The 60,948-nt window shown below is 36.6% G+C and overlaps 1 protein-coding gene across 2 annotated transcripts; it reads left to right on the top strand.

Moving 5' to 3' along the window:
• The first annotated feature begins 5,894 nt into the window (after positions 1-5,894).
• Positions 5,895-58,609, top strand: CHD1 (chromodomain helicase DNA binding protein 1). 2 transcript variants are annotated; one of them, XM_088157040.1, is made up of 37 exons: positions 5,895-6,042; positions 7,842-8,051; positions 22,812-23,025; positions 23,987-24,091; positions 25,370-25,437; positions 26,641-26,790; positions 27,086-27,354; positions 29,773-29,998; positions 30,822-30,922; positions 31,168-31,346; positions 32,362-32,489; positions 33,067-33,283; positions 33,924-34,013; positions 34,897-35,087; positions 36,201-36,389; positions 36,709-36,871; positions 37,286-37,438; positions 37,930-38,001; positions 39,712-39,861; positions 40,420-40,568; positions 40,809-40,905; positions 40,999-41,094; positions 42,022-42,198; positions 42,356-42,516; positions 43,625-43,666; positions 44,405-44,535; positions 44,908-45,046; positions 45,757-45,907; positions 46,908-47,030; positions 47,396-47,533; positions 49,620-49,868; positions 50,266-50,406; positions 53,140-53,318; positions 55,151-55,247; positions 55,457-55,514; positions 56,437-56,647; positions 56,853-58,609. In XM_088157040.1, exons 2-37 carry the CDS (start codon positions 7,999-8,001, stop codon positions 57,214-57,216), a joined length of 5,421 nt encoding a protein of 1,806 aa, XP_088013166.1. In that variant the 5' UTR covers positions 5,895-6,042; positions 7,842-7,998; the 3' UTR covers positions 57,217-58,609. The 2 variants fall into 2 exon arrangements, with proteins under 2 accessions (XP_088013166.1, XP_088013167.1); XM_088157041.1 differs by having other exon boundaries at positions 22,812-23,016.
• The last annotated feature ends 2,339 nt before the right edge of the window (positions 58,610-60,948 follow it).

Consider the following 60,948-nt stretch of genomic DNA (forward strand, 5'->3'; position numbering starts at 1 on the left):
CAATTAGTTTAAAAATCAACCCTGAGAAAATAGATACAGAGACACTGTTATGTTTTTAGTGTCTTGCTGTAAAGTACCTGCAGGTAACACTTTATAGCCTTTTTTCTTCTGCTGCTATTGTATCCTTCTAATTCTTATTTACTGTGTCTTGAAGGAATATTTTGAGGATTAAATTCTGAATGATAGTACAAAGATTTTGAAGGAATGAATATATTCTGCATTTTTGTGACTCTTTTCAGCTTTAAAATTACTGCTTTCCATCACTCTCTATCTCAGAGAATCAATTGGTTTTGTTGTACACAGCAATATAGCACAGGTCTTTTTAAAACACTCCTTCATATTTTCTGTGTTACATGGTCAAGTATTGAAGCATGATTTTTCTTTCAGACAGCACTTCTGCTTATCCTCCATTTAGTTAACTGGAATAAACAGTTCACATATGATTCCTTCAAATTCTTTAGTGTGCTTTTTTAAACAGCAGTAGAATTAAGTAACAAACCTTAACTTTGAGCTGAATTCTGCACACTCTTAATAGCTCTTCTCAGAGAGAAACTCAGACACTGAAAACTGTTACTCTTTATAAACTTATTTATACCTAGAAGTACTGAAGTACCAAAAGACTACTCATCAGTATAATTTCTAGCATGACCTACCCATTATACTGCTGCAACTCAGAGGGATAAAAACAATCTTATACAACTTGCACCAAGTCTAATGTAATACATTTCAGTTGGTCCAGTTAGAGAATTGTATTACTCCAGTACACAGGGCATAGTTTTCAAGGTTTTGGCAAAGTGTAACCAGTACACTAGCATAAAATATATTGGTTTGATAGAACTGATGCCTAAGAGAGGTCTTCCTGTACCAGAGAGGAAGTTCCAAACATCTGCATTTGTAAACACTTGTAGTGTAAGCTCTTTCAGTTTGGAATATGAGCAGGAGAAGTTTGTGACTGAAATAGGTGTGCAAATAAAATTTCCAGGTGTAAATATAGTGTTATATATAGTAGCATATAATTATGCCACTTTATGCTTCTTAACTTCCAGTAAATTAGAAAAATTAAGGCTACAGTGACATCTTACAAAGACTTGGCATTTTATGTATAAGGGTACGTAACAGTGCTTATCAAATGAAGAACAGGTTCCTGCTAAGATATGGTCACAGAGGAGGGCCTACAGCACAAGAAGTGCCTTATGGTGGGGGTTCATTAAGCAAGGGTGCATATTCCATCACACCTGTCTAATATATTGTCTTTTGCTGTGATATACTACCTGCCAAATGTACCTAGCCAATGCCTGACCAGCTGGCCAGTCACCTGAATTTGGTAAGATAGATCATGAATGAGAACTCTAGCAGTTTATGATACAGCACTAATAAACAAGGAAAGCAAGAAAAGTGCCAGATGAACAAGACTTGGATGATATAACTGTTGCAAACCCCGAAAAAAGCCATTCTGCCCTAGAAGTGGTAAAACAGTTCTCTAAAGGAGAGTTACTGTATATTAAACCTACATGTAGAACCTGACATTTTGATTGTTCAGGTTAATATCTAAGAAGAGGAGAAAAGTACACTTCACACTCAATTTACACTTTTGTTAGCTAAACATTAAGAAGAAAACTAATAGACATAACACTTATTTGGCACCTTAGGTCTACAACCTGCAGGTGCTTTTGGAGAGAATTAATGCTTCCAACAAATTTGTGGTAACTTAAACCAGACAAAACTGTACTTTAAAGAAAAGTGTGAACTTTTCTCAGCTGTCCTGATGCATATAAACTTCAAAGGCTCATTACAATCATTTAAATGCCCCTGTTTTTTATTACTTCTTTGAGCTTTTCAGCAAGATATTCAGCCAATGCAGAGGTATGTTTGTCTTTAGAGGTCCAATTGTGTACAAATACTCTGTTCAGACAAGGTAGCAATCTCTTAAAACTTTAGCTGATTGCAATGTGTAGTTTTAAGTGAAGCCTTTGTCATGCTTGTCCAGCAACCAGTTTTAATTAAATTCATATAGTTAAGAAATTTTATGCATACATTTGTACCAGCCAAAGGTGTTATTTTTAACATGAAAAGAATTTAAATTATGTCCTGACATACTTTTTTAGGAATTGAGTGAATAATGTCAGAAATTTATAATTAAATAATGAAAAAGCCCCCCTATGCTTAGTTGGTCAAACTCAGCCAATGTATCTAAACTACTCACTATTCCTTTTCTCTTCCATAATTCCAGTTTCTGTGCACTACAGTTTACAAATCTTCAAGTATTGGCAAGTAATTGAAATCTAACAAGACTTCACATCTGTCCTGGTTTAGGACAAATTTGGGAGGAAACCTCTGAATGAGGTCCCTCTAGACAAAAAGAAAAAAAATTGGAGAGAAGTGGAAAAAAAGAAAACTGTTTATTCAACAGGCAACACACCTCCCAGCACAACAATGAACATTATCAAACAGCAAAACCTCTCGCTGTTCCGAGGAGATGGCAGATTTAGAAGAGTTCTTTCCGTGGGCTGCCCGGCTCACTCAGTCTGTTCTCAGTCCCTCCTGTGCTGGGGAATGCTGCAGCCCAGGCCAGGCCCCGTGGGCCACAGGTGTGAGCTCCCGGTGCTCTTCTAGGTTTTCAGTCCAGAGCAGGTTCAAACAGTTCCAGGAAAAGAGAAAAAGGAAAAAAAAAAATCCAGGAGGCTTCTCTGCCTCAGCTAGCCAGAAAACTAAGAGCAAAAGAGAGCTCTCTCTCGCTGTCCACCACAGACAACACAGTCCTTGAGCAGAAATGTGGGGGAGCCAGTGCAGTCTCTGATAACAAATTCTGCACTTCTTCTTCCCCCCCCTTCACTCCTGGAACCAGTCTTAAAGTTGCAGAATTTAGTATTCAACACCAACAGAACAGACGATTTGGGGATATAGGCATCATACAGTCACCCCAAGACAACATCTTACACAAAATTGTTTTGGAATAACCACTTCTGATCAACTGTTTGTGAAGACCTAAGCAAGTTACAGATCTAAACTAAACTGATTTCTAACAAGAGTACTCTGAAAGCAGCCCACAGACTAAACTGATTAAAAATTCAGACTAGCTTTGTCCTCCTAGACATGAAAGTACTGAATCAATTTGTTTTTCTTTCAACTAATTCTTTAAAAGAACTGGGGCGGGGGGGTTGCCACTGTTGTTTTCCTCTAAATCGTATCTTTGTCCAAAGCTTCTTTGTCTAGAACTTCTAAATGTTAAGAACAGTGGTAAGTTTATTCTTAGATACAAATTACTGTGATAAACATGGACCCCTACCAGTGTTAGAAAGATAAGTAATCTGAAAACACAGACATTGAAAGGCATTGTGCTCACTGCATAACAGTGCAGCTATCTTGTACAGCATATTATCTCCTGTCTATAAGCAAAAATGCAACTCACAAACTGTTGTAGAATCAGGGGTGGGGTAAATCTGTGACCATGTCTTAGGAGGAACCTATTCTTCATTTGATAAGCATTGCTATGTAGCCTTATGCATAAAATGCCAATGTCATAGAATTACACCTAAGGCACAATAAATATTCTAACCCACAACCTGGTGAGGTGCCAGAAAGTTGCAATACAGCTTCAGAAAAAAACAATTTAATTCTTTATATTTTATTATAATTTTTTCCACGGGTAGTAGCTTTCTGTAATGACAAAAAGCTTTGTCCATCTGTCCTCAAAAAACACAAAGAAGTTCTGATGTGGATGAAAAGTCCTTCTCTCATACGGATGTGGAGAAAGACCTCCAGACACTGTTTCGGCAATTTTTAAGCACTCTAAGTAACAACTGCTGCTACTATGACACTGCACAGGGATCATTGCATGTGCAGCTGCGTGGTGACCAAGTTCAGACAGTTAAATGGCTAGTTTTTGGCTCTTGTAGCTGATGATGTTGGTATCACAGCAGTTCTAACTCCAGTTATTTAAACCATTGTGAAAACACACCTTCAAAAGGGATTTCCTAAGCTGAGAGCTGAGAAGCTTTACTAAACAAATCTAGGTAAAGAAAACTGAAGAAGCCAAGAAGATTAAGTAAAACACAACTAAACATGTAGGTGTGCTAGTTTTGGCTGGGATAAAATTAGTTTTCTTTACAATAGCTGGAATGGGGCTATGTTGTGGATTTGTGCTGGAAACAGTGTTGATAAAACAAGTATGTTTTAATTACTGCTGATCAGGGCTTATGCAGAGTCAATGATTTTCCTGCTCCTCATCCCATCCCACCAGTTAGGAGGTTGGACCTGTATAAAGAAGTGGAAAGGGACACAGCCAGGATTGTTCAGCCCAAATGACCACAGAGATGCTTCAGACCATATGGCATCATGCCCAGTATATAAAACTGAGGGGAAAAGAAGGATGGTGGGATATGTGATAGGGCACTGCTCCCCTAAGGATGGCTGAGCAACTACCTCCCCACAGGAAGGGGTTAGGTTTTTTTTTTTAAATTTACCTTAATTTAAAAGTTATTTTCATTTTGACACTCTTCAATTTAAACTTCAGCCCATTGCTCTTTGCACTTGGTGCACTGAAGGCTCTTTGGTAGGCTCCAGGAAACCTAACCAACTCAGCTTCAGGGTGGTTTGTACATCAGCTGCCCACACATCATTGTACACCAAGGCAGCCAGCATTGCTCACCCTGGAAGAGTAACCATGAGTAAAGATAACGGCACCAAGAAGTCTCCAGCTGACTGACTGTGGCTCACATCTGAGTCCTGGTCAACAAAACTCTTCGAGCTTGAATTCATTTGACAGCTGCTGTGACCATCTTCCTCTCGTATACCAACATGGTGAGTAGCTTCCTTCAAGATCTCCTTCATTGATGAGGAAACTGTTTTCCTGCTGATCTGACCTCTTTCACCCTTGCAGGGTGCTCAAAGGTCTGGTGCCAGACGTCAGTCAGTAACGTCCCCACACTCCTCTTGCAGAATGAGAGAGCCTTAAAGCGCAGGTGTGCTTTTACCGGGAAAAAGGCAGGTAAGATACTTCCACTTTCCAGCGCCGTGTTGTGTTGTTTACAGCACACGCTCACTCAGCTGCTACTTTCCTTTGCCACTCCGAGAACACCTGGACACACAGCTTAAATTACTTTTTTTGCTCGTGTGTTGTTTTTCTCGGGGTTGGGTTGTTCGATTTTTTTCCATAATGACCATGCGTCTCATTATACCATGCTGATCAGTAGCAAAGGAGAGGGCATAAGACCGGATGTAGATGTTTGTACTTAAGGAGGAAGGCCAGTTCCCTGCCAGGGGACAGTCCAAACCTCCCTAAGAACGCCTCAGCACCGCTTGGGACAGCGTGAAGTGAGAAACGCGGCTACGTTTGCCATCGGGCCCTGATTTTACACAGAAAACCGCAAACAAAACCCCTGCGCCGCGGAGCGCAGTACCAGGCAGCCCAGAAGGGCTACGGCCGCGGCGCTCAGCTCATGGCGCCCCTCGGGCAGCGCCCTATGCCCGCACACAGGCATGGGAGCCTACCTATCGCTACGCAGAAGGGAGGTTAGGGCGGAATGGCGGACGGGAGCTGCGGCCGAACCCGCCGACTTCCAACCCCACCGCACCGCTTCCGCCACCCTGCGCGAAGCCTGGCGGCTGCGCGGCTCCTCGTCGCCCCCGCCTGAGGCTCCTCCTCCCGCTGCCGGTCGGTCCCAAGGCGCAGGGCTGACATCACGCCCGGGGTTTCCATCCGACCACGGGAGGGGGAGGCTGAGCGGAGCGGTGGCGTGATGGCGGCGGTCGGCAGGACTTAGGAGTCGGCGGCGGAGCGGCGCCCATCCCGGTTCTCCCTGCACCCCTTCCAGCGTGGTCCGGACCCCATTGTTCGGGCGGCAGAGCGAGCGAGCCCGCCGCGCGGCCAGCGCGGAGCCGGCAAGAGCAGCGGCGGCCACCCAGGCCCCGCTCTGGCGGCGGGACCCGCACGCGACCCGGGGCTGCGGTACGAGCAGCAGTACGTTCCGCGGGGCACAGCGAGGCCTCCGGCCGTGGGGGTGCCCGGGTAGGGCTGGGCCGGCCGGCCCCCACGCACCGCAGGTAGGCAGAGGCCGCCATGGCTCCCTTCGCCGGCCGGGAGCTGTGCAGCTGCCGGAGATGAAAACCAGAAAGCGGTGGGGGGGTTGGGGGGTGGGGCGGTGCGGAGGAAATGCGGGCCCCACTGCCGATCTCAAGGAGGGTGGATGCCCGGCGCCGGGCTGGCTCCTCGGGCCCGCTCCCTGTTCTCCGGCGAGAGAGGGAGGGATTCTCCGGGGCCGAGGTGGGTAGTGTGGTTGAGCTGCTCCCGTTCACTCCTGCGGGGGGAGCTAGCGTGGATCCGCCCTGGCTGCCCGAGAGCGTCCGTGGCTCCGCTGCGGGCCATGGGGGGCGCCTAGGGAAGCGATCGTGGAGGGCGGCGGCGATGGCCTTGGAAGCGCTGCCAGAGAGCGGCGCCGGTGCAGGCCGCGCCGATAGCAGAGCGTGCTGCCTTGTGGGCGAGCAGCGAGAGAGTGGCGCGGGCGGCAGAGGATGAGAGTCGGGATCGGGTCGTCCTGGAGCAGAGAGCGGGCAGTGGAGAGAAAAGTTTTGCCGCCGCCCGCGGTGTTTTCCGGGTGCCAAGACGCGGCGGTTCGTGCCGGCGCGGAATCGCCCGTCGCGCCCCCTCCTCCCCCGCGGGGTCCCCGGTCGCGCTTCGCGGCCCCGCTGTGGCTGCGGGGTTCCTTCTGATCGCGCTCCCGTCCCTCATCGCCATTGTTCGCGGGCCGGAGCGGGCCCGGCCGTGTGAGCGCAGGGCAGTGCCCGTCCCAGAGGGAGAGTTTCCTCGCCACCGCCTCGATGGGCTCGGGGTTGGACTGTGGCTTGTTCTTGGGGAGCACCCGAGGCAAGCAAGATCCTAATCGCATTCACACAGCTAAGTCTGTGAGGGCGCAAGTTGATCTGATTATCACTGAGCTTATAGTTGCGGCCCGTTTACCGTAAATCTAAACTTTCTCTGACTGCATTGAATACTGACTGCGTAGTGTTATGGCCTAGAAGGCTGATGTATATGGAATAATGGTCATTCCATCTCTGGGATCTTGCTGGTTTGATTTAGTGGGAGCTCGTGTTAAACAGTACAGTCTTATCTTTCTGCTCCTGCCCACAACTGTAAGTGGATAGCATTACGTGTGTTCCTGGAAATGCTTCCCCTATGTTTTGTGCATGAAATACATTTTACTAAGCAGATCTTAGCAGAACATTATTACTATTACTATTATTATTATTCATTTTTTCTTAAATATTTAGATTTCTTTAGATCCTGAATTCAGTACTGTGCCCAAAGTATGTAAGATTGCAAAGATGCAATGTATAGTGCAGATAGGCAGTAAACGGTTCTCACCTCGCAGTACTAAAGAAAATGTAATTTCTGTAATTTTTCCTGTTCTGCAGCTAGTAGTTCAGCAGAAATTGCCATCTTTATAGCACTACCCATGAAAAGTTCCATAACAAAGCATAAGGGCAAAAAGAAGTATGTTCTGGGACCCCAGTGCAGTCAAACAAAAAGCAATACAAGTTTTCCGTGCATTTTGTGTACTTTATTTAGATCTTCCTGTATGAAGACCTGTTGATTCTGTGGACATTAGTTTTTGTTATTGTCACAGACAGCAGGGAAGTTTTTTTTTCCCTCTGAAAAGGAAATGGTGATATCATGATCAGCCATGAACAGGTGACACACAAAAAATGCTATTTTTGAGTTACAGACATGACATCAAACATGCCCCCTTTCACAATTAGTGGAAAAAAATCCAGTTTATTTTTGGTATGTTTTTAGTTGCAATCATACTTTAAAATAGTGTTAATGTTTTCCTTTCCTATTTTAGGTATTTTGGGAGAAATCTTGAATACCCACTGAGAACGCTAAAGCAAACGTATAAAACATCTGGCAAACATACAGAGTAGCAAGAAGTGGATTCCTGATATCCACCTTGTAACTTGAGTGGACTTTTATTTATTTTTTCAAACTTTTTAATATTTACAATGAATGGGCACAGTGATGAAGAAAGTGTAAGAAACAGTAGTGGAGAGTCAAGGTAAGCACTTGCTTATTTCAGTTATTCTTGGCTATGTATTTTCTTATTTTTTTTACTAAAACATTTATATTTGAACTGAATGCTGAAATGTGGTGGTTAGCAGGCAGATCATAGTTAGGAAGACTGGCTTTGCTTCCTTGCAGGTGCTTAATTTGCTTATTACATTCTCGTCATTTCAGCTAAGAATGGGAGTGATAATGCATATGTCCTGCATAATAAAGCTGAAGTAGTATTAAAGCCATCCAACAGAATAATACCTCTCTTGAGGAAAAAAAGCGCCTGAAGTATCAAAAACATTGAATTAAAGTGTTAAAGCTGTCCTCTATAAAGTACAAGGTACATATGCATAATATATGTTGTACAAAACCCTAATTAGGGTGTCTTTAAAGGGGCAGTGGTTCACTTCAGTGTTTTGATATTAAATACTTTATGATTCTGTCATTCTTCAGAGCTGTCAGACTAGTTGAGCTGAAAGTGTTAACTTTGTTTTTGGAAGTGAAAGGACTCTTTTCCAGCCATGTGCTTAACTAAAAAGAAACCTAAAATCAGTCTTCTAATGCCAAATTACAGTCTTTTAACAAGCGGCGAATATTCACATGTTTGGAAGAGCCTGATTAGAATGACCTGGCTCCATGCAGGGTGACAGCCAGTTTATAGGGATGGAATTAAGTTCACTTACTAGAACAGTTCCAAGTTCGAAAAGCCCCTTGTGTGCTACAAAGTTTAGATTTCTAAAACTGGAAATATGATAAACCTAGAGGTTTAAAAATCCACAGTAAAAAGTGAGTATTAGACGTCTCCTCTAAGAGGTGGTTTGTGACTGCTGTTCTTCTGCCCCTCTTCCTGTCAGATTACAGCCTGTTGAACTGGTTAGCTAATTCTCTCGTCAGGGGGCCATAAAGAAAACTATATTCTGCAGACTATGAAACTTCCAGTTGAGTAGAGAGAGATCTCAATTATTGCCTCAAGAGAAGAAATGCAAGAAGAGCATGTAACTGCCAGCTAATCAGCCAAGCTTCCTGTTATACATGGAAGTCTCCTAGAAAGATTTTCAATTTTGTGAATAATTCGCAAGCTCTAACACATGGTAATTTTTGAAGATTTCTGCTTCCTTTAAAGTTGACACTGTTACAATTAACAAATGAGTTTGAAGACTTCTGGGACAAAATGTCGCTTGTTACTTAAATAAAAAGGCAAAACAAAAGCTTCCAACAAACATGAACCTACCTGGGACAAGTTAGTGTATGAATTTTCTTACTACTTGAGAGATACCACCTAGCTAAAGGTCTATGAAGAAACTTTTATATTGAACTGTGACTGCCCATAAATATCTGTATTTCAAAGTTATTTAAAAGCTTTAGTAGTTCATAAGACTAAAACAATTAAATGTCATAAAGTTCCTATGAATTTAATGAGAAATAAGTATCAGGAGGATGCACAGTACTCAAAACTTCATATTTGCCTGGAAAGTGAGACTTTATTCTTCACCTTAAATGTCCTGCTGAGCACATCTTAAAACTTCAAAAAATTTTAAAATCCAAACAACTGTTTTTCCTAGGCTTGTGTCACTTGATAACTTCATAGTCTAATTCACAGGCACTTGGAAAACTTCTTTTCATGTTCATTATCAGAAAGCTGTTCGTGCAAGTGAAGTGAGAAGACTTGCCGCTTTAAATGATAGAATCCTCTTCTGTGTAACGTAGTTCCATTATTAAAACAATACAGAATATTTTTATATGCCTTACACTTGCATTATAGCTGAGTGATTTTTTACTTTAATTTGTAGGTTTCCAGTACTCTGGATGATTTTCACTCTGAGTTGAGGTAACTTAGCAAGCTGCAGCTGTACAGATAACTAACTAACTTAGGAAGTGGTGCTGTAATTATCCTTCGAATCTGGAAAAGTGAATTTTAGAAAATGGAGGTAGAAATCAGCAACAGAATATATTTACTAAGCTTATAGTGATCCCGTTCTTTTCAGAATGCTAGGTGTAGAAATAAGTGAAGAAAGCAATAAGGAGCTGCTGCTGGGAGTAGATTGCAAAGGAGATCAAATGCAAGGATTAGTAGGAAAAAAGAAGAGATGAATACAGTGATAATCTAAGCAGCAGCATTGGTGTTAACTAGGAGATGTCTGAAAATTTGTGTCAGTTTGCAAATTTGATACTTTACAAGTGCAGTAAAGCAGTTCACTTCCTTCGGTCTGTGGTGTCAACTTCCATTGCTGTCATTCTGGAGTGATAATAAATACAGCCTGATGTAGCGGAGCCACCATCATTACTTCAGAAAGTTAAGCAGTGAGTCCTGCCTGGTTTTACAAAAATACATGAGCATGCGGTGTTTTCTGGAAGCACCATGACTTGAAAAATTGTGGGAAGCTTGTAGTAGTTTAGCAGTAGGAGGACTGGAGAAGGGACTGATCATAGATCTTTGACTTGATACACCGTGGTAAGGGATTGTAGCTGTCCTTTATTCACTGTGTGTAGCTGTGAAGGTGATTTTTTTCTGAAGTGAGAATGAGCAGTTTGCCACTGCTTCATACCTTTCCACTGTTCATCTATTCATCTGTCTGCTAGACAGATGAATGTTGGTCCTGTGTTGGTCCTGAAGTTCTGTTTTGCTACAGAGCAGTACATGGCCACACCATTTGGACTTTACTTGCTTATTTCAGCAAGCTCTGAGGCTCTAAATCCCTACTAGAACTGAGCATGATGGAAATTATTGTAAACGTTGTTAACTAGTCTTGTTGGTTGGTGTTCCAATTTCTGTCCAGTAATCACAGTGGTGTCTACTTTCCCGCTTGTTGTTTACTTCATATAACTATTCTGTAATGTTTTTAAGTAGCTCAAGGTAGAATATCACAGATACTGTTCATCTGGATAGCAAGTTAATGCAGACACAAAGATTTATTAGCAGTATGCTAAGAAGCTTACTCAAGTAGAGCATCTTTGTATGATGTTCTTGACAGTTTTCAGTTCAGTGTACAAACTTCAATATAAATACATACATTCAAGTTATATAGTAATAAGAAAGCTTAATCAGCACGGAAGGGCAGTTGTACCTGAACTTGCAGACAAGTGCCAGACAGAACAAGGGCTGCAGCAATGAAATGTTGGCACTATTTGAACAACAATCTGATTTCCCATCTCTTTGCTCTTCTGTGTTTCTGCAGAACAAGGTATAGAGGACTTGAGCATACCTTCCTTTCCTAGGCAAAATGGCATGGCTCAGTGTAGCTTGAGTGGAAGGTAGCTGGCCATCTTTGCAGTAAGCAGCTGCTTACACCAAAGACTTTTACAAGTCTTTACACACTTGAAAGTGGATGTTAAGATAGTAATTTCAGTGGGTTTAATTTGTTTTGTGGATTGCATAGTCTGTGGACTTACGTAATTAAGTAAAGACTTGGTCAACAGGCTTCAATTTACTGTATAAATGCATATCTTCCATAGAAAGTAAAAAAGATTAATTGAAAGCCACAACTTTAGGTTCTCACTTTCCTGAAATCTAAGTGGGAGTTAAAATAGAAATTGACCAAGTATATTTGCAGAATTACTTGCATGCACTGGCTTCTTTTTAGTAGGAGTTTAATAGATAATATTAGTAAAAATGTGTGTATACAGCAAGAGAGAGCATATACATGAAACTGTATATATTTAGATACCTACTAAATGCACAGGAATTGTAAACTGTTGGTAGCATGTACTGTAAACAGCTAGTGGATAAAGCAAGATCTTTGCAATATTTTTCTCTTTAATTAACGAATTATTAGTTTATCAGGAATAATCTCTTACAGAATTAAGCATACTAAAGCATGATAAGGTGTCCAAATCCAGGTTAAAAGCATCTTTTCACTTCTTTTTGGAAGAGCTCAGATAGAGCATGTATCCAAACCTAAGTATTTTTTTCCTAGAAACATCTCCAACTAAAAGAAAATATTAAAAATTCATGGTCTGTCTCTTGATCTGCATGTAATCTTAAGTTTGGTTTTGGAACGCCTGCTGAGTTTATCCCCATTTTTTGTCTAACCTAACTGGATGCCACATAACTGTACCACAGATTTTAAATTAAGTTCCTCTGTCCTGAGAATTTCAGGATTTTAGGCAATGCAAGCTTTTCATGTTCCTCAAGACAAAGCGAAGTTTTGTGATAGTGGCAGTGTATACATCGGGCCTGTCCAGATGTGGTGTCTCAGCTGGCTTCAGCTGATTTTGTTGGGTGTTGGGGTGGGTTTTTTGTTTTTTGGTTTTTTTAAATTAAATTCCATTTAATACTTTTTTTTGCTGGTGGTCTCTGAGGAGCTTCTGGTACAGACATAATTCTGTTGCTGCTGGATCCAGCAGTGTGCTGAAGGTTGCTCACATTGCACAACAAAGTAGTAGGGCCCTGAGTAATCACTGATACCTCTTGCCTGTTCCTGGGTTCCTGGAACTTCTTTGTGCTCTTAAGATGAGTGACTTGCATCTTTCAAATAAAGACTTGCAATGTACTTCATAGAGTCAAGAAAGTTGGTAGGTAATCAGTTTAATTTTGATAGCATTGCTTTGCTTACAGTAGTAGCAACAGATAATTAGTCTGCAGGACAGAAACACGTGTTACCCATACCAGGAAAACTCAATTGAGTTCATAGTTTGTAATGGCTGATGACAGGAAGTAACATTTGGCAGATTGAACATTGTACTCTTTGTGCCCTCTGTTCTTTACTGGCAGTGATGAATAAGATAAATCTGCTTTATGCATTATAATTAAGTTACATAATTAAGATTTCTTAAAGAAATAAAACTAGAAAATATTACTATTTGCATAGTATTTGCCTGTAGAAACTTACTTGCTATTTTACGAGTTTGGCATTTAGTATCTGTTACTTCTGCACATTTTGAATCGGCTCTTCATATTCCAATGCTTTTCTTCCTTCAGCTTGTTTAAAAAAGCCCCAACAACCAAGCAGCAAAGGAGAACAGTCCATTGTCATCTCAGATATGTTTCAAAGATTCTGCAGATAGTAATATCTTTCTTTTTTAATCTGATGAACTTTAGTTTGCTTAAATTGTGACTCTCTGTCTTGCTAGCCTTGAAACAGAAGATCATTAAGGTAATGTCATCTAATGAATGCACTTGAAAACAGTGGTGTTAAATTAGCTGTTCTTGGATAAGTTATTATCCTAGACAGGAGTCTGCATTTTCTGTTAGTTCTTTCACAATGTGACTTGTTTAGCTTCCCATTTTAGGATTTGTATTTCTAGTGCCTAGTTCCTTGTTGTATGATCCTCTCAGGGGCACCTTGTTTTAAAGAATAAGCTAGTGAAGCTGAACTTAAGACTGTGGTAGCTAAAGTAGTGCCTCTGTTGCAGGATACTTGCTTTAAGCCTGTCGTTTCCCCAAAAGCATTCCTCAGTTTCATTGCATAGGTATTTATTTGGAAGAGTTGGAAAAAACATTCGCAAATAAATACTGCATTCAGGCGTAGATTTGTGAACATGTAGGGGGTACCCAGAGACTGTGTTCATTAAAAAAACCAGCAAATTCCTTGAGTGTGTCTGAATTTCATACCAAATCAGATTTGACATGTGCTGCTGTACAGATGGAACTATCAAGGTCTAGAGGTAAGAGGTTTCTTAAGTGCGTATCCTGCAAAATGCTCTTTCTAGACTTCACACCACAGTTTGTCAACTTACATGAAACTAATCTTTAATGTAGAACTTCATCTTGAGACCTGCTGTTAATTTTCAGTATGTACTGTTGGCCTGCTACTGAAAGTTACTGCTGACTGCTAAATTTTTCATCGGTATTTGGGTTTGTTTGCACAGAAAGAAATAGTCTCACTTCAGCAGTACCAAGGAGATCATCATTGGTGCTTTATCCATCATGCTTGTATTTTCCATATCCTTTTGAGGGTCCACTGTTCTGCACAGTCTTTTATACTCCTGTCATAGTTTAGTTTGGAGAGGGGGAGTTAGGTTTTTGAGGTGTTGTACTGGTTTGAAAGCAAAACCAGTGAGAGACTCTAAGTCAGTAATACAATTTAATACGAAGAAAGAGAAAAAAATAAAATACATGCAATAATACAAAAGAAAACCACTGACAGAGTCAGAATGCAACCTGACACCCTGTCAGTCAGGGTGTTGGTAGCAGTTCGATTAAATGGTGGCTGCAGTCCTTCTGGACGACAGATGTGGTTCAGTTGAAGCAGTGGTTTTGTAGAAGGGTGTAGTTTTCTTCTGAAGGTCCAGCGATGATGTGGAAAAGGTCCGACTTTCTTCTGGGATCCGGTGGAAAGGGTTGCCTTGGTGTTCTAAACTTCAGTTTTTTATCTAGGTAGGAAAGGCTTGGCTCCTCTCCCTGGCTGGAGCATCTCCCAATGGGATGATGTAATCTTACCAGTCATACAGTAGGACTTAATGGCTCATTAACAGAATATATCTTCTGGAGGAAGGATGGGTTGTGAAAAGATAACGATGATCATCCCCCGATTTTATCAGATGGCACATCAGCAGAGGATATCTCCCACAGAGATAAGCACCACCCCTCCTACATTTCAACAGATGGTGATAGAATACACATTTTTGCATTGTACCCCAGGACAGATGTCTACAGGAGTGTGGGTAAGGTATCCACTTTTGTGCTTTGCTGAACTGTTTCCAATAGAACAGCTTAAGCAATGACCCTGTGTTGTGTAGGAGGGAGAGTTGTCAAGAACTAACACACTTGGCAAATCTTTTTCTGTAAGAGGAGCTCTTAAGAGAGGGAACCAGAAGCCCTGTTCCTGATGCAGCATTTGTATGATAGCATTAGACAGCGGCAGACATCTAATTGTGCAAGTATTCCAGTCAGTGTTTGAGGAAATACATAATGTTCCTTGCATCCTCCCCCTAGAGATATGATACCAGAATCTCAGTAATTTGTGATGTCAGTTCAGGTGATTAATTTTGTGAAGGTCAGTGGTGCTACTTTGCACTAATGGGCATTACTTGTTGTGAGGAAAGTTGGTCAGATTAGTGACTCTAGTTAAACAATACCAGCTGACACTTAAAATTCTTCAGCTAGAAAATAAATTGCTTATAAACTGTGCCTTGAAAAATGCAGGTGAAGTTAAAGAATCTCATAAGCAATGGAAATGAAAGCAACCAGATATTATGACTACCTCACTGCTGTTATCTCCCTGTGTTTTTAATACCTTTATTGCAGAACTTTGGTTCTGTTTCTTTAATGCAAGTAAACTGCCTTTCTATCAGAGAGGCTTTTTGTCCTTATTGTAGCAATGATTTTAAAAGTCAAATTTTGGCACAGTATGAAATATTCTCACTTACCATTTGGTTTGCAATAGTAGCTTCCATTGAGTTCATTTATGAAGTATATACATGCAATAATTCTTTTACTAGAATCTGCCTAATAAGATAAATACAAGAAAAAGAAAATTTAAAAGTATGAGATAAAGATTTAATACTTGAAAATACAGTTTTTTATTGGTAAAAGAATCCTTTTAGGACTTAGTAAAGAAATATTAAGAATATTCTTGTGTTGTAATATCTTGGTTCAATATTTTGTGACACAGTGGTTTGAAGGTGTGGTTCTTTGTTAAGTTTATTTCGGTACCTTATTTTAATGACTAGCACATCTAAAGAAGATACCTAGCAAAGGTACATGGCTTCAGGTGGAAGAAGTCCATTGTTTACTGCACTTACTAAGTCATAGAACTATTTTTTTCAATCCCATCGGCTAATTATGCAAAGGTTTCTCTTAAATTTTGTCTGGTAAATTTCCAACTACCCTGTGAATCATTTTATGCATATTAATCTGAAGGGATTGTAGTTTTCATGTTTTTAACAAATGGGTTCGAAACCCGGTGAAAATTTTTGAAAAATTTTTAAAAGACTGGAAATTATCTCCCACCTTTTAATGTGTATAGATACAATAGCTTTTTTTAGGTGACATACGTTGGTTTTAATGATAAGATGACATAATGATGGAAACCTATCCAAACATCTATTTTCAAAATTCTATCTCTATGGCATGAGTTTCTTTAGAAAAGCAGTTGCTTTTTCAACGTTAAAATGTCACCTTCACTTGGAAGGGATACATGTTGTTATTTAAAATATCTGCTAGGTAGCATACTACTAATAACAAATTGTTTCCACATAAATGGGCAGTGTATTTGAAGCACTTTTCTTTTTAAAACAAACACACTCAGAGCTCACAAAAACCAAATATTCCTGTTCGACAGTGCTTCTTAGTAGTTTAACCTCTTATGGTATAAATATTTTTTATGCTCATTTTCTATCTTGTTACAAAATATTGTAAATATTTTACTGTTTAATGGACTTGTTTTCATAAAATTAAGAACATTACTGACTTCCTGTATTCTTCTGGTTCCAGATTCTTTGCTGCAATAGCTTGCCTATTGTTGATGGAGTGGATGAATTTATTTTGTACTGCAATCTCTTACCGCCCCTACTAGACTCTAGATTTTATTCCAGTCAAAGCAACCACACATTCCTAGTTATGTTTGCATTGTTTTTTTTAATAAAACTTTCTTTCTTCTTTTTTTAATTAAAGAAGTAGTTTACTGTTGATAAAATAGCTTCTCTAATGCTTTTCCTTTAGTGATCTAGGAAATGTAATTTTTTTTTGTGGACCTCATTGTTGAAAGTCCCAAATCTGGGACATGTTAGAATCTGTACTTTCATCCAACCATAGAGCAAATTTCCTGAAATGGATAATTTGTTCTAATACTTGTTTATTCAAACCTTCAGCAATGTTTTTATGTGCTTTTCAGCAGTGTTTGCTCACAAAGAAATGTGCTTCCGTTTGTCACTGTAGTTTTCCATGCATTATTTTAGCTATTTTTAAGCAACAAAAACTGAATTCTCTGTAGACTTTTTTCCCCTTGGTCTTAGGTAAGATAACCTCAGAGCAGCCTGCTAACTATTCACTTATTAAATTAAGAGACATTTTTTGAAGTACAAGATTGACTATTACTTGAAACATGACTTGAAGCATTACTTGAAACATTGCTGGAAAAAATGAAGGGTTATCTTTGTGTTCTGGATGGTTAGTTTTCAGATGTCCTGCTAATTTTGATGTTTCATGCTATTGTGGGCTAATATCTCAAGATACGATACAGATTTAGGGTAAGAGTAATTGTTAACATTGTTAAGTCTTGATAACTGAAATTTTCTTTAATCCAGCTTCTTGTCAGATGTCATTAAATTGTAATTTTCTGTTGCCTTGGAATGTGGCTTATGAAGAGCTTGTAATGTAGTAGAAGTAGAAGAAGCTCTGCTATTTTCTTTTCACATGTACTTATAGTACCTTCAGTCCGTTGTTTCCTTGCAAGATTCTTGTTAAACTACTTCTCCATTCTGTAAGGGTTAGTTTGGTTAAAACTAAGAAATACTATCCATGAATCCACGTAATCAGGCAGAGACAAACTGTGTTCTGTCTCACTGCACACAGAAGGAATGGAGTGATCGCACCACCGGGACCCGTCTGGGTTGTGGAGCGTGACACCAGGCCATCAGACATACGGGCTGAGGGAGCTTGCAAGTGTCAAACCATGTCTTAAATACTTAAATGTTTGTAGAGTTGAATTAGTGGTTTGGCCTTCCTTCCCGGAATCCTGCCTTCCTGGATTCCTTCCTTCTTATTTCAGGGGTTGTTACTTTGTTTTGGGTTTGGGTAGGGGTTTTTGGTATTGTTTGTTTGCTTTAAATAAAAATAAATCTAAATATCTGTTCCAATATATTCTTTATATACCCCCTCCTCCTGTTTGTGTGCGCTCTTGTTTAAAAACCACGGTCTTTTATGTGCCAGTTTTGTGTCATCAGAGAAGTGTGGTGAGTCTGGGAGAGGGGGAAGCTCTTTATTTTTCAAAGAACATCTTAGGGCAAATACTTCAGCTGAAGGATTTTCTCCTTAGAGCATGATAAACCCTTTAGGTAAATCCTGGCATTCCTCACATCAGTTTGAAATATGGATTGTCTTTATCACTAGGAAGGCTTCCTTTAAGAGATAGTTTCTCAGTGAAGTCCCAAGGCAGGGTCACTGGCTCATATGATAACGTGAAGCAACGACTCATTAAGTTTTGTTTAGGGCAGCACTACATGTGAAACAGAAATAAAAAGTACAGATAATGTCCCAGTGATGTTATGTGTTCAGAGGCAGAGTGCTAGAAATTGTTGGTCTCTGTGTGTTAAATGGATATGATATAGTAAACTGCAAGTATCTTTGCTGAATAGAAGTTGAAATGAAAAAGAAAACTGCTGCTACACTGAGTTTTCAGTAAGACTTCATTTTCACTGCCCCATTTTTTCATTATTTACATTGCTTAAGAGACATGGCTAGAAAATATCTCAGATACATTTCAGTTTTCCATTTGTTGTGAGAGGAAATGTAATTCTTTATTCTCCGCTTTATGTAACTCTTCTCTCTTTGTCCCAAGTACATCTTTGCATATTTAGCTGGATTTCTTCATTTTTAGAAGAAGTTACATAGGTCTGCTTTTATTTCATTGCTGCTGCTTTCTTAGAGTTGTTTTATAAGAAACAGGTAAGGTGCTCCTTTATATCCAAAGGGAATCATTAGTTGGGTCTGATACTGGTCTAAAACTGCTTTGCGTGAGATATGTGAAGAAACTGAAAAAGCAGTTGATAATCAACTCTGTTCTTTCCATCTGCCTTGTAGATACAGAGCTTTAGAGCTAATTAAGAACTAATTCTCAGGCTGAAAAATTCTACTCAATTTCTGTTTGAATAGATAGCTAGTCCTGTTAGACAATAGAGGTTTTTTTGTTGTTGTTGTGCTAATACAAAACTGTTTTCTTTAAACTGCTGTGTTATACAAAATATTATCATTGGAAGTGCTAGACAAATATTTTTTTTTTTTTAAGTACGGAAAAGCAAAGGGAAGGGACAGATTTGGAAGCGTATAATATTTTGATCTTGGCATAAACATGCTCTTTTTTGGATCTTTGACTTATAGAAAGAAAAATAATGATTTTCTCTCTAATATTGAAAATAGTTTACACACTGAAGACTGAGCCCTGAACCTGTAGTTCTTACTGTAGGTGTGTTTTTTGCCTTATGTGCCCCATCACGGTTACTGTTGGTTCAAGTCCTTCATATTTCTCTGGAGGAAAGAAAGTCCTTTGATGAATGGATTGTTGCAGCTATTGGGGATTTTTAGGTGATATATCTCGTGCAGTTCGGCTTGTCTGTACTTAAAGATCTGCAATTTGTCTTTATGCAGAGCTTACTTATTATTTGACTTTCTACCTCCTTTGCAAACAAGAGCTTTAGCTTTCTGATTTACAGTGCTGTCTTTGTAGAATTTATGCTTCCAAGGTTCAGGTTGAAACAATGTATGAAAGTACATTTTAAAAGAAACATTGCTTTGATAACCCTCAGAGCCTGTCAGTTACTTGTCCTGTGGCAAGTCAACAGGGAAGACTTTTGCTATTCAGTAGAAATGAAGACCTGTTTGTTATTCTTACCTATTTTTTAAATATTCATTGTACTTCCATGAAGATGTCTGGGAGTATATGGTACACAGGCAGAACTCGTAGTTCACACAAATTTCACGCAACTGCATTAATTTGGATAATTATAGTTGAAGTAAGCTCTTCCCAGCATAGACTAGCCTTGTGTGTTTGAGCTCCTGTAGTGCTTTTTATGAGTTAATTTCAAACGTTTAATGAACACATATATGTAAACTGACATAGATTACTAAGCTTTGATAACTGTTTCAGCAAGTTGTTGCTGTTACCCTAGTTGAAAAATTACTTTTGGCTACTCAGTTTGTCTTTTCCTGTTTCCTTGTTCTGATTCGACACTGTAGGATATGAAAGATTAGTAAGATATTATTGATGCTATAGTGTTTGAATTTCATATGAGCATTTTTTCCTGTTCTTTGTGCCATATGTTAATCTCTGGTTGGGATCCTACATTGCCCATGCATGGTATCATTAGGGCAGCTCTAAATCAATTGTAAACTTTATTATTTGTTTTTTCTTCCTGTAATTTCACTAATTTCTCTCCCCATTCCTTTTGCTTCTGTGTGCAGATTTGTTTTGTGGTCTTGCATTCATAAGTAATTTGACTAAATTAAGATTTTTACTCTTTGTCAGGTGTTACTGTGAGTTGGGATGCAGTTGAGTTATATTAGGCTGCTCTACTCCAAATCGGGCCAATTTATTTTGAGAAACAGAGATTATGGAATAGCTCTTCTTTTGCTGGTCCTTCTCATAAGCCTAATGGGAATTCATTACTGGACTCAGCTTTGATGAGAGCTAGCTGGCCAGATAAGGAGCCTGTGTTTTTTCTTTAAATGCTGTATGATCTATATCAATATCCACATGTTGGCATGTTGATATTTTTTAACAGAGACCTTAGATTATAGCTGATCTCTTAGTAAATAATAAGATTTGGCATTAGCTGTTTTTGCATCCGGCTCTACAGAAAATAGCATTATCTACTAGACTTTTATTTTCCCTATTTCAGCCCTTTTGGTTTTGAAATTACACTCAATTCCTGTGAAGAACATCAAACAACTTAAAATTTCCTATCAGTTGTTTATCCCTGGGTGCATCCAAGAGGCATTTGGTCTGGTGCTGAGTGAGTGGTTTAGGAGTTACACTGGTAGTGCTGGGTTCACTGGATAATCTTGAGGATCTCTTCCAATCTTGATGATTCTGTGTAATCAATCTAATTCTTGCTTACTTATCTAAGTAAACTAATTTTTTTCGTCTTTTCTGTTATCTCTCCACCATTCTCTTCTGGTTTAGATGTTTCTTACAATGTTAGCAAGTTGACCAAAATGTCTAATTCCAGTGTTAGTTTCCCCATGCTACCTTAGAAAACAGGTACTTTGTTTTGGTGACCTCTGTCTCCGTATGTAATTGGACCCATAGTTAGCACTCTATTAGTATGTGTGAACTGTTTTATGACTGTATGGAAAGCTAACTTAATTACTATCCATATGGCTTAGTGTTCTGCATACATTTTTGATTTGATAATCCACGTTATTATTATCTTCTTTGAGCAAACCTTGTCCTGCATGAAGGTACTTGATTCCTTTCCCTTCCTTCAAGGTTCTGTAGGATTTACTTATTTTTGGTAACTTTTTATGACTGGAACTTTGGCTGGTATTTACTTGTGTCTCTCCATGCTGAGTTTTCTTCTGTATATCTTAATTTACAGTTAGTGCTGCCTTCTGTAGTTCCCCTGACATGTACTTAATGACACTGCTTTGCTGAGAAATATGGTTGTTTTATAAAGGTGCGATTCACCTAGTATTTAAGGTAAGGCAATATTTGTGTGCAAAAACTGTTACAATGAAAATCTCTTAAGAAGACAATCGTAGAGTGCCATTAATTTCTGGTGTTATTTAACGTCTGGTCATATATTGTAGCATCATATTCTATAACTTGCTTTTTGAGCAAGTAAGGTTAGTGTTATAGCAGAATGCCTGAAGTAAGACTTTGATGAAAGAAATTGGAAATTTCAGAGCAGCCTTGTTGTTTCTCAGCTTTCCCCTCAGCCAATGCAAGCAACATGTTTCTCCACATCTTGCCTTTCACAGCAAGGAAGCTTCACCCTGTTCACTTTGCCTCTCTTTATTTCATGGTTGCTGGTTGCAGATGGCTGATGGAGGTGTACTCTGCAGGATCTGTTAATGAATAACTTAATTTCTTCTTTGCTGGCACAGTTTTGTTGGTGGCTGCAAAAGCAGAGATGTGATTTTGCCTTGTTTTGCAGCTCTAAAATAGTTAAGTATATACAGGAGCAGATGATTAATCTTCCCTGTCCTGCACCTCATCTCCAGCTGACTGTCAGCCAGATTAATTGTGCTGGCAGAGATCAGCTGGGCTTTGATACTGTTTTGGCTTTAACATTTTCAGTTCTGGCTTCATGTTTGTTCTGCTTTTTAAGAATTTGTGTCAGTGTGTACATAATCTGAAATTATTTTGCTATGTGGTGTGTCTTTCTCATGATATCTTTGAAATGTAATATTAATCTAGTGAGGAATTTACTAAAGTTTCAAACTCATCTACTCTTTGCAGTTGTTCTAGAAAAGCAAATGCTTTTTTGGTGAAGTTTTTGAATGGTCATAACATAAGTATATTTAATTAGTGTGTGTGCTAATTATGTTAAATCTGGTGTAAAATGAACATACTGATTAAAAAATTTAGACAGCTCATGTGTATGATAAGGAAAGTGCTTTGGCACAAGTCATACCACCTCTGACAAATTCAGAGTTGTCTTCATGGGAAAATTTTGTGCTGCTCTCTTAACAGAAGAGCATAGTCTGTGTAGCTTTTTGTTTTGTTATAAGGACTACCACTGATTTATGGAGATTGAAAACAATATTGGATGAGCCTTTGTGAAGTAGACTATATACCGTTAGCTAATGCGGCATTTAATGGAGCTAAGCAGGGATTTTGAAGGGGGTGAAGCTCAGCAGTCTGTGTGGCTACAAAGCATTTCTGCCGCTTTTAATTCTTCTGTGTGATGCTACTGTATTAATTTGAATGGTTTTGCTTTATCTTTCTTTTGGCTTCACATAGAGTATCTAATTGCACTTTGAATTCTTATTCCCTGTTTATTTTTAGCTTTATTCAACTCATTTAATCGATTGCCTCCTTTTTTGTTCTACCCATTTGTCTGATCTAACATAACAGTTGAGTTAGAGGTAAAGCTAAGGTCAATTTTTTTCTTTTAACCCTGTTACTTTGGCAGTTCTGTAATATCTACTAACTTGTCATTGCAGCCAATCAGATGATGATTCTGTGTCAGCATCAGCTTCTGGATCTGGTTCAAGCTCTGGAAGCAGTAGTGATGGTAGCAGCAGCCAGTCAGGCAGCAGTGACTCTGACTCTGGTTCAGAGTCAGGCACTCAGTCAGAATCAGAGTCTGACACATCTAGAGAGAAGAAACAAATTCAGTCTAAACCACCAAAAGTTGACGGATCTGAGGTAAACAAGGTGCATAAATTAATCCTTTGGTGGGAGGTGGCAAGGAAATACTAAAAAAATATTTTAAAATTATTTTAAAGAGTGGTGAATGCTCATTTTAGAAAGGAAAAGAGGTAATGAAGTATTCCTAATTAGATTTTAACTTGATTAGATTAGTGAAAGCATCTACTTTGTTGGTTTAAACATTGGGCAAGTTTCTCATGTAAGTAGTTAAATTTGTGCTTTTAAAATTCTCACATTTTTAAGTATTTTGAATTAAAAGCCTACCTAAATTTCATTACACAGAAGCATACACTAAACTAGAATTTGTGGAAGAGAAAGATACACATAATGTTATTCCTGAATTCTGTTTTTACATTGTTTCTCTAATGCTTGGTTTCATTGTATAAATAAATGATTGCATAAAAATTTCAAGCTTACATGCAGTTAGCTCTCTATATCAGTAAATCAGCTAAATGCAGGAAAAAGTGGTGTTGAGAAATCTCTTTAATCCAGTGGACCAGATTACCTGCACTCTCTCATGTTTATGGAGTGCTTTACCATATTTATTAAGACAGTTATAGATCAGTTATACCAAGAACTGAAGACTGTTAAGGATTCTCTGTTAATTTCTTTTCCCATGTACTTAAGTATTACCGTGTGAACCAAAATCATAGCAGTTAAGCAATCTGAAAGACTTTATCTGTGTGAATTTAAAAATGTACTTTGTAAAGTTTTGCTTTAACAATTACCTACTCAACTATGTTTAGATATGTTGCAGTAGTTATCCTAGTGATTAGCATATAACATTCTGTTTTGTAGAAATCCTACGACTTTAAAAAGCTATCTGATATTGTTAGTTAATGCAGTGTTTTGTAGTGAAATTTTTTGACTGATAAAATTAAGATGCTACCTAGGAAAAAAAAAATACGTTGTAAACTAGAGACTTTCAGTATGTTTAACTGACTCTTTCATCTCTATTCCTGTTTAGTATTGGAAGTCTAGTCCAAGTATACTTGCTGTGCAAAGGTCATCAGTGCTCAAGAAGCAGCAGCAACAACAACATGCAGCTTCATCAGACAGTGTTTCAGAAGAGGTGATTAATGTAATTTTTAAAATGTACACATGCCTGTCTCATTGTCTTACAAATTCCGATAAAATTACGTGGAGCAAATTTATATTCTGAGTGTGCATAGAAGCCTGGGGTTAGTCTATAAAATTAGCATTCAAATAACTGACATTTTTATACAGAAAGTAAAGATATCTCTGGTTATTTGTTTTCAAGTGAGTTGTCCCAAAATTACAGCAGTCTTGATTCTGTGCTGCTTCTAGGTAACTGTTCTGTGTTGTCTGGACAAAATTTTCAAGCCACACAGTGCTGACTTACATTGTATTTCTGGCTTCTTGGGTTTTGTAAAGACAAATAAAAGTGCTAAAATATTTTTTCAGTGTGTTTTTTGGTCTGCTGTAGTTTTCAGAAATTCCATATGAAGTAGAAAACTAATTTTTACAAGTCTTGTAATAGTTACTACAAATGAATTCTTCTGTTTTAAGAATGAGACCTGTATTCCAGGTATTGCAAAACCTGAATCATACGCTAATGAAATGTTGACTTTTTGCAATAGGAACATCTTTTAAGAGCACTAATTGCAGCTATGAAATGTAATTTATTGGTAAAGCAGTCTTTTTGTCCTGTATTACAAAGACTTTGCCATGTAGTCACACTAATTTGGTTGGATTTCTGTTTTTGTCTGATTTAGCAGCTCATCTTTTAAACAGAGAACTTAATCATGTATCATTAAAAGGTTAATTTACAGCTGTTAAGCACTCTCTTCCAGAAAGATACTTTTCGGAAAAAAACTTATTCTAACCTAAGTTTAAGACAAAGAGATTGGCCTCTAGAAAATCTGACTTTGAGAGCGTTCTGTTTTTTTCTTCTATTGTAAAGAAAGAAGGGGCGTGCTATTCTCAAAATTTTCTTAAACTGGTGTTTAAATGTGAATATGGAAGGTGAAAAAGCTTTTGAAGGTAGGAGATTTCATTGGGATTTTTACAGAGACATCATCTTGATTAATGTGGAGCAGCTTTTACACCATGACTTTTTATGTCGGCACAACATTGATTTTTTTTAAGATGGGGATTTTATGTGGTGTTCTCCAGAGTGGTATTGGCACAGTGTATTCATAGATGGATAAATAAAATCCAGTAGCAGTATTCTAATAGCTAAATTGCAAGGCATGAAGAGGATAAAATATTAATAGTATGCCTCCAATTTGAAAGCAGAAAGTGATGTATCTTAAAAATCTACTTGTTAGAAGTACTTAATTCTTTTTGTAAAAATGAATTTACTTTGGTTTATTTCCTTCCCCTGCAGGACTCCTCAAGTAGTGAAGATTCAGCAGATGACTCATCTAGTGAAACCAAGAAGAAAAAACATAAAGAGTAAGATATTTTCCTAAGTAATAGCACACACATTTTATCATAGAGACAGATGCTTGTAACTAAGCTTGATTTCCTCACTCTTGAAATGCCTAAGTTCTCTTTTTAGTTTGTCTTGATCTTTCATTTCCAATTTTGTAATTTTAAAATAAACTCTCAAATGAACATTTCTATCACACTAGTTTCTCAGCAAAAGAGTCGGCAATATTGTTTGAAAACATTAATCAGTGCCTTTATTTCTAGAATACTTTGTTGCAGTTTACTTTTGAGTAGAAGGCCATCCATAAAAATTCTTGTGGAAGTGGGAAACTCTTTAAATAGGTTTTCCCAAAGCAAATTAAAGTTACAATGCCTTAGTTAATGTCAGATGGCTTTTCTTTTGGATTTTTGTGGGGTTGCTTTTGTTTCCTTTTTTCCTTTCCTTTCCTTGCTTAAAAGTTTTAATTTTGATATTAAATAACTTCATTAAATTGTTAATAAATCTATTAAGATTGAATTTTCTAGTATAGGGTCAGAATTTTAATCAAGTCATAATCTTTCTTGTCATGAAGTACAAGTGAGTTAAGCAGAAACCAGAGAACCCTGTTACTCAGTAACAAGTACTCATAGTACTCATAGTACCTTGCCTGTCTGTGATGCAGTGATATGAGAGTTTAGTGGGAGCTTTTGCTCGCTTTTGCCGCTCACCAGTTGCTCCAGTTCAGGTTTTTCTGCGTTTTTCAAATGTATGTCTGTTATTTTTCCATTCTTATGCCAAAGTTGCTGATTCTTCACATGGGCCATTGAGACCATAGGCATTAGACAATATGGGACTCTCCAGAATACTTTATAATTTGAACATGTCTAACTTCTGATGAATATGTATCTTTCCAGGTAGACTTGTTAAGTGCTTTGTTTTCTTAGTGTCATGTTAACTCATTTCTTCATGCTGAAATTTATTTAAAAGTCCAGATTTTTGTTATTTTAGATTTTAAATCTACCTCTGTAGAACAGAAAACTTAGTCCAAATCCCTTCAGTGCCATTGGGCATTTTTTAAATTACCTAGTGTTCACTGAGGACAACTTTCTGTTTTGTGAACTGAAATAACTGTTACAAGATTTTTATTTCTGTGAAGAGTCTTGAAATTACAGCAGATCCCTCATGGATGACTAACTGTTCTAAGAAATGCAACATGAAATTACTGTTTTGTCTTTCATCCTCTACAGTGAAGACTGGCAAATGTCAGGATCAGGGTCAGTATCGGGAACTGGTTCAGATTCTGAATCAGAGGACGACAGGGAGAAAAGCAGCTGTGAAGAGAGTGAATCTGACTATGAGCCAAAAAACAAGGTCAAAAGCCGGAAACCTCCAACCAGGTAAGAAGTTGGGCATTTGAATTCTCTGGTACTATTTCTAAAAAGCAATTAAGTATTAACTACTCCTTTACATGCGAATGAAAACAGTAATACTTACCGAGAAAAAAAAAGTACGTTTTAAAAAAATACGCATAATATATTAATGCTTTCTGATGAACACTTTTTCCTGTTTGCTTTAAATGAAAGCAGAGTAATTGAACATTCATTAAATATATGTATTCAGAAAACAATGCAGAGGACTTATTGTTGTCCCTGTTGAAACATCACTGCTGTGTCATACATTTTTCTCTTCAAGAATTAAGCCAAAAAGTGGGAAAAAGAGTGCAGGACCAAAAAAGAGGCAACTTGATTCATCAGAGGATGATGAGGAGGATGATGATGATTATGATAAGAGAGGATCTCGTCGCCAGGCAACAGTAAACATTAGTTACAAAGAAGCTGAGGAAACCAAGACGGATTCTGATGATTTGTTAGAAGTTTGTGGAGAAGATGTTCCACAACCTGAAGAAGATGAATTTGAAACAATAGAAAGATTTATGGATAGTCGAGTTGGCCGTAAAGGAGGTATTTTTTTTTAAGTGTTTTTAAGATCCTTGTTAAGATCATGGTGCAACTTCAGTGTGTATTCTCAGCTATAAGTTAAAGAGCAATAGTTTTAAAGTTACAAAGAAGTCATACTGTTTCACCTGTCATGTTCATAAGAATGCTGCTATTCCCATCTAAGTACTGCAGAATAAAATAGGGAAAAATTGCATATCTAGGTAGAAAATAAAAATTGGGTGGCAGATAGCTCTGTATTGCATAAATGTATACTATATTGTTATAGCACTGTAAAGTTCAGTGGTAATTCATGAGTACAAATTATGTACAATGCAGTAGAGAAAATAGACTACATGGAAGAGCTGACTAGTAGTCTCAACATTGAAAGACAGTGTTGGCATGGCTGAACCACTGAAATTATGATTTCAGTTACTGCAGTACCAATACAGAACAATATGTGGAGTGGCTACCAAAAATGCATCTAGAATTGCAATGGTATGTAGAATTCTGCTTTATATTTCAGTCTGGAAGTTAAAATCATAGACTTACAGAATGGTTTTCTGTAAAGACTAGCTTATTCCAACTCCTCTGCCATTTGCAGATATACATTCCACTACACCAGTTTGGTTGAAGCCCCATCCAACCAGGCCCTTTGAACACTTCCAGGCATGGCAAATCAACAGCTTCTCTAGGTGTAACTGGGCAACCAGTTATGGTGCCTCACCCCTCCTCATAGCAAAGAATTCTTCCTAATACCTAAACTAAACCTGCTGTTCTTCAGTTTAAAGTCATTACCCCTTGTCCTATTATTATGTGCCCTTGTGTAAAGTCCCTCTTCAGCCTTCTTATAGCCTCCTTTAAGTACTAGAAGGTGCTGTAAGGTCTCCCCAGAGCCTTCTTGTCTCTTGATGTAGCAGCCCCAACTCTCAGCCTGTTTTCATACCATAGGTGTTCCAACCCTTTTACCAACTTGGTGGCCTCCTCTGGATGTACTCCAGCAAGCCTACATCCTTTTTAATGGTGGGGGCCCCAGAGCTTGGGGTTTTTCTTTTTTCCCTTTTTTAAAAAGGAGGTTTATATTTCTCCTTTTCCAGTTAGTGTGAACTTCCCTAGACCACCATGACCTCAAAAATTATGGTAGTGACTTAGCTGTTTCCTCCACCAGTTCTCTCAGGACTTGAAGATGTATCTCATCAGGTCCCTTGGGGTGAAGTTGTGCACTTTCAGTTTCCTTAATTAGTCTCAAACCTGGTCTTCTCCTGGAGTGAGATCTCAAACCTGGATCTTCTCCCTTTCCCTCCCTGCCTTTGCTTCCTCTGATGTGGCTGAGTTACTTGCTGGTGAAGACTGAGGCAAAACTTTTTGAGTACTTCAGCCTGCTCCTTGTCCCAAGTAACCAGTTCTCCCCATCCTAGGACTCTTAATTATAGAAACAAACGCATGGAAAAGCCCCACCCAAATGCTGAACTCCTTGCACTTCAGGGCTACCTTTCTCCATTAGTTACACCTAGTGTCTAAATTTATTGACCCCTCTCAGAACTTGACTCTTCTTTCTCTCAAATTCTCTCTCCCATGCTATCCATACCCTGCTCCAGTGTATGGTGATACTGCTGTGGTCAAAGCCTTAGGACCTAAGCTTCTTTCATTCTTCCTGTCCAGATGGTATTGCTGCTTTTTGGCATTGAGTCTCTGTGACTTTATCTGCTCCAGCAGCTTCCTGGTCTCATTTTCTTATCAACACCACTGAGATTAGCTCACTTGGTTAGAGCTGGGTGCTAATAAGGCCCAGCTTATGGGTCTATCCCCATACAGGCTTAAGAGGTGGACTCTTATGATCCTTGTGGGTCTTTCCCAGCTCAGAATACTCTGTTATTCTGTAACCTGTTCTCACCAAAATGAGCCTGTTTCCTGCTGCTAGTGTGCTGCCACTACAATATAGTCCGTACTTAATCTGTACTTTATAATTTTTATCTTGTATGATAACAGAGGCGGAACAAGCAACAAACTTGTTTAGGAATAAGGAGATTTATAGTGTCCCAGTTAGCGGGTTTTTCATGTCTTGAGGTTGATCAGACAACATCAGATGTCTTTTTTATGCCCAGAGAATAGTGTAACAGAAGATGACAAGCAGTCTTAGTGTGGAGCATTCCCTAGCGACTGCTTTAAAAAGCAGGAATACAAATAAAATTCTCATGAGGAAAGATAAGATACTGCAGGTTAGGGTGTAGAAGTTTTAGCTGTTTTTTTGATTCTCTTGACTACTTGTGCATGTGTTAATATATCTACATCATAATCTTTCAAATAATAGTAATGACGTGAGTGCAGTAGACACTAGTCAAGTGTATGCTGATCTAAAATTACCACCAATTACTTTACTACATTTCTAACTGGTTAACTTAAGACAATGCACACTTAAGGCATATGATGTGGTTTCTTCCTCAGCCACAGGTGCTGCAACTACAATATATGCAGTTGAGGCAGATGGTGACCCAAATGCTGGGTTTGAAAAATCAAAGGAGCCAGCAGAAGTACAGTATCTTATTAAATGGAAAGGTTGGTCACACATCCATAACACTTGGGAAACTGAGGAAACACTGAAGCAACAAAATGTTAAAGGAATGAAGAAACTGGACAATTACAAGAAAAAGGATCAGGAAACAAAGCGATGGTGAATCTTTTTATTTTTATGATACTTATTTTGAAACACTGTAGGTGTTCTGTTGTGTTTCGGAGACCTGTTACCTGGTTTTGAGAGCATAACTTTGAGTGTCTGTGCAATGGGAAGACAAAAACATTGAAAGCCAAAGTGCCTTTAATATGTTCCAATAACAAAATCCTTTGAATCTTGTGTGTGTATGTGTGGTATAAATGGAATTTTAGCAAGATAGGTAGTGTTTAAAAATGAACAATAAATTGTAGCTTTTAGTAATTTTTAATCAATACTTTGATTGGAGTTCTTCAGGAATTACTGCAAGGATTAATGTTTTCTTGGTGCATCAGCCATTTCAGGTTACTTTGAAGAATTCAGTTTTCTTCACTGAAAATTGAGGTTGAAGCTTGAGAATAAAAACATGAAGAAATATATACATTTTAAAGTCACCTCTTTGGTGTCCAGTTATTAGGATGTTTAATATAATCAGTGAATTGATTTTTAGCAACTAATCATTAGATGGATTCTTACAGAGCCACTCTGACTACTGTTCCACGAAAATTACTTGTAAAATGCCAGAGACACAGCTACTACAGCTACCAGTTTTACTAGTCAAGAAAGTAATGGAGAGTACTTATTTTCAACAATAAGTATTTTCAGTTATTAATGGTACTTGGGCCAGACGCAGCCGTTTTGTAGTAGGGATTTTTAAGTTGTTCCTTCAAAAAAGCTTTCCAGGCAAGATTCATGGGATGATTACATTCAGAGCTAGAGCTGCTGAATTTTCTTAATTTTAGAGCTATATGGTGTAATAAGCATTGTAAATTAATTCCCACTCCAGGCTGAAAAACGCTTCTCCAGAAGATGTGGAATATTACAACTGCCAGCAGGAGCTTACAGATGATCTACATAAACAATACCAGATAGTGGAAAGAATAATTGGTATGTTAAAAACTTGTGGACAGAAATCAATGCCAAGGATTCTGTATATTCTCAATGCTCTTGTATTTATAATTAAGAAATGTAAAATATTGATATCACAAACTTTTTAATCCAAAGCAAAACTTCAGGTAAAGTAAAGAGCTGTCTGTATGGGCCTAGTTTCTATTGTAATATTTACCTAAAGTCTAATGTTTTCCTACAGCACAAAAGTAAATGTTGATCAGATTTCTGTTGCATTTTTGCAGCCCATTCAAATCAGAAATCAGCAGCTGGTTATCCAGATTACTATTGTAAATGGCAGGGTCTGCCTTACTCTGAATGTAGCTGGGAAGATGGAGCTCTTATTGCCAAAAAGTTTCAAGCATGCATTGATGAGTACTTCAGCAGAAATCAGTCCAAGACCACTCCCTTTAAAGATTGCAAGGTGAGTAGGTAATTTGCAATGGGTTTATAATCAGTTGTACTGGGTCTGACTGGGATAGGGTTAATTTTCTTCATAGCAGCCTCTACAATCTGTGGTTTAGATTTGTGACCTAAATGGTTTGGGTAACGCATATTGGCTGTTGCTGAACAGCACTTGCACAAGTGCCTTCTCTTTTGCCATCCCTACCATGAGTAGGCTAGGAGGGAACACACCAGTAACAGCTGAACCCCAGCTGACCAAAAAGGTGCTTAATGCCATTTAATGTCTTACTCAACAATAAATTGAGTGGGTTGAGCCTGTTGCCTGGAGATTTGTTGGTCATCAGTTTGGTGGTGAATTGTTATGTGACTCACGTTCTGTCACTTGTGGGGTTTTTTTCTATGTGTTTTTTTATTTTGATCAGGTGAGTGTTTTTCCTTCACCCAGTAGACTCCTTTGACCCACAATTTTTTTCTCACTTCTGCCCTTTCATTTCTGTCTCTTGACCCTCTAGGGTAGGAAGTGAGTAAGCAGTTAGGTGGTAGCTTGGCTCCTGGCCAAGTTCAAGCTACCACACCAGTTGCAATAGTAAAAATTGTTTTTGTATATTTTTTTTTAATTCACATATCAAATATAATGAATTTTTGGGGAAGTTTTTTCATCATACCAATTAAGATGGATAGTAGGATATATGGACAATAGCACTTCTGAGACTAGGTTTTGTAGATGCCAATTCCCTGCATTTTTACTACCATTCAGAAATGTGTTTGTTTAGTATTGGAGTTTATTTTAAAAGAAAAGTTGGAGTGAGTTAATGTCACTCATGTTGCAACATTTAGGTTAGCAATCAAACTAGTTTCAACTTTGAAATTGCTTTTTTTTATATGGCCTTGCTTCCATTGATGGATGAAAACTAGAGTTGATGATCTAAATACCTCCTGTTACTTTTCTCTAGGAAGATCTCTTGGTAATTTCAGTCAGTTACAGTTCAATATGACGATGATCATGTGACGGATGATCAATTTGCTTTTCACAGGTTCTAAAACAAAGGCCACGGTTTGTTGCACTAAAGAAGCAACCATCTTACATTGGAGGACACGAAAGTTTAGAGTTAAGAGATTATCAATTAAATGGGTTGAATTGGCTTGCTCACTCATGGTGCAAGTAAGTAGTCTCAAAAGTCTCGAATTTGTTTGTATATTGCAAGCATTTGCAAAGTATTGAAATGTTTTTTTCTGTTGGGTGTTCTATTTTTTTAAGTTGTAGACTTTCATACTGTAAGCTCAAAGTAGAGGTCTGAAGGGGCTAGTTTTGCTCTAGTAGTATCTAGTAGTACCAAAATTATCTTTCTATGGCATTTATTAACAAAAAACCAGCTAAGATGTGTCATTACTTTGCTTTTAGTTTCAATGGGATAACTCATATTTTTAAGACAACCAACAAACCTATAACAGTAAAATGAGAAAACCCAAACATTTCTGGAATGTCAACATTAGTGTTAAACCTTTCAAATTAGACTCAGAAGGACTACTTGTGACCTTTTCATTAATTTAAGAGGGATTGGAAATCTTTGTATGGAAAAACAGTGTAAATATATTTCTTCAAAGTGTATAGTAGTAAAATCTTGAAAACTTTTATGAGTGGGTTTATGCTCAAAAGATAATAATTTCTTTTTATCCAAACCTTCCCCATCTCCACACCCCCCCCCCCTTTCTTTCTTTTTTTTTTTTTTTTTTTTTAGAGGGAATAGCTGTATTCTCGCAGATGAAATGGGTCTGGGTAAAACAATACAAACAATTTCTTTTCTGAACTATCTGTTTCATGAGCACCAATTGTATGGACCTTTCTTGTTGGTTGTGCCACTTTCTACCTTGACATCTTGGCAAAGAGAGATTCAAACCTGGGCTCCTCAGATGAATGCTGTAGTTTATTTAGGAGACATAACTAGTAGAAATATGGTGAGTATTTCTCCTTGTCATTGGAAAGTCTTGTACATTAACAAGACATATTTCATATTTTTATCATCTGTGTATCTTAAATACTTTGGTTGGGACTGAGCAAGTATTTGCTGAAGCCCTATGTCTTTAAAATGTGAATTGAAAGCTTGGATTTTGATCTCGTGTAGGTGTGTGTGAGAAATTTCCTTTTTGCTTAATAGTAAACAGAGTTAAAAATTTGGTCTTGCATTTGAAAACCAGCTGTCTTCTGTCATGTGATTATTTAGGTGGATGTACTGAAAATAAGTATGTAAGAAAGCCAGTCATGATCTTATTTTATTTCCTGAAAGGTTGTTAGTTTGTTCATATTAGTAATCATACCCATTAAAGTAAAAAGTTCTTGTATGTTATATATGTGTATGTACGTATATATACATATATCTAGTGTGTATATGTATTTGTACATATTTATGTGTAAAATGTATATATGTTAATATATATACATTTATATGTAAATGTTATATATATGTGTGTTGTCCTTCTGTTTCATTATCCTATTGTTGTATGCTATTAAATATCTACATGTTGCAGTATTTAAATTGATTCCAGTCAGCAAGACCTTTTTTTCTGCAGCTTATTGTTTACTTGTTTGTTTTTGTAGATAAGAACTCACGAATGGATGCATCCACAGACCAAGCGATTGAAATTTAACATACTCTTAACAACATATGAAATTTTGCTAAAGGATAAGGTAATTGCCCCTCTCTTGGGAGACAAAAATAATTCCCCCCAATATAGAATTCTCTTTAGACTTGTGTGTATTTGATTTATGGAAAGTCTGAAGGTTTTTGCTTTTGAAAATACGACAGTTTGGAGTTTTGATTTTTCTTTCCTGTGGGGGCTTTTCTTATTTTAAACACGTCTAGATTTTATGTATTTGTGGTGAGGCTTTCAGCCTTTTCCCATTGTCTGAGGTGGGTAACACTTAATTTTCTTCAGTTTACTTGAGAGTCTGTAATGATTTCCTCCCAGATTAATGCCCTACTTCTTTGCAGACCACCGTCAAGGAACTGAAACAGAACCCAATCCTTAGTTCCAAATATGATACAAAACTAGGAAATCCCATATATTTTTTTTGTGATGTTGTGCATACAGTAGTACGTGTACATGTATTAATACTGTGTGTGTAATGATAGCACACAGAGTTATTGTTAATCCTCCTAACAGTATGTGGAAATTGGTACAGTTACTCAAGAAGCACTTGACTTTGTTTACTTCGTTTGTTTGTATGGGAAGAAGTCAATAATAGTTTGGGTTTTTTTTCCTGCCATGTGAAAAAATGTGGGTCTGACTTCTGGGCATTTTTTAAAATAATAAATTTAATTTATGTTTTCTAAGGACGACTACATAGCTTTTCATTGAACCTGGCAAATGTAAAAGCCATAATTAGTACTAAAAACAAATAGCTGCTATTTTAATTAAAATAAACCAAGAAATGATTTGGTTTATCATTATTGGGTTTATTACTTCTTTTACAAGAAGTAATTGGAAATTATTTGGATTATATAATGTGGGAAGTCATGAAATGTGTTAATTTGAATAATATTTCCCCCCTTCCCCATTTCTTTTCCAAGTCATTCCTTGGTGGTCTGAATTGGGCATTCATAGGAGTTGATGAAGCTCATCGTTTAAAAAATGACGACTCTCTTCTGTACAAAACTTTGATAGACTTTAAGTCTAACCATCGTCTTCTTATTACTGGAACCCCTCTGCAAAACTCTCTCAAAGAGCTTTGGTCTTTACTGCACTTCATCATGCCAGAAAAGTAAGAAGGAGTTTTTTATCAAGTTTCTTATAGTGAAGTAGTGTAGTGATGTGAGAATCAGTAGAAGTAGGGAATTGCACTGAAAGACAGCTTAAATATCCTACATAAAGTACGTGTGTATGTCTTTTCATGCTGCTTTAGGTAAGTAATGCTGGTAGCCTTTTCCCGTTTTAGCAGTGTGCAAAAGTAATGGATTGATGTATGGGTAGAACCTGGAAAAAAGGCTTTGTCTTAGCCTAAGAGAAGAACCACGTAGATTTGCTCTGGAGGAAGAAGAATGAATTCTTTCTTAGTTAGTACTAGTGTAGTGCTGTAGTAGTGTAGTACTTAGTACTATTAATAAAAAGAAATCTGTGTCAAGATACCAAATATCCTGTAATTCAATCAGATAGCTGGTTTTCCTATATGTTTTGCAAATGGTAAGCTTATTGCATTGACCTGATTTTGTACTGGCTCGTTTAAACCTAAGGTAAACTAGAGCTCGTGTGTGAAAAGATGTGTTCCTTCTGACATCTTATAAATGCCAAACAACCATAGCTCTGTTCAGTTCAAGATTTTATTGACTTCCTCAGAACACTACAAGCCAGTGAGGTTGGGTAGCCATTATTCATTTGTTTGATCATAAACTCGGTCCTTCAGGTCTACAGATAATAGCTACACATCAGCTAGACCACAGAAGCTGCAAGGCACATTTAAAGTATATTCTTGTTTTCTTGCACACCCTCTAGACAAGGCAAGAGATGGATGTCTAGGCTTTTTATGCCATCTTGATAAAACATAGTAATGGAATTTTCTTCAACTATCTAGACAAGTCCTTGCAGAAAAAGAAAAACATTGCATTTCCCTTGTGGAATCAGAAGTTTTCATTCTGTAGACATTTTTGGAAAATTCCATTCTTCTATTTACAGGCACAATATCTGGGATTTCTTGGGAGATGAAAATTCAGAAATTGGATAAAACAGAAGGGAGTGGGGAAGAAATCTGAGTGTATGTGTGTTTTTGTGGGATATGTATACATGTTCTGTGTCTGTTTTACCTGTCTTCCTGAATTTTGCTTCATCAGGGTGTTCACAGTATGTAACTATTTTGTGCTTATACTTTATTATGTTGAAGGTTTTCCTCATGGGAAGATTTTGAAGAGGAGCATGGCAAAGGGAGAGAGTATGGTTATGCAAGTCTTCACAAAGAGCTTGAACCATTTCTGCTGAGAAGAGTTAAAAAAGATGTAGAAAAGTCTTTACCTGCTAAAGTTGAGCAAATTCTGAGGATGGAAATGAGTGCGTTGCAGAAGCAATACTACAAGTATGTACCAACTCTTTGTATATTCTGCTGTTTAAGTGATATGTCTATGTACAGTTTACTGAATTACAGTGGTTTTTATACTGTGCAGAAGTTGAGGCTTCTATAGGGTTTCACAGCAATAAAATTCTGTGAAGCAAGGGCTGAGGAATTGCATTGGTCTAATGTCTGTTCACGTCGTTTGTTTTGTTTGGGATATTGATATATACTCTTTTCGGAGATGCTTTTGGTTTTTTTAGCTCGTTCGTGTTTTGACAGCTTACATCTGTCTTACTTCCACATGTGGTTAGAAATTACTAATATTGTACATCTTATTTCATAGATGGATTTTAACCAGGAATTATAAAGCCCTTAGCAAAGGTTCTAAAGGCAGTACCTCAGGCTTTTTGAACATCATGATGGAACTCAAGAAGTGTTGCAACCATTGCTACCTCATTAAACCACCAGATGATAATGAATTCTATAATAAACAGGAGGCCTTACAGGTAATGTCACTTTTTAATTAAAAAAAGAAAAGAGAGGTTTTGCATCTGTAGTTTTCACAGAATTTTATGGTGCCTTGGCCGTTCATTAGTTCTTCTTGAGCTGTATTAAGGAGAAGCAAATTTTCCACAAAACGTGTATCTTGGGCTTTTACAGTGAAGTATTTTTTGATTCTTAATTGGAACTGAATAATTGATAGAGAATTGAATAAATAAATAGGCCCAGTTTTAATTACGTATTATTTTATGGATGTTTTAAACTGCAATATTCTTCAGGAATGTCAGAATTTGCCTTCTATTTTTCTGCCCACAGTAATAGAAACAAAAGCAAACCTCAGAAGAATGTTCAGCATATACCAGTGTGTATTAGTGTTGAGATTAATTTATTTTGCAATGTATATTTCTTGGGTTTTGTAGCATTTAATACGTAGCAGTGGGAAACTAATCCTTCTTGACAAGCTACTGATTCGTCTACGAGAACGCGGCAACAGAGTCCTGATTTTCTCACAGATGGTAAGGATGCTGGACATCCTGGCAGAATATCTGAAATATCGTCAATTCCCATTTCAGGTAAGAAACTTGCTGGTCATAGCAGCTAAGAAGTTTTGATCTTGAATATTTAAAATTCTTTTTCTTCACACTGTGAGGGTGTCAAAGCACTGGAACAGATTGTCCAGAGGTTGTGAAATTTCTGTCTCTTGTTGAGGTCCAAAAGCTACTTGGACATGACCTTGGGTAGCATACTTTAGCTGTCCCTGCCTGAGTCGGGGATTTAGACAAGATCATCCTCAGCAGACCCTTTCAGCTTTGTTTGTGATTATGTGACCTTTATCCCTTTTGATTAAAAAAACATGGAAGAAAATGTCTTCTTTTCTTGAAAGGGACTGGCTCTTTGATGGATGTTATTTTGAAGTGAAACAGATCAATTAAAAATTATGTGGGCTGTGTATTTACTTTTTTTCCCCTTCACATAACAGTTTTGGCAGATGACAATTGAAGTTGCTCTGATATTGAATATAGTATAAAAATTACTTTTTAACTGTAGTTCTCAATCTCTCTAGAGACTTGATGGATCAATAAAAGGGGAATTGAGGAAACAAGCACTGGATCATTTTAATGCAGAAGGATCAGAGGTATGGTATTCTTTTCCTGAGGAACATGTTTTATTTTTTCAATGTCTTTGCAAAGAGACATTGCACAAAAAAGGAGGGCTGAAAAAAGTGAGGAATGTATCATTAAGGTTGGAAAGTCATTGCTACTGCCTAGAGTATAAGGTTTGTATAATATAATTTTTTTAAGAAGAGGTTAAGTAGAAAACACATAAATTAGGGAAATGGTAGCTAATTGCTCTATAAATGCTGTAGAATTTTAACCCTAGCTTTGTTCCTGTGTAAAATTTAATAATGCTTACAACAGTGCTGAACTTAAGCAGTTAGTATCCAGAAATCCTTTGATGATGGGCAGAACTGACTTCATATATCCTTGCACTAACAGTCATATTTTACTTGTTTCAAATACGATTCCTATTATCTTCATTTATTGCCACCTGTTACATGCCATGGAAAAAATAGTAAAGTACTGATTTCTAGTTCTAGTCACTAATTCTTTGTGAGGAACTAGTGGGTATGTAGGCATCTGTTAGAGAATTCTTTAGCTTCTGAACTGGAATATTTGTACCTTATTTAGCATTCCTATGATGCAAGCAATTTCATACCTTTGGGTTGGTTTAAATATTTTGTCCTACACTCTCAGATATGGGGGAAGGGAGGTTGGTTGGTCATTGATTTTTGAAGTTTAGTTTGTTTGGTTTAATTCGTACTTGAAGATAGCATTTGTTAGTTGCTGCTGAGCTTGTCTCCTTTGTGGAGGGAGAAGGACCAAACTCCATGTTTAATAGAAAAGCTAACTCTCTTTCAAAGTTCTTTCATAGACATTGTTGACATTTTCTGAAATCTTAGCAGTTACACTGTGCAGGTTCTGAAATGAAAAAGAATTTTAATCATGCATTTCTAAAAGTGAGGCAAACTCTTCATTTGTGCAGCAAGAAAAAGAATGCTCTCAATTTATTTTTATTTCCTAAAATTCCATGATATTTTGGAGGGGATTTTGTGGAGTTTTTGTATTACTGAACTAACGGCTACCAAGAAATAAAGATCTTGAACACAGGACTCTCCTTAGTGTAATGGTTGCTGTTTCTTGTAACTCTACTGAAAATTTGGTTTGTTTGTGGTTTTTTAACCTGCTTTACTTTAGGTTCAATTTCATATGTTGGTTTTTTGCATGTCTCAATATCCTCCTACAGTCTTTCTTCGTTACAAAAGACTGATTCAATAACTTTGTATTGCATATAGGGTTTTTTCTTCTTGCTCCTTACCCATTTTCATACTGTTTATGAATATGCTGAGCAGCATTGAACTTGGCAGAAGATTTTTGCTTCTCTTCTTCTTTTTGCTTAATCAGTTATTGTAGGCTCAAGTGCTTTCCCTGCTCTGTTAGTCTTCCAGGGCTTGGGGCAGGGAGGGTGGGAGAGGGTTTTTGTAACATTAAAGGCTTTGACAGTAAGATTTGGTATTTTTTGGCCAGTCTGGTTTTGTTGGGATGTCTTGCTCAGTGATCCTCATATAGGATACTGCTTCCTTTAAACTGTTGAGAAGTCAGTAACTTGATGAAAAAAATCTGTAATCAACGTTTGCTTTATATTTAAAGCTTTAAGCATGGAAGGATTACAGATTTGGTAGTATATGGCTTTATAGTCCACACCACATACTGCATGAAGTATATTGGTTCCTTTATGAATATTACAAGTGATGTATATAAAACTATTTCCTACTTTATCATTTCAGGACTTCTGCTTTTTACTGTCTACCAGAGCTGGAGGATTAGGTATCAACTTGGCATCTGCTGATACTGTGGTTATATTTGATTCTGACTGGAATCCACAGAATGATCTGCAAGCTCAGGCTAGAGCACATAGAATTGGACAGAAGAAACAGGTAAACACACTCAGTTTAAACTCCAGACCTGTAGGACAGTTCTTTACATCAGCTGTCCACTCTCTGCACCATTCAGTACTCATTTATTTTTGAGAATAACTAATACTTTTTGTGTATGTCCAGAAATGTTAGCAGTGCTCATTTCTTTTTTCCTAAGTGTCATGCAGGAAAAAATAATATGGCAGCTGTGGCATTTGAGTGGGAGAGAGAGAAGAGTTGTGGACTTGTCTGTCTTACTTTCATTGGCATGATGTCATTCTACAAAATAACTGCTACATCAGGCACATCCCCAAAGCTTAAATATGCTAGTTCTCAATAGGATTGCTTCCTTCTTACAGAGGACATACAGTCTGGCAATGCTTGTGCCAAGTCATTGAAGTTTATAAAGAAAAGTCTAAGACTATTTATTTGGGTTTTTTTTAAAAAGCCTTTTTTGTAAAGACTGGTAATGTGATTAAACTAGTATTTCATATTTGAAACCCATGAAAAAATTCAGAAGTTAGGTAATGAAGACTGAGATTTCTGCTTTTAAACTTTTTATTTTTTAAATACACATAGGTTAATATTTATCGACTAGTCACAAAAGGAACGGTAGAAGAAGATATTCTTGAACGAGCCAAGAAAAAGATGGTGTTAGATCATTTAGTAATTCAGAGAATGGACACTACAGGGAAAACTGTGTTACATACAGGCTCTACTCCTTCAAGGTACCTTTGTGTTTTGTTTCTATGTCAACTTTCCCTTAAGAATTTTTCACTTGTAAATAAAAGACAAAACATAAGATACAAAGTCTTTGTAGATTTTTATTTGTGTATTAAATACATATCTCGAATATATGAAAAGTTTATATTTAACAGTAAAAAGAAAGCTTGATTGACTCATGATTATAGAGAACTTTTCCAAGTTAACAAGTTAAAATGTTTTTCATGAAACATCATTTATTTCAGCTCAACACCCTTTAATAAAGAGGAGCTGTCGGCAATTTTGAAGTTTGGTGCTGAGGAACTTTTTAAAGAACCGGAAGGAGAAGAGCAGGAGCCTCTAGTAAGTAGCACTTCTGGAGTAGGTAGATAAAACAGCCAAAAATATGTATGAATTACTTAGTTGTAAAGAGAAACTTCTTTTTTTTATCCTCAGGAAATGGATATAGATGAAATACTGAAGAGGGCTGAAACTCGGGAAAATGAGCCAGGTCCATTAACTGTAGGAGATGAGTTGCTTTCGCAGTTCAAGGTATGGTTCTGTTCCCTCCTTCCTGCCATAATTATATTTCCCTCTTTAAACAGTACTATGTCTCTTCTACGTATCTATCTCTTCATTCTTCAGAAATACATGCCTCAATAAGTCAATTATGTGTCACTTCCTAGTAAAATGTTCTTCTGCCTCTACAGGATACTTACCATCAGTATAAACAGATAAAAATACGTAATGTATTTTCATAATAAAATGAGATGTATTTATGAATGTGTTAATTATTAGAATTTTAATTTTGTGTTTTATTTACTGCCTTTGTTATTAAGTAGCTATAGTATCATTAAATGCAATATATTCTTCATGTTTCTTAGCTGATCACTTCTCCAAGTTGCTTTTAACCCCAAAGTAAACTTGGAATGCCAAGTATTTTTAAGTGTTATCAGTTAAACGTATTACGTGTGCCAAAAAAAAGCAGAGCGTGATATGTTGGTTAAGTTCAGGAGATTATTAAATAGCTCTCCTGCTAATCACTCATTCACAACATATTTTGATATCTGCATAGTATTAATGTTTGGTTAGTTTTATATTATTATAGTTTCATATTAAATCAGGTGTTTAAATATTGCTAGCCCTATTTTGAAGGAAGTTAAACAACAATCATACAGCTGTGAGGGGCATTATTCTCCTTGTGTCTTGTCTTAGCCCAGGCTGAAAGGAGTATGTCTTTCCTAAATGAATAAAAGTACTTTCAGTAGAGACTGTTTCATGAAACATATTTATAAATTTTATATATATCTTACAAAATAATAGCATATATATAAATAGATTAAATATGTAAATACTATATGTATAAATGCATAAAATATGGCATCTGTAAATTTGTTTTCCTAAAATAGTAGTTGATTAGTTTTTTAAAAATTTTGTCATTATTGACTTGATGAAAATATATACGTTTTAATGTACAAGGTGGCCAACTTCTCCAATATGGATGAGGATGATATTGAGTTGGAACCAGAAAGAAATTCAAGAAATTGGGAAGAAATCATTCCCGAGGTCCAGAGGCGACGAATAGAAGAGGAGGAAAGACAAAAAGAACTTGAAGAAATATACATGCTTCCAAGGATGAGAAATTGTGCAAAACAGGTGTCTCTCGGTTCTGGTCTTATAGTTCTGTGTTGCTTTTGATGTAGTTTGTTGCTTTTGGGTTTTTTTTTCCTTTTCTGAACACATTTTTTTGGCAGAGCTGGTAAAACTTGCTTATATTTGTTATTTACATGGCTTGCTTGCTCGGGAATTCCAGATTAGCTTCAATGGCAGTGAAGGGAGGCGCAGTAGGAGTAGAAGATACTCTGGATCTGATAGTGACTCCATCTCAGAAAGAAAAAAGCCAAAAAAGCGTGGAAGACCACGAACTATTCCTCGAGAAAATATTAAAGGATTTAGTGATGCAGAGATAAGGCGGTAAGATATGCATATTTAAAGGTACAAGAAATTAATTTTATTTTTATTAATAATATTATTACTAGTCTCAAAACTGCAGCTGGTAATCTGTTTTTCCTGAAGTTATTTGAAATCTTTTTATTCTAGGCATTTAGGTTTTTACCTTGTAGCGCTGACATAGTGAACTGTTATGGCAAGAATTTGAACCCATTTTAATGGGGTATAAAATTAGGTTTGAAAATCATTCATGATTGGTTGCAATTTTTAGTTCCTGCAGCCTATGAAGACAGTAATTTTACAGGATATTTACTGAAAGTGATTTTACAAGGTGTGAACTTTCCTTTAAAAATAAACAACCAAAGTAACCTGCTTTCCACCAATTTATCTAAAACCTGCAGTGCTGAAAGAATATGTTACATCTATTTGGTGACAAACGAAAAAAAAATTGATTGGATTTTGTTTCCTTTTTAAACTTCTTGGCACTAGAATTGAATTGTTATATCCTACTTTTTTAAAACTAAGAAAATATAAAATCCTATTTGAAACTTGTACTATCGTCGGTCCCTTCTGTATATGCTAAATATGCTGAAGTATTGTTTTGGTAGAGGAGGAATTCTTTTGGTTAACATTTTTGCGTTTGTGAAATACTACTTTGCTTCTGAAATTTAGGTATGCACGTTTCTCTAAAATGCTGTTAAGTTTTCAGAGTACTTTTTTAGAGGAATAACTTCAAAGATAATTTTCTATCTCATCTAACAGCGAGACAAATTGGTACTTTTTTCAAGGCTATTCTTTTGCTTGCACAAGCAATTTTGTTGTTGAGGAAGTTTTCTTTCTTCTTTTTTTAATTTTTTAAAAAATTGTATTTAATTTCCTTTCCAAATATCTCCAGTTTCTTTCCATTGCTTAGATATTTCAACAAAGAGTATCTTTCATGTCATTTTCTGACATCTTCCAATTACCTTTTGGAGATTGCTCTTTTTAATAACTGTGTAATTACACATAACATGATGTCTGAAATCTTCATTTACAGTAAATCCATGTTCAGTTTTCATTCTTATATACGTACACAGTTGTTTGTTGTTTGTTAAGCATATATTTAAATGGGAAAATTATTTTCCGTTACTAGGTTTATCAAGAGTTACAAGAAATTTGGTGGCCCTCTGGAGAGGTAAAGTTGTTTGATTATTATTTGTGTGGTAACTTGGAATCTTTTTTTTATAAAAATTAGAATGTACTATGAAACTTCAGTTAGTAGGGGAAATACATCATCTTGAGTATTGTGTGACTTTAGTGTAGTATCTTCTGTTTCTTCATGTATGGTATGCATTTCTTTATGTATGTGTGCAGACAGCCCGCAACAGACCTTGCCATTTGAAGGAATGCTTCCTTTATATTTATCTGCTGACTTGTTTAATCTTCATTGGTGATAATCATTCACTTGTCATGTTTGATAAACCTATTGAAAGTCCATCAGTTTATTCACTCTGACTGTCAAAGTTAGTTGTGCATTTTACATATTGTCAGTTGTCATTTTTAAGCTTCTTTCTTTTATTCCTATTTTAAGAAAAACTTCCCATCCTTAAAAGTATTAATCCTTACAAATATTTATAGTGCATATGATCATATGATACATATATGTCTATGATTTAATGATTCTTTTTTTTTTCTAAAGAAATATGCAGTAACTTATCAGTAGGGTTAGGGTTCTTTACAATTCTTGTTTCATTGTCCTCAGACCTGAATAATTTGTTGGTTTTTTTCTTGGATCAAAATTGTACACCAAATAGAAACAAAAGATGACTGATAACTTATGTGATAATTTTTTTCATTTTGAAGTCTGAAAGAATCATTCATAACTGCCAAATTTTCAGAGGTACAAAAATGAGTATTTTTTTTATTATTACAGGTTAGATGCTGTAGCTAGAGATGCTGAGCTGGTTGATAAATCGGAGACAGATCTCAGACGTTTAGGAGAGCTCGTACATAATGGATGCATTAAAGCCTTAAAGGACAATTCATCTGGACAAGAAAAAGCAGGTACTGTGTTCAGGGGGCTTGAGGGGACAGTGAAAAATGTCAAGAAGAGTGAGTTGTTCTTGCATTCTGATCATAACAGAGAAATACAAACAGAAATGTTAGGGTGCGTACTGGATGATTACAAAAACCACAGTGTTACAGTAATGTGAACTTTTCCCCTTTCTGTGTGTGACTTACTACTGAAAAATGCAGTAGGTTTTTGATTTAGAAGTATTTAGAAGTATTCCTGTTATGTAGGGGCTTTTCAATTTTGGAGCTTTTATTTCAAGAATTTGGTCAAGAAAAGGTGATGTAATATAATTGCTTTACTTATATTTTCCTGATGTTATTTGTAAAGGTAAATATTTTAATAGCGTTGTCATTTATTTTAAGGAGGTAGACTTGGGAAGGTTAAAGGCCCAACATTCCGAATCTCAGGAGTGCAAGTAAATGCCAAGTTAGTCATCTCTCATGAAGAAGAGTTGGCACCATTGCACAAATCCATTCCTTCAGATCCAGAAGAAAGAAAAAGGTACTGTTTTTTGCATATTTTAAAGGGAGTAGTAATGCAGAAAACTTCTCAAGTCTTACTAGCTTTTTTTTTTTTTTTTGCAGCTTTGATTCAACAGTATTTAAAACATTGTCCCTCTATTCCCTTTAAGAACTGTCAGTGGTAACCTGCTCCACAGCCGTACTTAGTTTTTTCTTCCTTTGCCACAGAAGCCAGTAACAACTTTAACTTGTCAATTGTATTTGTTATGAACTGTGTTCAGTTACTAATAGTAATTAGGACTAGAATTCAGTCTTGCTGAGGAGCTAAATGTGTCATCTCTGCTTGAGAGGGATATCAAAGTGCAGCAGTAGTTTTTCAGGCCCTCTAAACTTGCCACCTTGTGCTTTGTGGTTCCTAAATGGTCCACTTAGTTAGAACACTTGGATGATTTTTGCTTTTATTCATGGTAGCAAATTCTATCACACAACTCATAGCTAAAGACAGATATTAGTTCTTCACATTTTAGTCTTAATCAGCTTTAAAACACATTCCAGTGCTGATTTAAATAGCTATTTTATAGAAATACTAAGAAAATATTATGGTAAATATTTGGATTAATTTTTTAAATTTATCAGCATCTTAGCAGAGAAAATAAATCTAGTTACATTACCTTTAGTATGTTCCCTTCCCCCTCGCTAAGTTTCAGATGTAAAAATAATTTATTTGTCTTTCTAATATATTTCTTCTAGATACGTCATCCCATGCCACACTAAGGCTGCTCATTTTGATATAGATTGGGGTAAGGAAGATGATTCCAATTTGTTAATAGGCATCTATGAATATGGTTATGGCAGCTGGGAAATGATAAAAATGGATCCTGATCTCAGTTTGACACAGAAGGTATGTCGTCTACAGTAGTTTATCAAGGACTATTTGATTAGGTATTGATGCTGCTAAGTAGTGTTACTGAAAGAGTTTATTTTATGATTAACAAAATTGCAGAAATGTTATACATCAGTTGTTCTTCATACATAATTCATATCCTTCTCGTGGTATATTAATAAATTTTGGGGTCTTGAGTATTTTGAAGCATGGTCTTGCAGTCATGTTTTGATATTCTCATGTGGTTGGCCCTGTGTCATTTGATTTTTTTCAGTCTTTTCCTTCTTTATCTGAGATGTTCTGGTTTTGTTAACTTTGTGTTCTCAATCTTTTGAGAAGGGAGGGTTTTCTAGGGGTTTAATTTAGTTTCTCCGTCCCCGCTTAATCCCCAGGTTCTTCAGTTGAAGCTGTCTTCCACTCCCAACATTGAGAATAGCTGTACTAGGATTAGTGCAATAGCTTCTTAGCAATAGTAGGCAGCAGATACTGAGGAAAAGCCTGGGATGAAGTAAACTGTGACAGTGCCAACAGCCTATAGCTTTGGAATTTGAGCAGCCAGGTTTGTGTCCAAATTTGTTTAATGATTCCTACTTCTGCCTTTCATTAATTTGTCCGGCTTTTGAAACCACATACATATATTCTTGGCAGCTGCATTTAGAAGATGAATGAGTCAGAGTCAGGAGTTCTGTGATTGACTGATACAGGTGCCTGGAAATTCTTAGATGAAATAGCAGAGTGTAGACAGACATCTGAGGCTGGTTTCCTGAGTTGGTTTTAAACTCTGAGGAAATTTCCAGGACTCTGCATTGGTTGCTTGCATTGGTTTCATTGGAGAGAAATGAAAACTTTGGAGAAATTCTGCTTTGCTTTAAACATTCTGGCATATTTACTAGGTATAGTTGGAGTGGATTGTTTCCCATGTCCTTTTGCACAGATTTTTCTGTTCTGTGTACTCCAGGCTAACATTTAAAGTTTATAATCTGTACTCACAACTGTGATGCTACCATTTTCTCCTCAGATTTTGCCTGATGACCCAGATAAGAAACCCCAGGCAAAGCAGTTACAGACCCGTGCAGACTACCTCATTAAATTACTGAATAAAGACCTTGCAAGGAAGGAAGCACAAAGGCTTGCTGGAGCAGTAAGTAAAATGTGGCATTCATTACTAAGGTAAAACAATATGCTTATGGGCATGTCACCTGATCCTTTTCATTTTTTAGTTCTGCAGTTTTTGTGTAGTATTACTCTATTGCTAATCGTAGTACATAAGACAAACTCAGGCTATTAATTGCAAGTTTCATATTGTATTATTCTCTTATTATTTGTGTGTATTCTCTAGTGTTGCACTAAGCTCTGTCTCCAGTTCTGAGTAAAGTGGTGGTCAGTGGTGGCAATAAGTAAAATAAAAGGAACCCTCTCTTTGATGTAAAACCAAATATTATTTTGTAAATATAGTGCAAAGATGCTTCTCAGTTGGCATGATTAAATAGATCCATTTGTATTCAGGGCAATTCAAAGAGGAGGAAAACAAGAACTAAGAAGAATAAGGTGCTAAAGGCTGCAAAATTAAAAGAAGAAATAAAAAGTGATTCTTCACCACAACCCTCAGAAAAATCAGATGAAGATGATGATGAGAATAACAAGGTATCTTTCACACAATAAAGATGTCTATTCAGTTCATCCTGTTAGTATCAATTTGTATTTTATCTTTTCCTTGGCTTTATAAAATTAGGACACCTGAATGTCATCCTTTTGCCACGGCCACTACGATTGATGTATCAGTACAAGCACGTGGAAAACTGTATCTATTTCAATTTAATGGTAAACTAATAAATGAAGAATTATGAGTTTTCCAAATTGTTACAAAAATATTATGGTCTAATTACTAGTGATATTGGTCAATTTCAGCATTTTTAAAGGCATTAGCACTGTATTTGCTAAAAGTGCAAATCACAGTTGTAAAACTACTGGGTTTTTGCTCATTTGTTACAACTACTGATAATGATTCTTAAGGTAAAGTGTGTTTTATTGAGGCTAGGAAAATATCATCAAACTCGATTAGAATAAGGAGCATAAAAAATTACATTTCAAGGCTTGCATATGAAAACTTGTGTATATATCATGACTTGTTTTTCAGAAAAACTACTATTTAAGCATGTTGGGTTTTTTTACTTCTGGTTATTAATCTTAGTATTATGCTTTTGTTGTGTCTTTTTATTTTTGTTGTTTATCACATAGCAAAATCACTAGACATAAAAATTTGGATAAAATTGGTCATGTCACAGCTAATTTGAAAGCAGTTGAAATAAGTCACTGCAATTCTATATATATATCAATAAAATACTCTCTACTTGGTTTAAAGCAAACAACTACAAGCCATTGTACTTGTCAACTTGTTCTAAAACAAAAAATACAGAAACATGTAGTTAAAATTAGTGTTAGAAAAACCATGATAAATCTATGAAAAAACAGTAATTTTTAACCACTCTTTCAGTGTATGTATTTAAGTTGTACTATGAAGAATAAAATGTGAAGCCAGCAATAAAAAAAAATTCAATGTAGACTGCTTTGTATTTATAGCTACAATAATTTGCCTGGAACATAAGACTAAGACCTGTAAGTGTTGCCACAATTCCCAGTAATTTAACGAGGACAACAGAACTCTAAAACTAAGCAAATTAATTTTTCAGACTACTTTAAAAATGACTGTTAGTCTTCATCTCCATTCAAAAGAAAAGACACTACCATCAGTTGATTGACTTGACTAGGTTTTGGGAAACTGCCTAGAATGCTGTCCTCTCTTTTAATAACAGGTACTCATCACTACATTTGGACACTGAATAACAATTGCATTTCTGAAAACTGGACTGTAAACTACAACCTTCCTACACACCTGGCTTTATCTACCTAGATTCCATACTCTGTAGTACTTAGAACTTAACTATTTTACTGCTAGAATTTTCAGGAAAGTTTTTAAATCATGGGATTTTTGCTAGAAATTTTCCATGATTTCCATCACCTAAACAATAAAACACAGCCCTGGTTGGGCTGGTAACTTCATACCTCTTCTAAGTATGTTCAGTTCAAGTACTAGACAGTCTTTCATCTGTTTTTATGCAACAGATAAGCAGTTTCTGTATGTGCCTTTCTGGTATGTTCAAATAAATTCAAACATAATGATACTTCCACCTGTGTTATAACAATATTTATAATATTTCGCTGTGTCTGAAACAATATTAATTTCCATCTCAGACCTTCTCAGTGAATATTATAAAGGGCAGTGAGTAATACTTTGTTCACCTCCAAACAGTTAAATGGGATTGGGGCAAAGCTAATTAGATCAGAGGTCTTCTAACAACTCCCATTACTTGACTGTCCTGACTGGTCAGGTCAGTTTTGCAAGACCATACTTCCTTTTAGATTTCAGTTCTTCAGTCTAACAGCCTTTAAAAGGGACTAAATTAAAATTTTATTCCAAGTTGAATGGACACAATTTCTCATACCTACTGCTTCTACCAAATCAGTACTTGCTTTGTCACATCAAGGAAGTGAGTGCATAGCTCCCATATTTCTTTGCCAACTGCATTCAGTTCCGTTTTAAGAGGTGATTTGATAAATCTACATCCAGAAATAAAAAATGCACGGATAAAAAGTATTTTAATTTGATAGTTGCGAAACTTCTATAGATAGGAACTCAGTTTGACATGACATCTATGCTTGCGTATTGCAGGATGAGATTGTTTCAATGAAACATCTGCATAAAAAAATTAAAGCAGAAAAAGAAAATGAAGAAAAGCCAGAGCCAGACACTGGTATAAAGAAGGAAGCTGAAGAAAAAAGAGAGACCAAAGAAAAGGAAAATAAGAGAGATTTGAAAAGGGAGAAAAAAGAAAAAGAGGATAAGAAAGAATTAAAAGAAAAGCGAGAAAACAAAGTAAAAGAATCCACACAGAAAGAAAAAGAAGTAAAGGAAGAGAAGGTAACTAGGTTTACTTATCTTACATAGTGCTAGAGAAGGCCACCAGGTTTAAGTGAATGATTTTGAGATGAAAAAGTGTTTTGGATCTGATCAGTTGTCATTTCATTAAAGTCTTTTATGCCATTTGAAGCTTTATTTTTACTACCTGAAACCAAAAGGACGGGCATTTGAAATGGGGAAATACATCTCCAATGATATAGCTCAATTGGACTGAATGTGTGCAAAAAATTCTTTTTTTTCCATTTCACAGAGCAAGTAAAATGTACTGTCATTGAATGTCAGCATAGATTTTATTCTTATATATTGAAGAGAATGCAGTAGTTACGGGGATTGTCATATGTTATAATTGCAGGACCAAAATAAAATGTACTTAAATATTTTTGTATCTTGTTCTTAGGTAAATGAAATCAAATCAGAAAATAAGGAAAAAACTAAAAAAATGCCATTGTTGGATACTCCGGTTCATATTACTGCATCTAGTGAACCAGTTCCTATATCAGAAGAATCTGAAGAGCTAGATCAGAAAACTTTTAGTGTGGTAAGTCCCCTTTTGATAAATTAGTATGTATACTTAATAGTCTAAATGAGGACAATTGCTGATATTCTTGATATTGAATACTGTTACCTGGCACAGTGACACAGATGATCTTTTGCTAAGTCTTGGATCAGTTAACGTTATTGACAGTGTACTAAAGTAATTTTTTACTCTGTTCAGTTGTATTTTGACTTTTTGTGGTATTTATGTGGGATAATAGAAAAACTTATCAATAGTTTGTAGGATTAATAGGTTGAGAATATAAACTCTAAAGATTTATCCTCAAGAATCACTTACATATCCTGCTTCTTAAAGAGTAGAGGTGAATGAATGTAAATGGAATTGATGGGATCTTTCGCTTCACCATATCATATATGCTTTTCTTTGTAAGATAGCAAGAAAAACTAGGTTTTAGCAATTCCCTTCTGAAGTATTGCAGACTTTAGTTAGTAAACACAGGAAGAAACAATGCTGAAGCACTTATAAATATCTTGCTGAGGTAATGTCTGACACTGAAAGAATTCTGTTTAATCGCTACTGCTTACAAAAATTGAATTTAACATTTTAAAAAAATGCATATGCAGAATTTATATGAGGTTGTATAGGAGGCCTGTGGAAAAGTATCAGTGAGTTACTTTGAACAGCAGTGGTTGTTTTGTCATTCACGTTTCGAAAGATGTGTTTTTGCCAGCCAGGTCTGTTACGGGTGCTGGCTGTGAAAATGCCAATAGGGTTCTCATGACTATGCCAGTTACTGTTCATACAATAAACAATCAAAGTAACTCATGTATGTTTTTAGCATGGGCCTTGAGTGATTCAAATGAATGTGTCTGTGTGGGTAATGACAGAAAATAATTTGATTTTCATGCGCAGTTATATTTTTCCGATCACTTCTCTATTTAAGAATTGTACTCTATAAACTGTCTTTTAAAAAGCTACTTTAATCTGTGGTAAGTGCAATATGTAAACCAGATGCTTAATTACTTAGTAGCGTGAGATAGCAATGGAACAGCTTTCCCAGTTTTCTGAGTTGTCCCTAGAAGCATACCTGGTAATGACAATATTCCATTTCATTCTGTTCCAGGTATTTGTTTTTTCTAGGTTTGATAGTGTGTACTGGGAAAGAATGGGGGAAGGAGGTGATTGGTGTTTATCATTATGCCATCGTCAAGTGCAGTCTAATTAATCATACTTAACTGCACTTTCAAATGGAAATGTTGTTCAGGCTTAACTGATTGTGCCCTTGATGACAAGGAGGATATGCATGTCATGTTTACCGTGTAATTGGAGTACAGTATATGACTAAGCAAGTGTCTGCAATTTAAGCCATGCCAACTGGATTTATCTGGATTTATTATTAAAACATTAGATTCAAAATGTGAAAATTGAAGAATGCATGACCTTTATCTGTGCCTAGTCTACACATTCCTATGGCCACATCTCGAATGCTGTGTTCAGTACTGGGCCTCTCAGTTCTGAAAGGACGTTTTGGTGTGGGAGTGAATCCAGAGAAGGGAATGGAGCTGGGGAAGGCTCTGGAGTGGCTGAGGGAGCTGGGGTTTTTGAGACCAAAGGAGGATCGGGGGAGACTTTACCACTCTACAGCTGCCTGATAGTAGGTTGTAGCCAGGGAGGGGGGGTCAGGCCTGTTCCCAGGGAACCAGTGACAGTACAAGGAGAGGCAGCCCCAGGTTGTTTCAGGGCAGGTTTATGTTGGATATAAGGAAAGATTTCGTCAGTGAAAGAGTGGTTAAACAATAAACAGCCTGCTCAAGAAGGAGATAGAGTCACTATGCCTGGAAGTGTTTGAAAGAACAACTGGATGTGGGACTTGATATAGTTTAATGGGAATGGTGGTGTTCAGTCAAAGGTTGGGTTTAATGATCTTGGAGGTTGTTTCCAGTCTTTATGGTGTTACACCTAAACTAGCTTTCTTCTAGGTAGGATAACTTCTGCTAGTATCTGCATAGGAGTGAGGTTTAAAACATGCTCAGAGATGCAATTTTGATCCTTTGTTGAATGCCAGATGTAATGGTTGCAGAAAGTATTTGTTTGAAATGTAGTGAACACTCGTATTTAATTTGACATTGAGATTGTATAGCTTTGCAGGTGCTATAAAAAGGGTGAGTCTTGTCCTACATGATTGTCTCAAAGTTTTAATTGTAAAATACAGTTGTAGTAAGTCCTTTTCTTCAGAAATCCTATATATTAAATTAGTGCTTTCTCAAATCCTAATGTGGTGTCCCAGCCTTAAGGGAAAGGCATCACCCTAGATTCTTGGATGCTTGAGAGGGTAAGGAACAATAAAAGTGAGAGGGTCTGCAAAAGCTTAGAGTTTTATTAGTAAATTACACACTTGGAATGTAAATCAGTATGTTAGTCCCTGACCTGCCATATAAAACTGAAAAAAGACCCACAGCAGTGGGTTTTGAACAGAAAAAGGCGGCCTCACAGCTATGTGGTGTTTGAGCCATACACATTAGCACCTTCTACACCTATATGTGTATATATATATATATTATACAATCTAATGGAAATTAATTTCCAACTGGGTTGATAATGTTCCAAATGAAAATTGTAAAACATTTTTAAGACCTGTGAGGAAGTCTTATGTTTCATTTGACTTCTAACAATATTGTTTTTACTTGTGGTTATATATCACAGTAAAAGGTGGGTCATGTTTTAGAATAAAATGTTTTCCTTTGAATTGATACATTCATTTTTTCCATTTTACAGTGCAAGGAAAGAATGAGACCTGTCAAGGCGGCATTGAAACAGCTGGATCGACCAGAGAAGGGCCTTTCTGAAAGAGAACAGCTGGAACATACTAGACAATGTCTTATCAAAATTGGGGATCATATTACTGAATGTCTAAAGGAGTACACAAATCCTGAACAAATAAAACAGTGGAGAAAGTAAGTTATTTTCTCGGGTTTTACTTGAAAAAGAGAAATCTACAAGTGGTTCCATTTTAAAAAATAGGTTTTAGTTATTTATTGTTCCCCCTTTCTTGTATCTTTCTGCTGTTTTAAATAGGGCTCTATTAAGAGGTGATTATACATTGTTATGACCTGTAATGGATTGACTTTAGGCATTAATGCAGAGCCCTGTATTTTGTCCAGAGGGTGAAGACTTCTCTCTGCTTAACACTGACAGCAAATGCTGGGTACTAGTCACTCCCACTGTGTTTAGTCAAAACCATTCTTTCCTTTAAAGATCTGGTTTTTCAGCTTCAGGTCATTTTGGTTTTTTAATAATTCCTGTTGAAAATACGCAGTTATAAAATTGTGTTGAGTGTATGATTTCAAGTTGTAGAATTCTTAATTTTTTTTAATGAACTCTAAAATCAAATTATGTATTATGTATTAACTACGACTTGATGAAAGTATTTATCATAATGTACTCAGACGTACTTCAAAAGTGAGGGAAGAGTTTGCATCTCTATCAGGTGACAGTATAAAAAGAACCAAGAAAAAATACTGGTCTTGTATTTCATTGATGAGGTCTTAATGCAATTTGACTTACATTTTCAGAATGTTCACTTAATATCTTTATGCTTGAAAATGCATCCTGTGATTATATATATCAAATTCTTAAGGGTTGTGTTTTCTGGAAGAATTCTGCTAGTGTAATGTGCTTCTGCTTATTTTACTTCCTTTACTTGAAAGTAATAGGGTGATCTGAGATACAAAAACGAGATCCATGTCTTCCATTTTGGTAAATTTTTTATTATTTTAAGGGGAAACTTGTAATAGAGCTGTTATTCATAGTAATGCTATGATATCATGTGTTGATAAATAATATACGTATTTCAGCTACATTTGAATAAGAAGTAGTGTAGTTGATATTAAGTTAGAATGGTCTCATTAGATACACCATTGACTGGTTGCCTACTTAGGCAAACTTCTGGACAAAAATTACTATGTTTAAATAATCATAGTGAAGGAGCATGCTGTTGCTTCCTGAACCTCCACACTTCAAATATTTTTTAAAAGTGTTATTCTGTAGACTCTTCTAAGCATTCCACCTGCAAATTTCACTAAAAAAAATCAGTATCTGTTAAAAAAAACTTTACCTGTGATCATGGAAGGAAAAGTTTTCTTCAGAATTTTGGCATCTTGACAGCAAAAGACTTAATTTGTTCTTCTTTTGTTCTTTCAAGCACAGCTTAGGCACAGATTTCTTACCTTATGACTTCCATTCTCTTTCACAGTTCTTACTTGGTTTCAAAAGACTTGACCAGATTTTCAAAGTCTGTGGAAAATTTCTCTTGTTGATGGCTTAATATAATAAGGTTTGTTGGTCAGGTGTCTTACACTGTAAGAGATTTCAAGTTTGAACGAATTTTTACTTCCTTTACATACTTAAATTTTTTATTTACAGGCTGGTAAATGCTCACAATGCAAACAAATTTTTAGAAGATAAATATAAACAGGTAGCTATGTTTTTAATAAGCATTTCACAAAAATGTAGCATTATTCTTATTAGTACTACTGTCCATGCACTTCACACTCTGAAGTACTTAGGATAAATATTAAAAAGTGAAAAATTGTTTAAGGAATCAATCTTTCAAATGTTTTATTTACAGCTATATAATATCTATTGTGCAAGTAGGCAGTACTATGTAAGTTATATAGCATTTCAGGTTTGCTGAGTAGTGTTCAAATAATTTCAGTCAAATCCATGTTCTGCTACAGAGAATAGAAATTTAAAGAATAATTACAACTCCTCTTTTCTTCTTCCTCAGAAATTTGTGGATTTTTGTCTCTAAGTTTACAGAATTTGATGCCAGAAAGCTGCACAAACTGTATAAACATGCAATCAAAAAACGTCAAGAGTCTCAGGTATTATTTTCACATCCTTTCAAAATACATAAATATATATTTTCTTATTATAACTTTCATTAGATATGGAGGATTAAAAAGAACATGGAAATACACTCCAAGTTGGTATTTGTGTTTGCAGTATAGTAGTCTCTTTTCTTAGAGTATTTTTCCAATGTATTCAAATGAACTTTGGGATTTACATTTACTAATGTACTTGTCTTTTTTAGCAACACAGCGATCAGAATATTAGCAGCAATATGAATACACATGTAATTAGAAATCCAGGTAAGTGACTTTCAAGTATATTCTTGTGTTAAATACCTTAAATGTTCATGTTTATTTCATTTCATTTCATGTTTCCTGAGTCTGTTTTCCACACAGTTAAGTATCACAGAGATAGACTAATTTGAAAAGCATCACCAATTTGCTGAAATCCAGCAGAGTGCAGATTGAAGCTGGTACTTACCAGGTTATTTGAGCATCGTTTAAAAAAATTAAGAAAATTTTTGTGTTAAATTTTGGAGAGGGCAAGAGGTCTACTTAAAGCCTGTAAAGTCAGAAATTCTATGACTTTGTAGCTGTTGCAGTATCATTATGGTGTAAGAAAGCAGTTTATTAATCAGTCACAGTCTATCATTAGTTAGAAGGGCTGTCTTTTATTGTTGTCAATAACACTGATTTTTTTTTCTCCATATATTTCCACACTTGCCTTTTTGTATGTAGTGCTTTTTTTAATCTTGTGTTACTCAGCCTTCAAGTATATTGTCATGGACTTAAAATCAACAATCATGTATTTTAGGAAGACCACTGAAATTCTTGTGCTAACAAGGTGTATCTTTAAAACTCTTAATCACACTGAGTCCACTCCTTCTTAGAGAGGCAGTTGCTGCCATTCTATCTAAAATTACTCTACTGAAGGTAGTCTCTACTACCTGCTCATTTGGACACTGAGCTTCATAGACTGAATGGAGAGGTTGAGAAGTTCCAAGTCCTATTCATCTATATTGTAGCTTGTTTTCCTCATAATTCTGAGAATTTCTTCTGTTCACTGGCATTAGTACATTTGATTTTCAGCTATTTAGATAATGTTTCTTTTAAATTATGTCCCTTTCTTACTGGTTTACAGCTGACAGGTAGAAATGCAGTTTGAATTAGGTGAAGTAAAGATGTTATTATACTTCCTTTTCATCTCTTCTTTTTTAAACAGATGTGGAAAGACTGAAGGAGAATACAAACCATGATGACAGTAGCAGGGACAGCTACTCCTCTGATAGACATCTGTCACAATACCATGATCATCATAAAGACAGGCATCAGGGAGATGCTTACAAGAAAAGTGACTCCAGGAAAAGGCCCTATTCAGCCTTCAGCAATGGAAAAGATCACAGAGACTGGGATCACTACAAACAAGACAGCAGGTGAGTTTCTTGAGCAATTTTGAAGTCTGGTCAAAATTCCCTATGTGTTTTTGTAGCTATGCTTGTAGGAAGCACCAAACTATTTTTCTGAGAACAGAAAATTACAGCAGTGATTTTTCTCTAATGCAGTTCTGTCAATTTTACATAATTGTGGCTCTTTATATGTTACCAGTAAATCTAATATAAATAAGTTCTTATTTTTTAGATACTACAGTGATAGTAAACATAGAAAATTAGATGACTACAGGAGCAGAGACCACAGGTCAAGCCTGGAAGGTAGTCTAAAAGACAGCCGGGTTCATTCAGATCACCGTTCTCATTCAGACCACAGGATACATTCAGATCACCGTTCCTCTTCTGAGTACAGCCATCATAAATCTCCCAGAGATTATAGGTACCACTCAGACTGGCAAATGGACCACAGAGCTTCAGGTAGTGGCCCAAGGTCACCACTGGATCAGAGGTCTCCTTATGGTTCAAGATCTCCCCTAGGTCACAGATCTCCATTTGAACATTCATCAGATCACAAAAGTACACCTGAACATACATGGAGTAGCCGGAAAACATAACAAAGACTGATATTTTCTGGACCTTCTTTTAGCCATATACAGTAAATTAACACAGTAATTGCCTTACATGACTTGAAAGATACAGACGGGATATTCTATCAGTAGCAGTATTGTTACTTCTTTCCAGGATGCAAGGTCTTATTATCCCAACAGAAGAAAAATATTTTTGTATTTAAAGTTTATGCTGCACTGTGCTGCAAATGCTGTGGCACTTTTTTTAAGAAATGGAAGATGTTTACTTTTACAGGGACCTCAACACTGCCCATTTCAGACTGGATCTTACTATGAAACTCTTCATGTCAAAGTGGTTTGAGGCTGATAATGTTTTAAGTTATGTTTGTAAAAGAACTTCTAAACACTGACCTGTGCTCATATTTCAGGAGAGAATGGGGAGAATATTTTTTTTTCTTAGTAAAGAACTCTCAAGGACTTTGTTCACTTTCCAAAGCTATTTGTTTACATTGTACACTGCGACCACCTTGCCGCTTTTCATCACAAGCTTGAATATTTAAATTCTGTACCTATAACTGTAAAATAGCTAGGATTTCTCCTGTTTGTGATCAGTTACAATGCCTTTTTACAAAACAAACAAGTAATAATAAAAAAAGCGAAACACAAACAAATGGCTGTAAATTGTTGTAAATTTATTAAATGAGCTTTTTGTCCCCTCAGGCTTTTTTTGACTGTTCCTTTCCCCACCAACTCAGGACTTGTTGTCACAGTTATGAAACAAAATCAGTGTACGTACATGTTTAAATAAAATATTTTGATGGAGTCACTGCTCAGAATGTAAAAATGGGGAAAGGGAACTTTATTCCATTTAGTGCTCCCTTTTCTGGATACTTTAGATACATGCTTTGGTTTGTGGTTTTGTGGTTGTTTTTGTTGGGTTTTTTGTTTTGTTTTATTTTGGGGTTTTTTTGTGTTGTTTTTTGGATTTTTTTATTGTTGGGTTGGGGTTTGTGTGGGGGGTTTTTGGTAGTTTTTGGGTTTTTTTCGTGGTTGGTTGTTTTGTTTGTTTGGTTAATTGTTTTTGGGTGTGGTTTTTTTTTGAGGGGGGATTTTTTTCCATATTAAACTGTTGGTGTTGTGATTGTTTGTAATGAAATGGTAAGAAATATCTAGCTAAACTGTGCTCTGGAAAGCTTTTCAGGTGCATTGGTTTTAAAGGAAGTGTGTCAAATACCTGAACACTTCAGTATCCAAATCAATCAAAATTAATTGTAAATTCATATGTTCCCTCTTCAACATGGGCAATAATGTCAGATGTGCTATGCAGGTCGTTAATATTTTAGAAGATTTGAATTATGACTTTACTGACAGAATTGTTACAATGCACACTGATTGTACATAGATAACTTCTATCTGAAAAATTAAATTTAAACTAAAAGGACATATGGGTCTTGTAGTTTTCTGCTGTGTTTTTCTGTGCAGTGTTACTTATCCCCAGGTTTACCATAAAAGCATTAAAAGTACTGAATTTTAATCCTGATGATAAATAGAGAAGGTATCTAGCCTGCCATCATGTGGCAGGAGCTACATCTGCTGCTCCAGTTTTTCTCTGCTCCTGCAATATGGAGTATTTTTTCCAGTTAAGCAGGATTATATTAAAGCATTACCATAGAACCACGATCTGTCCACAGAGTATCTCTGAGGATCTTACTGTAGGCACAGTAGTTGCACATTAAGTATTAAGCTCATTTAATATAGACTGGGACTTGGTTAATTAATGCTGCTTCCTTTCTTAACTTTTCATCTTCACAGGATCTGAGGGGTTTGAGTGGTTCTGCTTTCAAGCTTGATCAGCAGAGTCTGATAAGGTTGTTCATGTGTACCATGCATATTCCACTTCCAAGGGTGGAAACCTAGAAGTTGGAGGATCTCCAGCCACAGACACAAGTCTTCCTAGTTGGGAAGCACATAGATGCATCCTAGAGCATAGACAGGGCATTCCCATGGTGCCTGGTTCTCCATGTGTGTGGCTGTGATACAACACTGTGGCCTCACATGACATGGATGGTCTGTGTATTTTCACCAAATGTACCTCAGGTCTCTGATATGCTTGGCTTTGATGATGTGGATCTTTGGGATTAATCCAATTATGCTTTGTAACTAACTCAGTCATATTTACAGGTACACAAACCACATTTGCAACCGTTTAATTTTTTCCCCTCTGGTTTCCATTACGTTTTAAGTATTTGAAGTTTGATGATGGAAATTGCCTTCATTGCTGGTAAGGCCTGTTATGGTGTATCTTCGTTTTCAATCCCATATCGTCTGCAAATGAGCCATTTATCATTCAGTCTAAATGTAGATTTGATCCTTCCTTTGCTTATTTGTAACGAAGAATCTTCAAGGAGTGTGTCCAGTTCTGAACATTAGATACTAATGTTGCCTGTTGGTTAAAGATTTTGAGAAGTAAGAATTCTGAGGACTGCAAGAGAATTCCTCATATGGCTGTTGATAAAGGCTTAGGCATTCTGTCTACCATGCATAGAAGTCTAAAACTTCCATCTTAATCCTGTTACGTATTTCTAGTCTACCATTCCCAGTACTACCTAAAAAAAGTAGACTGTTGTTAGGTATGAAAAAGCAGATTAAAATCTGTATTACTACTGTTAAAGTTTTAAGGACAGAGAAATGCATATTCTGGTTGCTCTTAGTTGTCAAGGGGGGTGGTGTCATCATTTACCTGCTCACAGTTGCTCTGTGTTTTCCCCCATTTTGATCTTCCACGCCTAAGTCATTGTATCTGAGCAGCATTCAGACAGTTGCTGGTTTCTCAAGAGTCTTTCACCGCAGTCAACAAGACTTGCAAAAGACTCAGGCACCAAGCAGTGAAGGATGGCAGTTCCTACTGTAACATGACACTCTTACAAAAGGAGTGTGCCCTGACCTCCCTTTGAGACACCAACTCCCTAAGATAAATATCTTTGATGGCCTTTTGAAGCTTGTTTGGATTGTTTTGTCCCTGTGTGATAGTTTGGTTCCACAAATGTATCTTGTCAGTTTCACAGCCCTAATTGTGTAGCTGCAGGGCGCCACTTAAAATATAAAATCCCAGGGAAGTATTCTGGTAGCAAAGCAGTTTTAAGGAGCTGTTTCCATTCTCCAGTGTTAAGCCTAGTGTTGTGTTGAGTGACAATAGCTCTTTTTGGTAAGAAATTACCTCACCATTGCTTAGGAATTACACAGAAACCAATGTAGACAATTACTGTTTCTGTCAGAGAGTAGTAAATATGAGTTATCCATTTGTACCAAACAAGGTTTGTTTTACTGAACTTTGTTGGGACAAGTATGTAGTGTCACTTTATGTCTTCATTCTTCCAACAAACTAGTGTGGCTGCATGTGAAATTTCAGTTTAGTTCTTAAAATTTTATGCTGAATCTTTAATTTGTTAAATAGTCTGGAAGCGGTAGCTAAGATATATAATTGTGTGGGATGCTGATAGGAGGAGAATGAAGAGAAGATTCATGGAATTGTTTGTTTCTTAACCTTGTTATTTTCCTCTGTATTCCACTTACCTGCCTTAAGATATAAGTTGAGAACACCTGAGTAAGTACCTTCTGGTCCATGTGTCCTTAAACTCCCATGGTGTATTTGGATATGGCCAACACAAAACCCAGTATTTCTAGCATGTATTTTGCAGGCCCATAGCCCTACCAACTTATTGGTAGTTATTTTATTTTTTTGTACTTTTAAAGTAAGTGAAAAATTGCTTTGGGATAAAA

Source organism: Sturnus vulgaris, chromosome Z (genome assembly GCF_052056855.1).
Source record: "Sturnus vulgaris isolate bStuVul1 chromosome Z, bStuVul1.hap1, whole genome shotgun sequence".
Lineage (NCBI taxonomy): Eukaryota > Metazoa > Chordata > Aves > Passeriformes > Sturnidae > Sturnus > Sturnus vulgaris.

Excerpts from the sequence above, each read along its gene's own strand:
- CHD1 (XM_088157040.1), top strand. The coding sequence starts at position 7,999 with ATGAATGGGCACAGTGATGAAGAAAGTGTAAGAAACAGTAGTGGAGAG. Across the intron at positions 45,047-45,756 it reads GATCCAGAAGAAAGAAAAAG|ATACGTCATCCCATGCCACA; the intron begins GTACTGTTTTTT and ends TATTTCTTCTAG. Across the intron at positions 47,534-49,619 it reads ATGATGATGAGAATAACAAG|GATGAGATTGTTTCAATGAA; the intron begins GTATCTTTCACA and ends TGCGTATTGCAG.